General features: G+C 36.8%; 2 protein-coding genes across 2 annotated transcripts; one reads left to right on the top strand and one right to left on the bottom strand.

Annotated features, from left to right (window-relative positions):
* Positions 1–21,610: 21,610 nt before the first annotated feature.
* Positions 21,611–56,073, top strand: LOC149217340 (uncharacterized). Its single transcript, XM_089390189.1, has 4 exons — positions 21,611–23,483; positions 30,713–30,783; positions 30,899–31,003; positions 55,645–56,073. Exons 1-4 carry the CDS (start codon positions 21,611–21,613, stop codon positions 56,071–56,073), a joined length of 2,478 nt encoding a protein of 825 aa, XP_089246315.1.
* Positions 56,074–63,335: 7,262 nt separating this feature from the next.
* Positions 63,336–63,773, bottom strand: LOC149217339 (large ribosomal subunit protein eL27x-like). Its single transcript, XM_089390188.1, has one exon. The coding sequence runs from the start codon at positions 63,771–63,773 to the stop codon at positions 63,336–63,338; it is 438 nt and encodes a 145-aa protein (XP_089246314.1).
* Positions 63,774–72,089: the final 8,316 nt, after the last annotated feature.

The following is a 72,089-nucleotide window of genomic DNA, read 5'->3' as shown; positions in this document are numbered from 1 at the left end:
TAAATTTGCATGCATATGCTCATAAGCATGCCATTTCTTCTCATATCTGCAGCGTTCTAACTCATGCCTTCTCCTGGTATTGCTCCACACACTTTTTTTCTTGCATACCATCTACAATCCATGGATTTATGTCCAAAATTATTGCAAGAAAAATAATACCTGTAAAAGGGCTTTTGAGGACTGAAGAAACCTTTACCTTGAGTGATTTGTCCTTGAGGGGGAAGCGACATTTTTTGGTTCTTCATATACCTTCCATGGAAGTTTGCATTACTGCCTTTCATTCCTTCTTGTTGTTCCTTATCTTTCTTTTGTTGCTCTCCTCGTTGTTGGTGCTTACCATTTTGTTGTTGCCTTTTCTTTCCTTGTTGTCGATGCTTTCCTTTCTGATGCTACTATCCAACAACTTCTTTTCCGTTGTTGTTGTTGGAATTTCTAGCTACCGTTACATGGGTGGTTGACCTTCCAACCTTTTCCTTCTTCAAGCTTTGTTTTTCTTTGAAACCCAAACTAGCTTTGATGAGAGGGGATCCCTGCTTAACAATCATCTCATTCAAAGCCTTTCTTCTCTCCTCAACCTTCTCATATTGAGACAACACTTCATTTTTCCTTTCTAAGTCATGTTTCAAAAGACTACTTCATTTTGTAGTCTCTCACAGTAAGCTTCTCCATCATTTCCCTGGTTGGTCAACATCCCATTCAGTTTACCAGTGCCTTCTTTTTGAGAATTAATATCAACTGTTTTTTTGTCCACTTCTCTGTCAAGCTCATACTCATGCAACTACTCATTTTACTTGAGATTTGCTTCTGATAGCTCCTTGATCCCTTTTAGAGCAGAGATCAACTTCTTCCTCAAACAGATCCTTTCATTTAGATCCTTTTCTTTGCTATCAGAGGTGTTGGATGAGGCACCACAGAGATATAAAATCACCTCTATGTCCATGGAGTCTTCCATGGGTCTAAGGGGCATCCTTTCTTCATCACTACTAGGGGTAGTCTTATTTTCTCCTACGGATGATCACATCTGGGATCTCTCTTCTTCCTTTGAGGTAATCTCATTTTCTACTAGTACAAATGTAGGTCTCTCTTCACAACAACGAGATGTATAACTATATTTATCTTCAAAAGAAGAATATGTACATATAGTGGTTAAATCACCTATCTCTTTATATTTATCACATAATAATATCTTACCTTCAGAGAAACATAATCTCTCTTCAAAGTCTTGATCATCCTCTCGAGAATGACGAGCAACAACTTCCTTATTCGAAGAAGGATATTCAATATTTTGAGCATGTTTGCTTTAAGACTCCTTTGTCTTCTTCTTTCTTCTCTTCTTCTCATTATCAATAGCATTCACATATTCAGGTTCACTGCTTGAAAAGTAAGGTTCTTTGACCTCATCTTGAGATAATACCTTTCTCCTCCATATAGACATTGCAATTTGTCCAGCATTTCCTTTTTTCACTCACAATGCCTCACTTTATCAGCATCTAGCCTAGACAACCCCTTCATGATGATTTCATCAGATATTGTATTGAACTCATTCCTCTCTCCATATATCACTGAAATCCAAATGTCTTCATTTACTATCATCAAATAGGCTTCCATTCTGATATTCCAGAGCTCATAGTATGATCCATTTAAAAATGGAACTCCTTTTGCTATTAGCCAAACTTGATTAGCCATTATTGCCCCTTGATCTACCTTCTAGTGATTAATCTATTCCAAATTAAATCTTGCTCTGATACCAATTGTTGGAAACAATGTTAATACTGGGGGCGGGGGGGGGGTTGAATCAGTATTAAGGCTAATTTTAACTTTCATGGAAATTTATTTTTCATTCAAACTAGGAAACCATCCATATGAGAGAAACCATTAACAAACCATAACAACAACCATATCAACCCATAAAATCATACACATTATGAGAAATAAACACATGAGAGAAGGATGTTTTACATGGAAACCATTTTGGAAAAAAAACCACCAAAGCTTGTTGTTGGTATTGATGAAAAATAAGAGAACCTACACTATTACATCAATTTGTTTGTGATTCACCACTCATAGGAAGGACCAACTCCCTTTGATTGTTTGCTATCACCCACTAGCAAGAAGCACCAACTCCCTCCTTTGTAGACACATGATCAATTAACCAGAAGCACTATGTGAAGCACCAACTTCATGAATTTGTTGAAAATACTAACTTGCAGCTCCTTGGATTTATGGAAGCACCCACTTCCAGGATGCACCAACCCCCAAGCCTTCTTCAGACACCCACTAGATAAGGAAGCACCAACTTCTTGTATGCGGGAACTAACCCACACTCAATAAGGAACTAAATTTTCACTATATATGGAAACCACTCTGCCTGATATTAGCTTTGTTCTTCAACCCTTGGCCCACGTAACATTCTCTTTCCACTGCTCTCAATAACATGCATTCAACAGTATATTATTATCTACTCACTTTAGAGCAACCCATTTTTCTCCTTCCTCCTTTCTCAGAAACATACACTTAGCTCTCAGCCTTCTTCTTCTTCTCTAGCACTTTCATCCTTTCACACAGTAGCACGGGATCTCTCTTGGGGTCTCTTTCCTCTACCTAGGCACTCTCAGCCTCTTCTCAACCAAACAAGTTCACTTGGCCTCACACAAAAATGCGAACACACACACACACATATCTCTCCACACAACTCACTAGAAACAATGTTTCTTTCCTCCACATTGCTCAATTTCAATCTTCGGTTTTGTTTCACTTATGTGTTGTCTATGTCAACCATCACTCTGATATTCACACTACCCAAGTGTACTCCTGCATGGCTTCCCCATCTTGTTGTTGCATCTGACTTGGCCACTTTTGGTGAATTAATTTAAGGCATGGGCTACTGAGCGATATCCCATACCGAGAATTAATTCTCAATCAAAACTACGCATTCCAACTAGGCCCCCCATGATAATTAATTTCCCATTGAGTTTGAAAGGCACTTCAGCATGGCTTCTCTGTTCTTCATTTAATTCAATGAGTTGTGCACCATCTACCCAAGTAACCAGATAACCAAGATAACCATGTGACTAGAGCCCACTATGATAGGATTCAACCTCCCTGGTGATGTTAAGGAAATGGAATCGATGGCAACACATCAACCATACCTTCCACATCAGCAACAACACTCCCAGGAGGAAACCCAGCCACTCAGGCATCCTGCCCCTGGGTCCCACTGCGTTTTATACCTCTTGACCTCTTGACACTCTCATGCTATGGGCCTGTTAGCATTGGGGGACCTCTAGATTCTCCCACAAGCATGCTTTCTTGCGTGCAAGGACTCTTCCCAGCAGACCTATGCCAACATCTGCAGAATTTAAGACAATTTTATAGCCCAGAATTCTGGCCACTTCCCAGAACTTGTTGTAACTTCTAGAATCCATTAAACACATGATGACAAGATTAATAAACCAGAAATCAACTTCAGGACTAGGCCTAACCATCCCCAACTGGGACTGACATTCTGTCAAGCACTTGGCATCAATGCAATCTACAGGTCTAGGATACAAGACAACATATGAATGACTAAAAACTCTTATGAAACATGACAAGAAGGATCACCACCTTCTCCCTTGAGCTTTTATGACATTAATTAGGTCATTCATCCATCATTTTGACCATTACAAGTAAATACATGAAGTGATCATGACATGAACCAGTCAATTAACCATGCTTATAACCAACATAAAACCATGGAAATAACAGTGAGATAACAACCATTAAAATCCACATATAAACAAGTACAAAGCAAGAGAACTTAGCTTTTATTAACGATGGCAAAATTCGACCAAGTTTAGGACTTCCATGTACCACCCAACCATGGACATGGCTAAACTAAATATGTCTTTCAGCCGGTCACCCCCGTACCATATTACAAGCATGAATGTGGGATCTCATGGATAAACCAATAAATAAAAACCAAGTTAATCCACAGGTTAGACCACCTCCACCCTCACCAAACCGTGATAACACCAAAACTAGTGCTTTGATCACAAAACCAAACCGAACTTGGAATTCCATCTGGAATCCATCACTATCCTTCAGGATTTTTTCTGTCTCCTTGTCTCTCAAGCTTTACCACAATCCAATCTCAGATCACTGGGATCTAAACCAAGACACTAAAATCTCAGGCTTTACCATAATCCACACTGGATCATTAGTCCCTTAACTGAGACTCCTCCCTCATGCTTTACCATGTATCCCATTAAAACCGGTCAAGGGATTCCTATGCCTTTGGGAATGAACCTTGAGACCACCTCTGCCCCAGATTCTGAAATCCATCCAGAAATTCCAAAGCTCAAAACTGAGATAAACATTTAAACACACCATGGCATCTAGAAAAGGCAAGGCTAGGATGAAAACCACTGTCATAACTCGGAAAAACCATGCCACCGATAGCAAAAGAACAATATACGAACATGCAAATCCACCCATGTCAAAACCAATTAGGAAATCACACACGCAATATGTTACCTACAAGTATTTATGTTGAAGTTGCTTGATCTGGCTCTTCCTTCCTAGATCCTTTCTTTCCTTCCTTCCCCTTTTGCTTGCTTTTCCTTCCTTGCCCCAAAGCTAGAGTGCGCCAAGAAAACTGTGTGTGTCCAAGAGTGAGAGAGAGAGGGAGAGAATAATGAGAGATCTCCAAAACTAAACTGACAGAAAGTTACCAACTGGTCATCATAAGCCTTTTTATTAATAAGGCCTCTATTTTCTTCATTTTCCATTATTTCCTTCATTTTCCTCCTCAAATGCAACATGTGACCTTTCACGTTACTTTTCTCCTAATTTCCTTTATTTTCATAAATAAATGTGCCAGAAATGTATTTTTTCCTTGCTATGCCTTTGCCTTTTTCCTTTAGCCATAAATACATCTATTGATTCCTACTTGGATATATTTTCCCAATATTCAGCTTGGAATATGTGTCCCTTAAGTGTGGTATTATTTTTTCCTTTATTAACTTTTATTACATGGAATTTTTACCAGGGCTATTATAGAACCCTCTAGCATGGGGAACATCATCCTCGATGTTAAACCACACCAAGACCTTAGCAAAACCTCTGAAAAGAAAACATACTTCCAATGGAGTTTTATAAATTATCTTGTTGTAGTATTTACAATAAAAGACATGCTCAAAAGGAAAACATCATGACAACATGAGAAGATAACAGCCACACCACTTATTGGAGCTTTATAACTTAGCTCATGGCAGTATTTACATCCATATGTATACATATACCAAAACATCAGCAAAACATATGCCAAACATCAAACCAAAACTTCTTTGCCTCAACTAGCAAATAATGAAGGATACATGGCCCGCATCTAATCTTCCATATCCCATGTAACGTCTTTAGGCCCAAAGTGCTTCCATTGCACTTTAGCCTACTTTATGGCTCTATTTCTGAGCATGAGATGCTTTTGTTGCAATATGCACTGAGGCTCCAGCTGGAACTCTCCTTCTTGCTCCACCTGCAATACAGACCAATCCATAACATGATCAACATCCTTTATATACCTCTTAAGCAATGAAATATCAAAAACATCATGGACTTTCACTGTTGGAGGAAGTGCAAGTCGATAGGCCACTGGTCCAATCCTCTCAAGGATCTCAAAAGGCCTGCACTACCATGGTGCCAACTTGGCACATCATCCAATCCTCAAAGAGCTCTTCTTAGGCTTGATGCACAAACACACATTCTCCCCAACCCGAAACTCCTTGAATACCCTGTACTGGTTCGCATAACTATTTTTTCTATCTTATGATGCCTTTAGATTCTTCTTTATAATCTACATTTCTTATTCCATGTCTCCAAAAATATCCGGTCCAATAAGTACCCTTTTCACTTGATCACTCCCAATGATGGGAGTACTACAACTCTGTCCATACAATGCCTTGAAAGGACTCATCCTCAATGACTCTGGATAACCATTGTTGTATGCGAACTCAACCAATGGAAGATAGTCCTCCCATTTCCTCTACTGGTGCATCATGTACATCCTCAACATATCCTCCAATATCCTATTGACCCTCTCTATTTTTCCATTTGTTTGTGGATAATAAGCTCCACTAAAGGCCAACTTTGTACCCAAACTTGCAAATAGCTCCTTCTAGAACTTGGAAGTGAACTTTACATCCTCATCTAACACAATCTTCCTCAGAACCCCATGTAATCTCACTATCTCTCCGATGAAAACTTGTGCCACCACACTGGTTGAATATGTAGTCTTGACTTGAATGAAGTGAGCTACCATGCTCAACTTGTTTACCACGACCATAATAGAACCATATTTTCTCATTGTCCTTAGAAGACTTGTAATTAAATCCATGGAAATGACCTCCCATTTCCATTTTGGAATCACAATAGGATGCAGTAGACCACCTGGATGCTTACATTCTTCCTTTACATGTTGACAATCTAAACATTTAGCCATGAACTCTGCCACTTCCTTCTTCAGATTTGGTCAATAGCAGAACTTTTTCATTACCGTCAATGTCTTCTGATATCTTGGATGACCTAAGTATGGCTTTACGTGAAACTCCCTTAAGATAAGCTTCTTGAGCTCACTGTAATTTGACACATAGATCCTATCCCTGAATCTCACCAAACCATCTGTTGTGAGATGATAGTCTGCATCTTGATCACCTGTAACTATACCTATACCTATACCTATACATGTGCATGTACCTGCACCTATAGATGTACATGTGCATGTACCTGTACTCTACTATAATCTGTGCATGATCTCCATGTACTTGTCATCTCGCTATCTTACCTACAAGATCCTATCCTGTAACCTTGTCCCATAAGAGCTCATAGCTGCTACATGATTTGCATGTACCTTCCTGCTAAGAGAATCTGCAACTTGGTTCTCCTTTCCTTTGATGTATCTGATCTCGAAATCAAACTGACTAATGGTGGTCAACCATCTAGCTAGCTTGGAAATTAGATTTAGTTGTTCAAACAAATACCTCAACCCACTGTGATCACTCATCAATACAAACCTCCTACCAAGAAGATAGTGCCTCCACATCTTCAATGCATGTATGATCGTTGCTAGCTCAAGATCATGCGTTGGATAGTTCTTCTCGTGCTCATTCATTTTTCGTGACTCATAGCACACTACCTATCCTTCTTGCATGAGAACTCTACCAAGTCCTCTCTTGCAAGAATCTATACACACTACAAACTCCTTGTCTGGATCTACAATCTTTAGTATTGGTGCATGTGTCAACAACTTCTTGAGATGCTCAAAACTAGTTGCACATTCTTACATCCATTAAAAATTCTTACCTTTGCTCTACAATGATGTGATAGGATATGTGATGCATGAGAAGTTCTTGATGAACCTCCTAGGGTAACCTGCCAATCCCATGAATTATCTCACCTCATCCACATTCTTAGGAGTTTCTCACTCCATGATGGCCATTAAATTTTCTGGATCTACTGCTATGCCTTCCTTGGAAACAACATGTCCCAAGTAATGAACCTTTCTCTGAAAGAATTTGTACTTTCTAAGCTTAGCATATAATTGATGCTCTCTTATAAATATCAACACTGCTGCTAAATGCTCGGCATGTTCTTCCTCATTTTTATAATATACCAATATGTCATTAACGAATACAATAACAAACTTCTCCAGATAAGGACACAACACACTATTTTCCAAACACATAAATGTAGCTAGAGAATTAGTCAAACTGAATGGACATACAACAAACTCATAATTCTGATACTTGGTCCTGAACACAGTATTGAAGATATGCTCTACCTTGATGTGTACCTGATGGTATCTTGATCTCATGTCGATCTTAGATAACACTGCTTCTCCCTTCAATTGATCAAACAAATCATCAATACTCGGCAATGTGTACATGTTCTTGATCATTACCTTGTTCAGCTACCTATAATCAATGCACAATCTGATAGTACCATCTTTCTTCTTTATGAATGACACTGGTGAACCCCAAGGTGATACACTTTTCCTAATGTATCCCTTGTCAAGCATCTCCTTTAACTACAATTTCAACTCTACTAGCTCCGGAGTACTCATCCTATAAGGTGCCTTCGATGTTGGCGTTGCCTCTGGCACCAACTCAATATAGAAATCCACTTCCTTGTGAGGAGGGAACTCTAGAATCTCTACTAGAAAGACATCATGATACTATTGCAATATAGCGTACCTCTTGAAGTTTCTGTGTCCTCAATATATTTTCCCTTGTCACTAGATATATGTACCGCAAACATCACAACCTTTTTTGTAACTATGCTTAGCTTGCATAGTGGTAACCATTCTCACTGATGTAGTCTTCCTCTTCCCCTGCAAAGTTCTCTTTTCCACACTATCATCCACACACTCAATGGCCTTTGTGAAACAATCCACTTTGGTCCTGTGAGGGTACAACCAATCCATACCCAAAAGCATACAATACGATCCTAATGGCAATACATTCAAATGTGTTGTTGTAGGCATACCATTTAACTCAAATGCACAAGCTCTTACCCAATGGTGAACTCTCTTCTTTGTACCTATAGCCAACTGTACCAACCAAGTTTCTGCATGCACTTATTTTCTAAAACCACACTTATCCACCAGGTTAGGAAAACTCATCTAAAAAGTATCCCCTATCACTCCTCCTATAAGGATGATACTGATTACGATCATGATGCATATCTGAACCATAACTATAATAGTACCTGTGTCCATCACCTCTCCTATCCGAAGTGTCCAAAAACCTACCATCTCTGATTGTGTCATCTCTATCCAAACTGTGACCACCATAAGACCTGCTGCATATGCCACACTAATTTTGTCCTCCTGCTCATGTCTGATCTGAGGTGGTCCCTGTTGCTCAATTTTGACAAACTCTGAAGTAGTATTGCATTAACCTCTTCTTGTTTCTATTGTGCCTGCATCATTTTTTCATTGTCCACCTTACAACTCGTTATTTCTTCCTTCAATATTCTCAATGTATCTACCAAATCATACGAGTGTCGAACACCACATTTCTCATCTGATTCATAGGGAAAATCTTTCTAGTCTACCATCTTGCTAGCCATTTTGGTCTCTTTCCTGCAAGGCATACTATGTTAGCTAAACCAAATCACAATAATTCAATGTACCTTAGTATACTTCGAGGAGGATACCTTGCCTACAAGATCAACAAATCAACATGATACATGTACGATATAATCATGATAGCATATAAAATATAACTCAAAGGCATGTAACCATATGTCCATCATTATAGCTAGAGTCTAGTCATTAATACATGACCATATCAATTTCACACACCATGACCTCATGCATGACAATAGCAAGCATATCACTATATACTGATCGTACATAAAAATAAACATCATGTACCCAATGATACACCCATGAAAACACACTTCACACAACGACATCCTTATTCCCATGGTGACATCACTACGACCATGACCAACACCATGCTTATGCAACAAGAATTCAAGGAAGACTGACACACATGCAAACAACATGAATGCATGACCAACACAAAACCCATCCAGTCTGAGGGGTGAACCATGCTTTGATACCAATATGTAACCACCCTCCTCCAATATCTACCCAAGTAACCGGTCAACCAGGGTAAAAATGTAATGAGAGCTACTATGATAGGATTCAACCTCCTTGGTGACCTTAAGGAAATGGAATCGATGGAAACACATCAACAATACCTTCCACATCAGCAACCACACTCCAAGGAGGCAACCCAGCCACTCAGGCATCCTGTCCCTAGGTCCCACTGAGTTTTTAGACCTCTTGACCTCTAGACACTGTCATGCTATGGTCATGCCAGCATCCAGGGACCTCTAGAAGCTCCCACAATCCTGCCTACCTGCTTGTGTTTAGGGACTTTTCCTAGCATACATGTGCCATCATCTGCAGAATTTAAGGCAATTTTCTAGCCCATAATGCCAGCCAGTGCCTAGAACTTGTTGTAACTTCCATAATGCATTAAAAACATTATGACAAGACTAATAAACTAAAAATCAACTTCAAGACTAGGCCTGACTATCCCCAATCGGGACTAACATTCTATCAAACACTTGGCATCAATGCAATAGGATAAAATACAAGACATGAATGATTGAAAACTCTTATGAAACATGACAAGAAGGATCACCACCTTCTCCCTTGAAATTTTATGACATCAATTAGGTCTCGCATCCATCATTTTAACCATTACAAGTAAACACATGAAGTTACCATGACATGAACCAGTCAATTAACCATGCTTATAACCAACATAAACCATGGAAATAACAGTGAGATAACAGCCATTAAATCCACATATAAATAAGTAAAAAAGAAAGAGAACTTAACTTTTCTTAACCATGGGCAACCCTGACCAGGTTCAAGACTTCCACGTACCACCCGACCGTAGACATGGTTGAACCAAATATTTTTTTCAGCTAGTCACCCCTGTGCCATATTCCAAGAATCAATGTGGGATCTCATAGATAAACCAATCTAGAAACAATGAAGGGAATCCAAAGGTTAAATCACCTCCACCCTCACCAAAACGTGATCACATCAAAATCGGTGCCCCGATCACAAAACTGAACTGAACTTGGCATGCCATCTGGAATCCATCATTATCCTTGAGGAATTTTTTCTTCTCCTTGTCTCTCAAGCTTTACCACAATCCAATCCCAAATCACTGGGCCCTAAACTGAGACACCAGTCTCTCAAGCTTTACCACAATCCACACCGAATCACTAGGCCCTAAACCAAGACTCCTCCCTCAGGATTTACCATGTATCCCGCCAAACCTGGTAAAGAAATTCTTGCTAGGCGTTTGGGAATGAACCTTGAGACCACCTCTGCCCTGGATTCTGAACTCCATCCTATAATTCCAAAGCTCAAAACCAACATAAACATCCCAACATATCATGGCATCTGGGAAAGGAAAGCTTAGGCTAAAAAACACTGTCATAACCCAGCAAAACCATGCCACCGATAGCAAGAGAACCATACACAAACATGCAAAGTCATGCATGTCAAAACCATCTAGGAAATCACACTTGAAATATGTGACCTGCAAGTATTCCTGTTGAAGTTGCTTGATCCTACTCTTCCTTCCTTGATCGTTTCTTTCCTTCCTTCCCCTTTTTCTTGTATTTCCTTCCTTGCTCCAAACTTAGAGTGCTCAAAGAAAACTCTAAGTTTCCAAGAGTGAGTGAGAGAGAGAGAGAATAATGAGAGAGCTCCAAAAATCAACTGGCAAAAATTTACCAATTGATCCTCATAAGCCTTTTTATTAATGAGGCCTCTATTTTCTTCATTTTCCATTATTTTCCTTCATTTTCCTCCTCACATGCAACCTGTGACCTTTCACCTTACTTTTCTCCTAATTTCCTTTATTTTCATAAATAAATGTACCAAAAATGCCTTTTTGCCTTTTTATGTCTTTCCCTTTGCCTTTTTCCTTTATCCATAAACACATCAGTGATTCCCACCAAGATATATTTGCCCAACATTGAGCTTGGAATACGTGTCCCTTACCCGTGGTCTTATTTTTTACTTTATTAATGTTTATTACATGGAATTTTCACAAGGGTTGTTACAATTTCCTTGACCTAGCTATCTCTGCAATCGTCATTACTCCTATGACACCAACCCTTCTGCACACATTTACTTAGCTTCTGACTCAACTATCCTATAATAACTTTAGGCTAAAATATCAGAGACCAATATCTCACAACTTTTATTAAAACAAATGTTACAAAAGAGCGAGATTCTGAGCCCCTTTTGCTTAGCCCCTTTTTATTTTTCCCATATGACCGGGTGTTGTGACCGACAACTTAGAACTTAGGTGCTAAGGCATTCAAGATCCTACTGGGGGCCTATATTCTTATGTTTTTTCTCTCTGCCCTTGGTTCTTTTAGCTTCCTCAACCAAGCGACAACACATCGGAGCTCCCTGGTATCGTAACCTTTTTAAATGGAAATTACAACAAAGTTATGAAATCCTCATTCTCCGATATTCTCCATAGCACTTAGGTACTATCCCTGCTCTACACACTTGGTTCTTTGGGTCTCCACGACCAAACTCCAATCCACATCAGAAGCCCCCTGTATCATTACCTTTTTTAAATTTCAATTAGAACGAAGTTACGAAATCTCCTTCCTCCGATATTCCAACCTGTAGGATGATATCATGTTGTTGTCATCATCTCCATGTGGTGCCTCCTTAGTGGTGACATGTGTCACAAATATTTTCCCCATTAGGCCAACCTATAGTGTTGATTCTGACTACCACGTGTCCTCCATATTGTCATGTCATGCTGACCTCATCTTCCACCATAAGCACCTCAAGGCCAATCAACTACTGCCATGTGTGTTATTGGATGAGAGAGAAAGGTTCCATCAAACCTTGGTTTTGCAACGAATTTATTCGTTAATATTTTCTCCTTGCAACCTCAAAATTTTTTAAAGAATTGTTGGTACAATCAAAGAAAAATTCAAGCAGTGGTTTTTTGATAGGGATCACGCTCACAAAGAGAAACAATGGAACTAATTTGTTCAAAATTACACCTGATCCCTACTATGTGTGCCTTCCAGAAATATGTGCCATGAAGAGAGGTTAAAGTCATGCATTCAATTTTCTCTATGATTTTCTGCCGAAAAAAAATAAATAAATAAAAAATAAAAAATAAAAAAAATGATCGATGATAGATCTATTACGTACATTGAACTACAAAGATACATAGAAGGGTTGCAATATGCAGAGAAATGTTGGCATTTGGAGCCTTCGAACAATATCTCAAATGTTATCAAAGTTAAATCGTTGATGGCATTGTGAATATATAAAGTCGCTTATAATTTTATTCAGACTTGTTCCAAATCCATGAAGAAACATAATGCGGCCATTTTTCACTAGATGTGCATGAAATATTGTGATATTGGCGAATCCATTGTGGGAATTATGGGAAAATTAGTAATTCCCTCTTCTGAGATAGATGTTGATTTCATTGGGGCAGCGAAGATCAATATGGAAAAGAATGGATGCAACAGAGGAATGTTTTCTACTGAGTCTATTAAGTTCGGTGAGGTTTTACTCATCAGCAAGGTTATGTTTGTATGCAACAATTATTATTGATCAGGGATCAGTATTTTAGCTAAAAAAATGAAAGTGCTCAGAATTTCTTCAGGCCTAAATGATTGGATAGAGTTCATCGCTAGCATTCTAACGCCGTGAATGGTTTAAAAAACCGACATCGTATGCAAAAGTTAGAACTTCTGAAAGTTTGGTGAAAAAAAAATAATCAAAGTTAAAGTTTGACTAGGGTTGACCAGTCAGCATGCAAAGAATATTCTCTAGTTTCAGCCAGTGACACCGTGACAAGTGTCATCTTCAAATTCACCAAATGGTTTGTGAAGAAGTGATTTTCCCTATGGGCTAGCCCTCACCCCATGTGACCACGTGCTAGAACCGACGGTTGGGGCCAACGAATAGATAATGCTTAGCGCACTAATCAAGTTTAAGTTAATTAATCCATGTTTAAGTTTTAAATAACCCTTTGATTAAGTTGGTGAAGATTTTGGAGGAGCCAGAAAATCCAAAACTGCCACCAAACTTGGCGGACTTAACTAAAGTATCTCCAGATTTAGCGGAGGTTTTGCAGGAAAAACTGTTTGAGCCATAACTTACTCAATTCTCAGCCAAATTTCAAAAATGAATAAGCATTTTTTGCTAATTGGAATTCTGGGAACACATTGGAGTAGGTTTCAAAGGTAGAATAGGTCATCTACAAGTGTTTTTGGTCACTTTAATATTTTTTAAGCCTAGGGCCACCAGGTGTTGGGGGCCATTCCTAGAGCAGCTGGTAACCAAATTGAGTAAAAAAATAGTCATTTCTAATAGATTTGAATGTTTTAAACTCATTAGAACATGTTACAAGAGCATTGGATGCATGTAACAACAATTTTAGCACTATTGAAGCTAATACAAAGGCCCATACTATGAAGCTGGACCAAGGAGATGTAGCTCGAGAGGGGTGAACTCCTTCAACAAAAATTTGTGTATTGAGCTCTTTTATTTGTTCTTCTTGTGTTTTTATATGTTTTGTTCATCCAATTAAACTCATGCTTTTAATTTCATGCAAAACACTAAATTTTGCCAAGTTAGATGAATTGACAATCACATGCTCATGGATAAACTCTTTATGGATAAGCAAACCAAAGAAAATAAAATTTTTGTATCTCGAAATGATACTCGCACAGCATTAACTAGCAATCATTTTTAGATCAAGTAGGTATCAGAGCACAAGGTTGCTTGCTTGATTTGCTTTAAGTGTTTAATATTTTCAATTGTTGTTATGATTATAAGGTTGAAGTTGCAGAGAGGAGAAGGGAGGCTATGGATAGCTAGTCCTGAGATTAGGACAAGAAGGAAGAAGGCTAGGAAAGCATCATCCTCACCCAAAGTACCACTCAGGGAGCACCTGAATCACCTCAAGTTCCATCTCCATCAGTTGAGATAGAAGAAGCAAAAATTGCACAACAGGCTGAAGTGATTGAAGAGGTACAAGCATCAGTACAAATTTCTGAGCCTGAATCCATAGCCATTATGTCTCGAGAAAGAGAGCTTGGAGTTCCCTCTTCAGAAGAGGAAGAATTCAAGAAATATTTCTATACTTTGATTGAGATGGTTAAAGTCCTCTATGAAGAGAGGAACACCAGAATGGTTGGAGAGAGTTCTAAACCTCCACATGGAGAAGAAATCTCAGAGGACAAAAAAGATGAGAGGAAGGATTCCAAAGGGAATGGTGGAAATCCACCTCCATCTCCACCAACCTCATCATCTTCCACATCATCTTCATGATATCACACGACATCATCTTCCACTACCACCACTACCCATACTCATTCCAAAACCTCAAAAGGAAAAACTCCATTACTGAAATTGGACATAAAATTCAAACTTCCCATGTACAATGGATAAGTGAATGTAGAAAAATTGGATAATTGGATTTGACAGTTGGAGGTATACTAGAGAATTCAGAACCTTCAAGAGGACAACATACAGATCCAGTTGGCTTCACTGAGGCTAGAAGGAGCTTCACTAGTTTTGTGGGAAGAAAAGACTGAAGAGGAAATGAGAATCCATGGTAATATATCCGTTACTTGGGTTGAATTTGTTTTTTCAATTAAAAGATAGTTTTTTCCTTTAGCCTATATGCAAAAAGCCATTATGAGTTGGTAGAATTTTAGGTAGCTTAAAGGTCAAACATTCCAAGATTATACTCAGGTGTTTAGGAAGAGGGCTTTGTTGTTGGGAGTAAACTTGAATTCACAAGACATACTCTTGAAATATATTGGAGGTTTACATTCCTATTTGCTGCATACTATCCTTATGTTTAACCCAATTAACTTAGATGAAGTATGTGTGAAAGCCACACATCTTGAGGCAGGGGGAAAACAAAACATAGAGGAGAAAGGTGAAAGTGAGGGTAAGGGAAGCAAGAAGGGAGGAAAATGGAAGGGAAAGAAGAATGCAAGTATCAAAAAAGAGAAGGAAAAACTCACATGAAAAAAATATTCAAAGATTGGCCATGATGAAGACCATTATTGGCAACTTCATCCAGAATTAAAATTAGATAGATTGAAAGCCAAAGAGAAGGGAAAAACTGTTGCTATAGCTGGAAAAGACTTAGGGTCAGATTCAGGAGATGAGACAAAAAATTCATCTATGCATTTGAAAGGTCAACATGTTGAAAGTACTAGTTCCTTAAATAGTCACAACAACACTCCAAATGAATACAAAAGGGAAGAGTTGTTCACTATCAGAGTAATCTCAAATCATACCAAGATTGATGCACTCTTTGATAGTGGGTCACAAGCAAACCTGATTTGAGAAGACTTAGTTAAAGAGCTTAAACTTGAAACCGTACCACATCATAAACCATACCCTTTGGGTTGGATAGTTAAGGATGCCAATTTACAGGTTTCAAGGAAATGAATTTTTAGATTTGCTATTACTGAAAACTTTGTTGATGAAGTCGAGTTAGACGTGGTTCCACTTGACATTTTTGGAATTATCTTGGGAAGACCATGTTTGTATGACCGTAAAGTGGTGTTTCATCGCTATGAGAACCAATATCATTTGCTTAAAGGTGGGGTGAAGTATATTATGAGAGCTCATCGCAAGAAAATGAAGATTTATTTAGTTAATGCAGGGCAAATGAAGAGGCTAGTGAATGCAAGTCAGAACTTGACATTGTTGATGATCAAACAAAGAGATGTTTTGAATCATACTTTTCATAAAGATGCTTATATTTGTAATGAGTTGTTTCAGAATGATAACAGGTTTCCTTTGAAAGAAGGTGAAAAACATTTGCAGCAGCCAACATTGGTGTTGAGCAGTGTTGAAAACAAGGTGCCAGTGCAAGAAGTTGCAAAGGTAAAAGAGAAGAGTACAAAGCATCTTAGAAAAGAAGGCATGGGTTTTACAAATGTTCATTGCTAGTTTCCAAAAGGCACATTACAATGGCGAAGAAACTTGGGCAAGAGTTGACTCAAGTACAAGGCAAAAGTAGCTAAAAGTCGCCATAGAGACAAAGTGCAAGGTGAGAAAGATTCCAAGTTTCCTTTGATTGTTTACCAAAGTAGGAACAATATGTTTTCTACAAAACTATATTGTTGTTTTGTAAATTCAGAGATATTGCAACATGACGGTGTCAAAGACAACAATAAATGGTCGTCGGAATTAAGGAAAATTTTGACTTTTTATGAAAAGCTCCAAATGATGAAATTAGGAAAATTTCAATGAATAAAGACTGGAAGGATGAGGGAACAGTCCCCTCATCAACATAATCAGTGATCAAGAGAGATTTTGGGGTCCAAAAGGCTTCTAGTGGGGAGGAATGATTAGGGATCAACATTTTAGCTAAAAAATGAAAGTGCTCAGAATTACTTCAGAACTAAACGATTGGATAGAGTGTGTCATCAGGATTCCAATGTCGTGAACGGTTTAAAAAACTGACATCGTATGTAAAAGTTAGAGCTTCTAAAAGTTTGTTTAAAAAAAGTCAAAGTCAAAGTTTGACTAGAGTTTACCAGTGAGCATGCAGAGAATATTCTCTAGTTTCAGCCAATGACACTGTGACAAGTGTAATCTTCAGATTCACCAAATGGTTTGTGAAGAGGTGATTTTGCGAATGAATAATTGGGGAATTTGTTTTTTTTTTTTAATTATTTAAATATTATATCTCTATATATCTATATATATATATATATATATATATATATATATATATATATATATATATATATATATATATATATATATATATAGATTTTGCGAATGAATAATTGGGGAATTTGTTTTTTTTTTTAATTATTTAAATATTATATCTCTATATATCTATCTATATATATATATATATATATATATATATATATATATATATATATATATATATATATATATATATATATATATATATATATATAATTAATTAATTAATTATATATATATATATATATAATTTTTATTTTATGTTATATAGTTTTAACTATATATTAGAGGAATTATGAAATGGGCGGCGATGGCGGAACCCTAGCAAGTTTCTGCGCTGCTGAACCAAACCCCATGGCGGTTTACAGACAGCCCCCGGGTCTCTTGTAATGCCGGGCTGACTACGGCACTGTTGTTTTTGTTTTATTGCGTGGATTATTTTATTCCGCGGTCCCCCCTGGGCACCCACCTCTGAGCCCACTGCCGCTCTGACTCCCCTGATCTCGGTGCTACCGGACCTCAGCTCGAACCCCGCTCGCGACGCATATCTGACAGTTTAACATGGGTGACGAGGAATTGGTAGATTACGAGGCGGACCCTAGGCCGCATCAAGAAATATGGGCACACACCAGCAGGCCTCATATGATTCCGCGTAGCGTTGCTTTGGGTTTTACGACAGGTGCCCCGAATCTGCATCCACACTTGTCTTCTGCTGATAAAAACAAAGGACTGGCTATCTCAACAGCGGAATCCCCGCCCATTGCATGCCCTCCTCTCTCCTCGGCCACTGCTCAGTTACTAGGCTCTTGTTTCCTGGGATCCCCTTTGCTCGACGTCTCCTTACAGGAACTCAATCGGCCTGCGCTCCATCCTCCCCCTCCACCTCCCCCCCCTTCAAGCTCCCACTCCCCCTTCGTATCATTTATGCCTCAATCCCTCCAGCAACCCTTCATCCCCCCTGTATCCGGCTTCCCGGGTTCTGGTTTTCCCTCCCCTCGATCTCCAATTCCCTCAGGTTGTTTCACCACTCCACTCCCGGTTCGTTCAGCTGCATCAGCACAGCACAGCACATCTGATCCGTGCCGAAACCTGCTGAAGGGAATTCCTTTTGGGAGGCGCTCCGAGAAGGTGACCAAGGGACGCTGCCTCCGCTCCATTGATCCTGACTACAATATCAACTTGGGACCTGAAGATCCTATTCCGGACGTGATGGATGCGGCTCGAAAAGTCTTAGTGGGCAGAGTCAGAGGACGAACTTATTCTGCGGAGAGGCTCAAACTTTGGGTAAACGAGATTTGGGGATCGCTTTTCAAAGAACTCCCGGAGGTTATGGTGCTTACAAGGGGCTGGTTTGCCCTACACTTTCAGAGACCCGAATACACTCAGTGGGTACTTACCCAATATTGGCATATTGAGCTCGCGTCGGTGCTACTTAAAAGGTGGGATCCCCTGTTTGATCCAGAGCGCGAACATCTTGGCGAAGGCCCCATATGGGTTCGGCTTCCAGGATTACCTTGGCAATACTGGAATCAATTCACCTTCAAAAAGATTGGGGACACTCTAGGTACCTATCTGGAGCATGATAGATCATTTGAAAAGACGGGCATCAGGACTATGGCAAGAATTCTGGTTAATATGGATATCAGACCTGGGCTGGTGGAAAAGATCACCCTGCACCACAATCATGTCTCGCGCAAACAACCCCTTGATTATGAAGGAGTGCCTTATCGGTGCAGGAGATGCCACAAAGTAGGGCACCTCTTCAAGGACTGCCCATTGCTTGCGAAGGGGATTTCGGAGGACTCCAAGGGACCTCGCCAACAGAACACGGTGAATCAAAATGAAGGAGAGCACCAACCATCGGAAGATGTGCAGCCTCAGCAGGAGATCCCCTCCACGAAGAAGGGGGATAGCACAACAAAAACTGCTCACAGCAAGGACCTGGTTGCACCTGGACCGCCGCGGACCCGTTCACGGACTGCCGGGAAGAATACAAAACCGCTGCGACTGTACCTACTCGTCCGGGTAATGATTCCGTCCCCTCTCTCTCACAATCTTGCTCTAATGATATGATATCTAATATTCACTCTTTTATACAAACATCTCGCTCTGAATCTGCTCCCATTCCCTCCTTTATTTGCACTATTGCCCCTCCTCCGCCATCCATTTCTACTACCCCTCCCATGTCCAACCAGATCCTGGGGTCGTGGACCACTCTTCTTCACCAGAGCTATCCGGATCACACCACTATCACCTGCGATCTAGGGCTCGGCCTCGAATACTAGGTCTGGGCTCTTCCCCGGGTCGACTCCAAAAACAGAAACGGGGCAGACCTTCTCATATCTCATCAGCTAAGTTAAACGCTGTGGCGGACGTTGCTTTGGGGAGACAATCTACTATTGAAAGGGCGCTTAGAGCTATCGAGCCCATGCACTGTGGTGAATCATGATCTGGCTCTCCTTCAATTGCAGGGGACTTGCCAACCCCAAAAAACGACTGGCTCTGAAAAGACTTCTTCATGTATCAAGATGTGATATTATCTTTCTGCAAGAAACTCTATGCACAGCTGAGATGGCGGTGAACTGCCTGCAAGGTTTTCTTCCGGGGTGGACTCTGCATGGACTGGACGCATGTGGGCGATCCGGTGGCTTACTCATCGGTATCAACCCAAGGAAGTGTAAGTCAATCTCCACCTGGGGGGGCAGAGGGTTCCTGGGAATGGATATCATGGCTGGGGATCTGGGCTTCCCGATAAGATTTATTAACATATATGGTCCCAACCAGCATCGTCTCCCCTTCTGGCAAGACTTTCTATCTGGTAACCATATAACTCAGCATACAGTGATTGGAGGGGATTTCAACTTCTCTCGGGGAGTTGGCGAATCTTGGGGTCATAATGCCCAGTGGGATTCCATTGCGGATCAAATGAATTTACTGTTGGACTCTCATCACCTGGTGGACATCCCCATGAATAAGAAACTTCCTACTTGGCACAATCAACGCACAGGGGAGGCTGCACTGGGGAGGCGATTAGATAGATTCATGATGCACCAGGATCTAATTCAGATTTGTCCACTATACAGACAATGGGTTGGCATAGGGGGTCTATCTGACCATCTTCCAATTTTTTTACAGATTAGTGATAATAAACCCAAGCCGAGATCCCCTTTCAAATTCTTCGTTGGCTTTCTCAAGGATCCGGAATATAATAATATGGTCACAAACTTCTGGGTTGCTCAGCCCCCTCTGCGGACTCATCGCAAGGCCTATGATTTCTGTGTTAGGCTTAATAAACTCAAAGTTCTTACTGAAGACTGGGCGACAGCCAAGAGGAAAAGAGATGAATAGATTTTGACGGATACTGAAACTCAGATAGCCTCATTAACTGATGATAAAGGATCTGGTTACCTCACTAATGAATCCAAAGCCTTGCTCAACCGTCTGTATGGACAAAAAGCAAAAATCCTACTTGAAAAGGAGGAGCAATGGAGGCTTAAAAGTAGAGCCATTTGGCTCAAAGCGGGGGACTGCAACACAAAATACTTTCACAACTTAGCCAACGGTAGGAAGGCTTCGAACACCATTTGGAGACTTCCTAGAGAGCCAGATGGTTGGGCTACCACTCACCAGCAATTGGCTAGTCTTGGGGTGTCCCATTTCAAGGGTCTCTTTACAGCTCCACCAGAAATCAATCTTCCAGATATTATTAGAACTGCTGAAAAACTCCCTCGGTTTGTTGGCCAGGAGGATCTGGAAGACCTTACAGCTCCTGTCACATCTCTGGAGCTTGAGAATACTCTAAAATGGTTCAAGAAAGAGAAGAGTCCGGGACCAGATGGATGGCCGGTGGAATTCTATCTGGCGTTTTATGAACAGATGGGTGAGGATATTTTAGCTGTTGTTGAGGAAAGCCGGCTCTCGGGGCACATCCACCCACCTATGAATCAGACCTATATTGCCTTGATCCCCAAAGCTGATGAACCCTCTTCTTTCAATGACTTCCGGCCCATCTCCCTCTGCAATTGCCTATACAAAATCATTGCCAAGATAATTGCCAATCGTATTAAGCCGATTCTTTCCTCCCACATATCTGCTGAACAATTTGCTTTCCTTCGAAATCGCCATATTTATGAGGCTATTGGTACTGCCCAGGAAACCCTACATTCCATCAAGCTGAAGAATCTGAAAAGTGTATCTTTAAAAAATGATCTTACTAAGGCTTTCGACAAGGTGAATTGGCTTTATCTTAAGATGACACTTATACACCTGGGCTTCCCCCTGCCTTTCATTAACTAGATCATGGGATGTGTTACATCTGTCTCGTTTGCCATTCTCATCAATGGAGCAGCATCAGATCGATTTTACATTAACAAGGGCATCAGGCAAGGATGCCCTCTCTCTCCACTACTCTTTCTCATTGTAATGGAAGGGTTGAGCAGGCTTATTGCGGATGCCAAAAGGAATGGGGAGATAAGCGGCCTCAAAATTACCGAACAGCTCTCCATCACACACCTATTGTTCGTGGATGATATTCTCATATTCCTTAATGGCAGCGTTAGAGATAGCACGGCCCTTAACCAGATCCTTCAACTCTTCTGCAAAGCCACGGGTATGGAAATAAGCAGGGACATATCTACCAGATCAGTGACAAGATGCACTCAACAAGAATCTCTATTGGCTGTTCAGTTCTTTCCCTTCCAGGAAAACAATCTTCTGGATGGTATCAAATACTTGGGATTCAGATTAAGGCCGGATGGATACAATTCTGGACACTGGGGGTGGCTCATCAACAAAATAGAAAAGAGGATAACTTGTTGGCACCACCGCCTACTTTCAAAAGCGGGCAGATTACAGCTGATCAAATCTGTTCTTGAGGCCACACCGGTATATTGGATGTCCCTTACCTGGGTTCCGAAAGGCATTTTACAGAAAATTCAACAGATTTGTAGCAGGTTCCTGTGGAATGGGAATAAAAAGGGTAAGATCTTTGCTTGGACTAAATGGTCGCTGGTATCCATGCCCAAGCACTGGGGAGGATGGGGACTTAAATCCCTTCCCGATTTTGCACTCGCCCTAACAGCAAAGCAGGGATGGTCTCTTCTCAAGATGGATAGCTTATGGGCAGAAGTCATACACAAAAAATACATTTGGCCCACAAACATCCTTGACTGGATTCGTAGACCTTCTTGGCAACTTCAAGGTGTGTCGGCCATCTGGAAAGCCACCCTAAAAGCTCTGCCCCTCATCAAGGAAAACCTGCTCTGGAAGATTGGAAATGGTACCCAGGTTCGAATTGGGCTGGACCCATGGCCTGGGTCTGGAAACGCTCACCTCCTTCCGGCAGACATGATCCATCATCTTAATTATATGGGTATCAAATACTTAGATCAGGTCGGAGACCCCATCCGATCAACTATCTTCTCTCAAGCTTGGAGATCGGACCATCAGTGGCAATTAACAGATGAATGGGCGGAATTATGGCAGCGATACTTACAGGCTCTCTCTGAATCTCATATTAAGTTACATGAGCATGATGATGAACTTATATGGGCACCTGCAAAATCAGGTTTATATTCTCCTAAGTCGGGATACTTAAAACTCATCGAGGACAAGAAGCCTGACTTGATAAAAAGTTGGTGGTCGAATATTTGGCAGCTTCAAGCTCAGCCCAGAGCCAGGCTCTTAATGTGGAACATACTGGCGAATAAATTACCAACGGGGGAAAATATAAAAAGGCGTTCATTCGCTGGCCCTACCTGGTGTGTCCTCTGCAACAAGGCGGAGGAATCTACTTACCATTTATTTCTCTCTTGCGAAATCACCAGGGAAATCTGGCAGCAGGTCAAACTTATTCTTAACATCACAACCGACTGGCACGCAGATGACATCTCTTCGGCCTGGGATCTCTGGTGGTCAGCTGTGTCCTCGGAGAAAGCAAGGAATCTGCCTTTGGTTGTGGCCATGTATATCTGGTATAAGCGTAATGATATAATCTTTGCGGCAGGCAGGGAGAACTGGCAGCACCTTCCGCCATCCATTTGTTCGGCCTTCACTGAAATCCCTTTTGACATCAAAGCTAATACCCCCAGGCAGATCACCTCCGAAATTATCAACAGAAACATGCCGTGGGCATACTTTGATGGTGCCGCATCTGCACAAGGGTGCGGTGGGGGTATCCTTTTCCACATTACAGAATCTCATTATTTTCATCTGAAACTGGGTCTTGGTCTGGGGACCAACAATCATGCCGAACTCATCACATTGAGACATCTTCTCTATTTCGCTCTTTCTAAAAATTGCAGACAAATACAAATATTTGGTGATTCTAAGATTGTAATTGATTGGGCAAACAATATTTCCTATTGTCACACATACTCTTTGAGACATATCTTGGAAGAAATTGTTTTTTTCAAAACATTTTTTGACCAGATCACTGTTTCACATATCTACAGGGAAAGAAATACAACTGCTGACCGGCTCTCGAAAGAAGCGGCGGCTCGGCCTCTAGGCGATTGGATGATCGAGGAACACAGTCCAGAAGGGATGCACGTCTTCTACCATCGACCGTACATAGATGGACTGTTACAAGGGGGAATCCTCCCCAACTGAAATTTTGAAATTTTGATTTTTCTAGCCCATGCTCTGTATATATTGGACTGACTCTTTACAGACATATTATGTTTTTTTTCGAACAGAGGACATACCTCTTTTACTTTTTGCATATTTCAGAACAACATGTATATCTGAAAACTTTGTGTAAATGGATACAGCCCCATCGTATCCACAGTGACACATATGGGACAGATCTTATGGAACTACTGAATGGTGGTAATACCACTTTATTAGCATATGCCTTTGGCATCTACAGCATGTAATCTCTATTATACCTCTTAATAGAAATTATGAACTCTATTTTCCCCGGAAAAAACTATATATTATATTATAAATATTATATATATTTTATAGATTAAATATATTAAATTTAATTTAATTCAAATCCACAATCGGTGGCAGCAAATTCGAATTTGAAAATGAGTAATATTATATATATTTTATATATTTAATTTAATTTAATTTAATTTAATTCAAATTCAAAATCAGCAGCGGAAAATTCGAATTTGAGAATGAGCAGCAAAATGTGTATGATAGACAAACAAAGGTAGATACTGAACCCATGACCTCCCCCACACCATTATCACTGCCCACCATTGGGCCATGACTACATAACTTAAAAATTATTGCAATGTTCATATATTTAAATGCACAGTTTAAGTTTGATGGCAGGGTGGTGGGAGCCAGCCCTATGGGCTAGCCCCTACTCCATGTGACCACGTGCTAGAACCAAGAGCTAGGGCCAACGAATGGATAATGCTTAGCGCACTAATCGAGTTTAAGTTAATTAATCCATAATTAAGCTTTATTTAACTGCTTGATTAAGTTGGCAGAGATTTTGGAGGAGCCACCAAATCCAGAACTGCCACCAAAATTGGCGGACTTAACTGGAGTCTCTCTAGATTTAGTGAAGGTTTTGTAGGAAAAACTGTTTGAGCCATAACTTACTCAATTCTGGCCAAATTTCGAAAATGAATAGTCATTTTTGGCTAATTGGCATGCTAGGAACTCATTGCAGCAGGTTTCAGAGGCAGAAGAGGTCATCTGCAAGTGTTTTTTGTCACTTGAATATTTTTGAAGCCTAGGGCCACCAAGTGTTGGAGGCCATTCCCAGAGCAGCTGTTAACCAAATTGAGTAAACGAATGGTCATTTCTGATAGATTTGAATGTTTTAAACTCATTGGAACATGTTACAATAGCATTGGATGCATGTAACAACAATTTTAGTACTATTGAAGCTAATACAAAGGCCCACACTATGAAGCTGGACCAAGGAGATGTAGCTCAGGAGGGGTGAATGCCTTGAACAAAAATTTGTGTATTGAGCTCTGTTATTTGTGCTTTTTGTGTTTTTATATGTTGTTGTTTAGCCATTTAAATTCATGCTTCTAAGTTCATGCAAAACACTAAATTTCACCAAGTTAGATGAATTGAAAATCACATGCTCATGGATAAACTCTTTATCGATAAGAAAATCAAAGAAAAGAAAATTTTATATCTGGAAATGATACTAGCACAACATTAACTAGCAATGAATTTTAAATCAATTATTCTTCTATCATGTATGATACATGGGAAAGTGATTTGATTCAAAATGTGGAATGTGCCCTCAGTGCAATAGGGTTTCAGACCTTTCAACATTTTTTTTTCTCATGATCAAGAAAACTTCAAACCTAGATTCCCAAATATGTCAGATTTCATCTAGGAGGCATCTGTAGGTGGGACCTGTTACACTCTGGAAACAACTTCACACAACTCAAAGTGGGAAGTTGTGAAGGTGAATGTTCATGAAATATGTGAGAAATTATCCAACATTCAAATCTCAAATATCTTAAAACACATAGCATTTGACAATCGTTCACCAGTTGTCATGGAAGAATTGGTGCAGTCATCAAAGGCAATGAGCGGTTATAAGAAACAAATGATTTTATTTGGCGTTTATATATTTCCCTCCTTCATAAACCATTCATGTTCTCCCAATGCATCGAGAATCAATGTGGGTAGCGATATTATAAGGATCCATTCCACCAGAGACATAAACCCTGGAGAATAGATCACCATCCCATACTTTGATGTTGCAGTCCCCTGAATTTTACCAAAAGAGCTAGGAATGGGGATTTGACTACCACTATGATCAATGCCAATTCGAGAGATGTACTATAGCTACCAATGCAGGTTGGAAATTATGTTCAGAAATATTCATATCAACTATTTGCAAGGCCTCTTCATCTAGGATAGTTGTGGCGCATCCTCTTTTTCCATGTGACCCTAGCTTTGAGTCATGGCCTGGCAAAAAGCCCATCAATTTCAAACCCATGAGTGTCCTGTCTACCAATGTCGAATTGTTTTGTGAGGATATTAATGTTTATGGTCAAGAGTTTCGATGGCGTATAAGATGTGTGTTCACACTCTATTACCTCATGTTTCTTGTGGACATGATGAGGGAATCCGAGAGAGAGAATCCTAGAGGATATGAGGATGACACGGGTAAAACTTGGAGAGGAATATTAGTGGATTTGAGAGAAGCAATTGGTGGAACATGTCTTTGGGATCCTCATTATTTACTGTTATGTCAAAATATCGCCCAGGCGTGGAGAAATCTTGTAGCAGTGGCTGCCAAGAATACAGGAAAGACTGAAATTTATAGGGTGTATAGGTATGCCAGAGAGAGGGTTGAGCAGGATTCAAAGAAGGCTTACATATGCATTTACGGATAGCAGAAGTCACATGTTATAGAAGTGATAATGATTAAATACTCCAATAAGGGAATCCTCTGATACTTCATTTGTTTATCCAATTTGCATACATTGCGTCATTCTCCCTTGACTAAGATGAGAAGGCAATTTGAATTGCATTGTGTCCTGAAGTCTCAAATAAAATTCAATTTGGTGTTGCATTTATTACTACGTTCTTGTTGCCTGGTATGTTATTTTGCTGAAATAAATAAGTGCTATAGGTCTAGAATATTCATATTGATTCAAGAAAATTCAATCTTTGTCATCACGATGTAACTTTGATTTGATGTAAGGATTGTTCTCATTATGTTTTTCTTAAATATATAGTTGTATGGGAAGAAATTCTAAGCTCACATATTTAACTTGGATTAGTTTTTCTTAAGAAATAGCTTACTAGTTTTTCTTAACTACTCACGAAAATTTTCCTCATAAAATCTAATGTTGCGATGTATAGCTTTAGGTGATTGAGGTTAGACAAACAATTCAGTCAGAAAAGAAGCCCTTTGAATCTATGCAAAAGATTCAATCTTTGAACAATCAAGAATCCCTCATTGATTCATATTAATTTGCATACTCAAGCAACACATATCTGTAACCTCATAAATTTAACATTCACATGAAGTAGGAGATGCATCACACAAGTGGATCGAATGCAAAGAGGGTAAAATATGTTCAACCTAAATATGAGATATATGAGATTTTACAAGAAAAAATACATGCAAAGTCCATACTTCTATCATGATTAGCCTTTACCTCATTAGAAACAATAGAGAATGCAAGGGAGAAATCCTCAGCATTAAAAGTCTTTCGAAGAGATTTTCATCTTTCAAATTTAAAACATGTTTCGTTCAACAAATTGGAAACTGCAAAGAATTCTGTTTCAACCACATTTGAATAATATAGAGTTTTTTTTGTTTGGATATGTATAGAGTGTTTCTTTGTAATGAGTGACAAAGTAAAGACAAATGTGTTTTTTATTATTTTATTAAAAAATATAATTATTTAAATTTAAGTGAAGAGTTTCATTTCAAAACTTTTAATATTTTTTTTATATGAAATTTAAAATTTTCATGGAATTATCTAAAAATAAAAATTCCTTAATAAGTTATTTAAAAAATATTTAATCAAAAGACTAGATTTGCCTCGTGGTAAAAATATGTTTCTTCCAAACAAATTTGAATCATACAGACACATTGCATATCACGTTTTCAAAAAATGTAGTGTTGAGGTAACACGATTTTCATTATTTAATTTGGAAGTATGGTTAACACAATTAAATTTTTCCAATTAAGACACTTTAAAATGTTTTGAAAAGGATGAAACATTTTAAAAATAATTTATGAGGATTTTCCCCCGGATAAAAATTTAGTTGTATAAAGTTCAATGGACGGTCATTTGAAAAACACTCATAACAAAGTTTGTTCAAATTCTACACAAGAAGTTTTGTAGACTTTAAGTGCCTTTCATTCGAGAGTATGTTCAATTTTAGATGAGAGTAATTTTAAAATTAATTTCCTTTCATGTGAGAGGTAATTTTAAAATTAATTTCCTTTCATTTGAGAGTATATTCAATTTTGTAAGAGAAGTAATTTTAAATTTAATTTGTAGTTTTTGAAGTTTCACTATAAAATGTGTAAATGTGTTATTTATGGACTTTTTTGGTTTGTTAGATAATGTAAGTCTTGAAATAATTGATGCACGCTAACAAACCTGAAATAAGTGGCACACTTAACTTGTAACAGGGCAACACCAACATACTTGAATTCCCTTTCGTTCGAGAGTATGTTCAATTTTGTAAGAGAAGTAATTTTAAATTTAATTTGTGGTTTTTGAAATTTCACTATAAAATGTGTAAATGTGTTACTTATGGACTCTTTTGGTTTGTTAGATAATGTAAGTCTTGAAATAACTGACACACGCCAACAAACTTGAAATAAGTGACACACTTAACTTGTAACAGGGCTACACCAACATACTCGAATTCCCTTTCATTCAAGAGTGTGTTCAATTTTGGATGAGAGTTAATTTTAAAATTAATTGACTTGAAATAAGTGCCACACTTAACTTGTAATGGGGTCACATCAACAGGCTTGAATTGCCTTTCATTCGAGAGTATGTTCAATTTTGGATGAGAGTTAATTTTAAAATTAATTCTCTTTCATTCATTCGAAAGTACACTCAATTTTGTAAGAGAGGTAATTTTAAATTTAATTTGTAGTTTTCGAAGTTTCACTATAAATGTGTAAATGTGTGAGTCTTGAAATGACAGTATGACTTGATGAGTTTCAAACCAGTGACCTTTACACCAAGAAGTGTTTTAATAGATCACCCTATCACAATCTCCTCTACACCCTGTGGGCAAAAATATTTAAATTTTCATTAAAAATTGTTTCTATAATTAAATTTGTCATCAAATTCAATATTGTTAAATAAATGTATGATGATTTACTTAAACTAATAAGGATCGCAAAGAATTGATGAAATAAGACTTATATCAATTCAAGCTTGTCATTCTCATTCCAAATACATAACAATGTGTTCCATTATATAGTCATGGGATCAATACACTCAATAGACATGACAATCTGGATGATAAGAACTCTGACTTAGCTACCACTCACACACATTGAAAAACAATGACTTGTAGAACAACATCTCATAACTCACACAAATGTAGAACATTTCTTAGTTATCTCCACATGATTTTTACAATAGTTTTTATATCACATATAAATTTAATATCTATATATAAAAATATTTGTATTGCTCATTCTATTAAAACATTCATAATACACACAACTCTATAGATATTTTCCTTTGACATGTTTCATAATTTAAATTTTTAAGATGATAGGAATAACATAAATTACATGTACATATACATAGATATTATTAAAAGTAGGAATTTTTTATAGGTTTATTCACTACATTTAAATAATTTTTTTTTGAAATATAATAGTTACTCATATAAATCATCATTATTTTAACTTATATAACATAATGGTTTTATTTATATTTTATAAAAATGTTTTTATTTCTAATTTTACTAAAACTTTTATAATATATAGCTACATACATACTTACATGGTGTTGGAAATACTAAGAGAGGTGAATCAATATTTCATTATTTTTAACTATTTTTATCTTTTAAAACATTTGATGCACATAAATCATGAAACACAAATATTTATGTAAGAAGCACTTATATGATTTTTCTTCCTAATTATTTTGTAAATTTCTGTGTACAAAATAAGCACTAATTTATAACCTTTGTAGTCACTAACCTATAGGAAACACCAATCCCTCCTCCCCTTCTCACCTGAACACCAACACAATAAATTATAAGCACCCACCCACATTTTCAAGTTCCTTGGATCTATCACCAACTTGTGACATCCAAAGATGTGATTTGTGCTCTTAAAGTAGTATTTCACAATTCCATACTTATCAACGTAACTTGCATATATGATTTCCATGATAGACCATTAGTACTAGTTTAATAGGTTTGACTTGAACTAGACATACTCAAATAAAAATAAATCAAGTGACTCTACAAGTAGAAATAGGTTACACCATTACAAATCAAGTAACTATATAAATAGAAATAGGTTATACACCACTACAAAGCATGCAAAATTTTTTCGCTTAAAACAAGTTACTGAAAAAAGTGTTCAATGGAAAAGTATCCCGTAAGAAGTTCAGAAAAAGGGATTAAGTTAAAATTCCCTATGGAATGCTGCTAAATTTTTTTCTAGGACCGTCAACATTCCGTGATAAAAGGATCGAAATGGGAAACAGGCATAAGATCGAAACAAAAAAGGAGCCTTAGAATGAAAATTCTTAGCCCATCACCATTCTGTGTTAAAATGATAAAATGATAGAAACGGAAACAAAAAATGGGCATTATATCTAAACCAGCCAGAGAATTTGGAAATTGCTTCACATTTGAAATTGGGCAAAAAATCACCAAAACAGGCTGAGAAAGAAAACCCTCCATTGTATTTCCAGAAGCTTATTGGCATTCTCAGACTAGGTTCTGGATCTTCTGTTACAGAGGCAACTAATGATTCTGACAAACAGGAATTAATGGCAATCCATAGCAAAGGTCTCAGGTATTTCACGCAAGTTGTTGATGGCAATTAGAGAAATAAAATCAACTTATAGGCAGACAGCAGGTCTTCCTCTCTGCCTGAGGTCGCTCTATCAGAATCTTATATATTTCGTGGTTCAACAATTGTAGGACTCCTCACTCTCTGCTCGCCTTCGCCACCTGACTTCTGATCTCCTTCTTGATCTCCTCGTCGGCATTGGAAACGTCAGTGTAAAGGAGTTGAATTGGTTGAACGTATGTGTGAAGTTTTTATTTATTTAATTATTATTATTGTAGGGCCCACAATTTTTTTTTAAGTTGCATGTGATGTCCTTTTTAAATAAAAATATAGTTTAATATGTAAAAAAAAAGGTGATGATTGTTATGTGATAAAAAAAATTATTAAAAAGGGATTTTTTATTTTTATTTTTTATTTTTAAGTGGGTAAGGTGCAATAATTAAGGTTGTATTTTGTAAGTGGATTTTTGATTTTTTTTTGTGGATGTGAATTTTATTGAAAATGGAGACAACGTTAACTAAAATGGAAAAGTTTAGCGGGATTAATTTTTCCCTATGGAAATCATAGATAGAGGATACACTGATTTTAAAATATCTATATTTTCTGATTCAGGGTATAGAAAAGAAAACCTCATCGATAATGGATGAATAATGGAATAAGCTAGATAAAAAGGCGATTGCAACAATCCGTCAATATCTAGCAAATAATGTGTATTTCAATGCGTCCATAGAAAAGATGATAAAAGTATTATGGAAGAAGCTCCATGATCTATATGAGAAGAACACAACATCAAAAAAAGTGTTCTTGATAAATACGCTTTATAATCTCAAGATGGAGGAGGGTGCTTCAGTTGTTGAGCACTTGAACGAATTCAATATTATTACTAGTCAACTTGTCTCTGTTAAAATAATTTTAGATGATGAAATTAGAGTTATCTTGTTAATGTGTTCTATGCCAGACAGTTGGGAAAATTTAATTGTAGCTATGAGCACTTTAGCACCTGCAGGCACCCTAAAGTTTGATGATGTCAGAAGTCGTTTAATGAATGAGGAATTGCGACAAAACTGTATTTTTGAATGCATAAATGGATACAAAGCCTTGAAAGTTTACTTGGAAACTTGGATTGTGAAAATTACACCACATAAATTTGCAATTCCAACAATCTTTTCAACATAAAATTTAAATTTAAATTTAAAACTGGAATTAATGGCTCTCGGAAAATTGCTCTAAATTAATTTGAATTTTTTAAAAGGAGATAGCTAAAATTATAAAACAAACCCCCTTATTTAGGTTGATTAGAGAATATCCTGGAACCTGAAGGTAACTCGAGTGAAAGATGCTCTTTATTTAATCCATTATCAACACACACTATCTTTAGTCATTTCCTCTATGCATTAACAATTTTTGTATGCCAATGCCCATGAGGAACTATGGTAATATTTCTCCTCATTATCCTCCATGTTATAACTTGGATATAATATGTTTATAAGATTTTGGCATAGTGGTATAATTGGAAAAAAATGATTTAGCCAAGTGGTTCGAGAAACATCTATCAGACAGGCATCGACACAAGTGTGAGACTGTTGCAATCTTGAACACATTTCCTCATGTCCATCCTCCACCCTTTAGGGTGTTATATTTCCTTTGATGTAACATTTTTGTAGTAACATCATAGGCATGTTCAATTCCTTCAGTGTATCTTTGCACCATTAGGGGAAATTGCTAGTATTAAGAGTGAAATATGTACAAATGGAAATATGTTCATCTTTGACATCCTTCTTGTATTATTGAATCTATAAATTTTCTCGTCCCCAAGTATTTTGGATTAGTTCAGTAATCACTTATAAAGGTCATGAATATTGGCTTTTAGTTTGGAATTTTTATTTGTAAATAAGTTTATTGTGCTCTCTAGCCAAGTATGGAAGAGATGTTGTAATGTATTATTAAAATATGTTATCTAAAAATTTTGACTCAATGAAATTATATAAAAATTAAATTAAATTTTCATATGCTCATTATTGTTAAAAACTTTTAACATAAAAATATAAATATAAGTCAAAAATCACCTTAAATCCAAACATTCCCTTTATATAAGTTACTAAAAGTAATTAGAAATCATAATAACTATTTACTTCACATTATTTTAAATTGTGAAAAAATCACCTTTCCTTAAAAAGTAAAAGTGTATATATATATATATATATATATATATATATATATATATATATAGATATATATATTTATTCAAACCAACTAATACAAAGCAAGTTGAAGCATTCATAAATGTCAAAATCAATCTAGAGAACTCTCTCACAAACCAAAAAAAAATACAAAATTCCAATCGTTTTTAACATCCCACAAACTAAAAAATTCAACAAATTTCCAATCATATTTTAACATTTTTTCTGCTATCTTTTAAGTTCACAAATTTTGATTGGTGAATTTCATTAGTTTTCTATGATTTTATTGGTTTTCATGGCGGTTTTCTATTGTTTTCGTATGGTGGGGTTTTTTTGATGGTTTTCGTTCAAAGCTAATTTATTTCTTCATTTGCAAGACAAAAATTGGAATAAGCATCAAATGGTAGAAACCTACCTTAATCTCCATACATTTGGCTTATCGGTAGCTGGGTTGAGATTTTGGCTCTGCAGTCGAGTTGTTCGATTGTTTGGTCGAGCTTCTCGCTCCTGAGTCGAGCTCCAAACTTCATGGTATGTGAAACATGGCTAGCGTAGACCATAGATTGAACATTTTTTTAAATATACTGCACCCAAGTTCTATTGGAAGGATTTTTGAAAACATTGCTAAATCGAGCCACTAGCTTCATTGAGCACCTAGATAACCTCGAGTTACATAAGAGCTAAATCAAGGGTTTGTTTTATTGCTTGCTTGAGCAATATTTAAGCTCTCAAATAGCTCCATCAAGGGCTAAAATATTTCTCAATTGAGTGCTTAAAAAGTGCTCGATCGAGTTACGTTTCTTCATCCCAAAGCCCCCATGCTTGCCAAAAAATTCAAACAAACTTCATGGATTCACCCAATGAAAATGTAAAGAGGGCAAAGCTTCAAACTCATAGAATATAGTTTGAGAGTTTGAAGATGAATGATGAAGAAAATATTGCAATCTTCTTCCTTCATGTAGATGAGATTGCCAATACTATCATAGGATTTAGTGAAGAATTTAAGGAATCAATGATTATATAGAAGGTGGTGAGATCTCTCCCTTTAATGTTTGATGTAGAGGAATCATATATTGAAAAAATGAAACATTTGCAAAGTCTGAAGATGAATGAACTACATGGAATCCTCACTGCATATGAAATGAGGATAAGAAAAGAGAAGTTATTATTCAAGGAAGCACACTTTAAAGTATCAAAGAAGATAAAAAGACACAAAGTTTGTAATTATTCCAATTATAAATTAGATGCAAAAGAAGCTCTATTTGTGAGAAAGTTGAAGAGATTATCTGACAAATGAAAAGGTAAGATATCATATAAATTTTTTAATTGTGGTAGAATATGTCATTTTTCTCCTAAATTTCCATATGCAAAACCAAAATACAATGATGTTGAAGAAGAATATAAAAATAGATACAAGCCTCATAGGAACAAAAAGGGATGATATTCCAAGAATATTTTTTTTACTTTAGAGAATATATTAGCTCTTGAAAAGAGAGTGATAGATATGCATCTGATGTTGAGAAATAAGAATTGCAATTCATAGTTGTGAATGCTCAGATTGTTGATAAGTAAGGTAAAGACAAAAAAAAAAGAGAAAACAGATTTAGGAAGAAGATATTGATGGTGAAATCATTCTTGAAGAAAAAATTGTTAGTGCATCAGAAGAAATAAATAGAATCGTAGGAAAGATTAATAAGATGAAGGAATTATCGCAAAAATATAAGAGGAAATATCATGATTTTGATGAAGTGTTATAGCATCATTCAACACTCCTGTAGCCCTGATGCTCTTTTATCGCCCTGGGCAGTCCCTTTCCCTATGCAGACTTGAATTTATATTAAAAAACAGTATCTCAAATTACATATATGGCTCTTCCAATACTAAATTGCATACATATGTGGCTACCATACCATTATACCTACTTACACATTTTAAAATATGAAGAAATAAAATAAAATTCTATTTTTCAGGTGAGGTTTATGAGTTTTACCAAAATCCCACCTCCAGGAGCCTGTGGTGTAACTAAAATAACCAATTTGAGGAGGTATATATACATTCCTTAGGTAGGCCTAATTTATACAAGAAGAATGAAATCGACATTATACTCGATTTCTCCCAGATCAAGTCTTGTTTTCCTGTGCCTCCTACACTCCCAGTCTCAAGGAAACCCTGGTTTCCTTTGGATAGATGTTCAACATCCTTATCTAGCATCTACTTTCACCTATTAGATAGGTCGCCTTCATGGCTTGGGCTAGACGGATCTGGGGGAAGGCTTTGTCGATGCCTTTAGCCTGGATCAGCTTGTATCTATCATGTACTTAGTACTGTTAATCAATAAATAAGCTCATGTCTTGTTGCTAATATATGTTTTCATCTTAAGAATGATGGTTTATATGTCTATATATGGTGATCTAACATATTACTATGGATGCCCATTCAATTATCTATTATGTATATGATTCTGTGATTGATTTTAAATCTTTCACACCTTGGAGGAAGCTAAGGGTTTGGACCCCATACGAACATATTCAAATGTAGGACCTTCGGGTATGTTTCCAAATCCCTGTTTGGTAATTCATATTTTTGGCATGCTTGTCTGAGTGCTTTTTGTTGATTATCTTATCCTGCTTTGTTGAGGATTTCAACCCTTTCCTTAGGGATCTTTTCCCCCCAACAGAATTGGCGAATCCATTGCGGAATACCATCAAGTATTTCCTATAAGGGTTGTTTTTCTTTGATCTAGGTTTAGTTTTTTGTTTCTTTGTTTTTACCAGCCTTCTTAAGTTTGAAGTAATTTGATCAATGAGCCTGATATTTTAGGTCTAGGATTTCTTTTTATTTTTTCCTTAATTTTCCATTTATACGTGTTTTTTCTTATAAACAGTAGCGTATATACACAATTTGTTCCAAAGAAGCCTATGTATATGTGTGTTTCTTCAGACACGGTCTCATATACACACATGACTGTATTTAAACAATCGCGTACATGTCTAAAAAAAAAATCATTTCTTTCTTTTGCTATGGTCTTGAGAAAGTTTCTTTATGATTTATTGATGTTTATGAGGCCTAGAATCACCTTGATTTCTGTTGTTGTTGGTGTATTTCATCTTGCTTGAGAAATTCTTATGTCAACCTAGGGTTTGTAGTATTTGAATCATTTTGTGTTTAAAGTTGGGTTCTAGATATTCTTGGTGAAGTGTTTCTATATTTTGTGCTTCTAGACAAGGTCTTGTTGTTGGTTGATAACATAATCCTTTATTTGCTTCTATTGTAACGTAAGAGTTGCCTTCTTTTTTACTTTCTCTTCCTTGTTTTCGAAAAGGGCTAGTGATTCTTGGATGAATGAGAGATTTCAGATCTCTAGAATCTTTCTAATTTTTAGAGTATTTTGTATCGACCTGGCCAAATCATTTGAAGTGATTAAGTCTCTTATCTTGCTCAAGTATTTTATCTTTGTGGTTGTCAATGACTAGTTGGATTTGAGTCTTTTTCATGTCTCTAGTCTTCAATTTTTTGTTTGTTTTCCATTTCTAAACCTTTTGGTTCTTTAAATCTTTAAAAGGAAAAAGAAAAACATTTTTTTTGCGTTTCTTCTCTTTTGTTTTCGGTTTTGTATTCTTTTCAGTTTTTGGCAAATCTGTGAAATCTTGTTTGAAAGGTTAAGAGTTTTTTTTGTCTTGAGGAGTGATTTTTCTTTTGCGATTTTCTTAACCTTGTTTTTTTAAGTTAGCTTTGTCTTTGTGATCACATTTGCTCATATTTGAGCCTTTCCTTGAATCTTTCATTTACATTATAGTATGCTTTAGGGTATATACATTTTAGACATCATTTAGTCTTTTTTGGTAGGTTTTTTATCTGCAAGTGCTTAAAAGAAAAAGAAAAAGAGTTTTTTCTTTCTTAGGCTTCTCATAGAACCCTTGTATAAATCTCTTTCATTAAATAAGTGTTGCATTTTCATGTAGCCTAGGTTTTCTATTGATTTCCTTCGTGTCAAAGCATCATTAATTGCACATCTGCTTCCCTTGTCTTAAATAACAACCAACTAAAATGAGCACTTAAAATTAAAATGAACTAGACTTTTCCTTTTTGTCATAGGAAAGTCAACTATACTAGGGCATTTAAGGCCTTGGAATAGGTGTGCAGATAGTAAACTCTCCAAGGCCACTTAAAATGAAAGTATAAAAGTTTATTAATGATTTGAAATCCGATGTTGTTAATTTGTCCTATAAAGCTCCTCTCACACGGGAGTCAAGGACAAGGATGTGTGAATATAAGGAAAGAGAGATGCCCCCTATCCTACTTGTTGGATCGCGCACCCACTATTGTTTCACCCGACTTGTGATCAAAAGTTGGTGACCTTTGTTACCTTTCCTAGGGACCATACAGGTGACTGTGGGGGGAATGCTCATGGTACTTGAGGAAGACATTGCATCACTTTTGTATTACTTATGGAGGGTATCGTTGAAAAGCTTGGGTACTTGTATCAGTAAAGGCTATTATCAAGAGGTCAGTGTAACTGCTTATGATACCTTCGTTGGTACGCTTGGGCCCTTATCATCCTAAACTACCTTCAGGAGGTCCTTATCTTTGCTTTCTTGTATTTTGGCTTCAGTGCTAATCACCCGGAGCAGAAATACTTGGAAGTTTCTCACCTAGTTGTATCTTTAGGAATTTTTAGAGATTGATCTATGCTCTTAGCCTTACATAGGTGATTTGAGTCCTTAATTGTTCTTTATATATAAAAGTGGTTGATCGACTAGTTCATCGGTCTAGAAGGCTTCATGGAATTTCACCTGCGAGTTTTGAGCCTTCACCTAGAAGGCGTAGGAGTAATTCAGTTGGTTCTTTTGAACCACTTCTATCTAATGCAATGGAGACATATCCTTCTCTGATGGTTCTTATTTCACAGGGTGAGCCTAGTCTAGTCCATAATGTGGGCGGAAATGCTTCGGTGCTCGCTAGAGTACTCTTCCAAACGAAAGATGAAGTAGAAATTGAAGACGTTTCTAAGTCCCCTATGACTCTTACAGAACCTCTTCCTTCTCATATTCCTTATGTTGTATCATACATGGGTACTCTGACTCATAGGTCGGCTAGCCCTGTTCACTCTCCTTCTTTCTTCTTAATGGGAAATGTTAGTGGTGCAAGAATGGCTACCAATATGGCTAGTGTACATACTCCTTATTTAGCTGAAGGAGGAGGTCCTATTTCTGTGTCTACTATTACACCTAGTATGGTAGTTTTTGGCTCTACCTCCATTCCAGATTCAAGTGGGGGCACCCAACCTTCTGCTCCTTTCGCTGGTGCTTATCCTTTTGGAATACCATCTAGACGGATTCCTTTAGTCTCATCAACCTTACCTTTTGTTGCTTTCGTATCTATGTCCTCGATGGCTAGTGGTTCAACATCTTTACAAGTTTTTTCATTTGGAAGTGGACATGTTCCTCCTTCCAATCCATATTTGAATGTAGGATCAATTCCTTTCTCTAGCCATGCTTAAAACATTAATCCTTTTCAAGGGAGTCAGGGCTTGGTATATCCTCTTGTTAGTGGTTTTGGGTCTGGGAATCTCTCCCATTTATTTTTTCAGTAGGGGAGTATGCCCTTCCCTACTACTGGTACTTCATAGATTTTTCCCCCTTTGTCTAGTGCTTGAAATCCTTACCAGGGGCTCTCCCGTTCATATAATATTCTGCTGGGAGGAAGGTTTCCTATGACTAGTAATCCTATAGTAGGGGGTGGATACCCTCCACATACCCCTGGACTAAAAGGTTTCCCTTATTGTTCCGTCACTTCTACAAGTAATCTTTAGAAGCCTGATGTCTCTCAAAATCTAGGATACTTTCTTTTGAATGTTGGGAATTCCACTCTTGGAGCTTGGAATTATGATGTTCCTCCACAGTTACCATTCTTGGAACTCTTAATTTTCCATATCCTTCGAAATCAACTAATGATCAGATCCACTACAACCCAACTTCGCCTCAACTCCCTACTACAATTCCATCTGATATACTATAATTTGAAGATAATTCTGGTCAGGATCCAACAGACCATGTAACCATGTTCCATTTATGGTGCTCATCAAATTCCTTTATTGATGATTCAATAAGGTTGATACTCTTTCCACGCACCTTAACTGGAAATGTGGTGAAATGGTATATTGATTTAAAAGGGGGTAATTTTCTACATTTGGTGAGTTAGCTACAATGTTTCTTAACCATTTTCAGTCGCCTTTATGTTATGATGCCAAAACTGAACTTTTGGCCAATTTTGAGAAGAACAAGGCTACCCATATTTCTAAACACATTCAAGAGTGGCACAGAAGGAAGAGGTTGATCAAGGTTTATATCCCATGAATTTATTCTAGAATGGTTTTTGAAATCATTACAACCAGATATATTTAAGGATGTGTCACTTTCAAGAGTGTTCACTAAAGAATAGTCTATCTTTAGGTCCCAATAATTAGAGATTATTTATTATGAGCCTGGAGTCCTCTATAATATTTTTCCTGATGCTCCTATATTGATATTGATCTCGAGAAACCGAAACCAGGTCGCCATGCCAATGGAGCTGTAGGATCGATCAATAATAATATGGCTAGTTTTTAAAATCAATTACAAAAATTGTCATTATAATCTTCTTCCGCGACAGATACTACACCATCTATGTCTCCTCCTTCTCAACCTTTAGTGGTGAATGTTGTTCAGTCCTTGAATCCCAAAGGAAATAAACAATCCAATGGGAAGAAGAAGGGGCATGGAAAGAAAAAATATAAGGGAGGGAAGGGGAATGCGAATAAACGCGGAGATGATACTAGTGAGGGAAATAAGGAGTCTAGATAGAAGGTTAAATTCCCATGCAAGCTATGGAGTGAGGATCATCTTACTCATAGTTGCCCCAAGATTTAAGATGCTCAACACTTATTAGCCCAACATGGTTCTTCTAGTTCCCAGGTTGTGCTTACCAACCCTTTTCCCCAAGGGCAACAATTACTTGCTTGCGCAAATTCTAATACTCAAACCCCTACAAGGGGGCAATCAGGAAGGGGAATATACATCGAATGTGTATATTGATAAGTCTCATGTTTATATTTGAATTGGATCTCATGGTTATGGTGGGCCAGAATATTCTAAGTCTAAAATTGTTTATGATACTCAAGAACCTCTTCATATATAGAGGCCCATAGTTAAACCTATACCTTGGATTCCAAAAGGCTCTAAAATTATCGACTTATAATCTGAATTCTAGGGCTAATCAAAACTATTTCATTGTTGAATATTTAGCTTAGAGCCCCTCTGTTATCTCAAGGTTAGAGGTAATCCAATCATTTCTTGCGCAAAGGAGTTATTATCTCAATGCGATCAGAGCAGTTAACCCAAAAACACCTCTAGTGATTACATTTGATATTTCAAATGTTAAAAAGAGACTCCCTCATCATATGGATTTTCAGATTAAATATACAAATCGTAAGATAACTGTCTTTCGAACTATAGTTGATGAAGGGGATTCCACGTGTGTCATGTCTTTGTCATGTTGGAAAGTTATCAAGTCCACTAAACTTGTTCCCTCTCCTACTCTATTAAACTCATTCGATGGTCAATCTCATAGGCCTCATGGGATTTTACCCACCTTCCCTATTTGTATAGGGGAAAGGTTTGTTAACATTGAAGTAGAGATTTTCGATGCTAATCTTGATTATAATGTTTTGTTGGGTCGGAACTAGGTTTATGCGATGGAGGCCATAGTCTCATCTCTATTTTGCATCATATGTTTTCCTCATGAAGGGAGAATAGTTTCAATTGATCAGTTAGCCTATTCTTCCAATGACCTTAATGCATCTTCTCACTCCATTGTCCCCTTGTTCAAGAATACCAAGCAGCCTATTGAGAATTTAGGAGTTGGAATGTATTCCTCTTTGATGGATACTTTTAATCTTCCACCTCTTGTTGCTCATATTAATTCCATTTTATCCTCCAGGATGGTCCCTCGATAATGTTCTTTTAGAACTCATTATTTTTTGAATCCTTGGCCCTTTCCACCTCATACAACCACATTAGCAAAAGGGAAAGTGGATGGAATGGATTTTCCTATATCTGTAGCAAACATTTCTTATCATTCAATTGTAAATTCTGTAGATTCTGATCCTATCCGTGTTTCAACAGAGGATGTGAATGATGATGTAGCGTCGGTCTAGAAAATTGTTTCCACTTTGACTATGGATTTCCTTGATATTGTTTTACCATCTAAGGAGGTAATCCTAGAAGCAATCAATGGTGTAGAGAGACTATGGGATGATTTTCATAATCGATCCTATTTTCCTCCTAATTTGCATAAAGTATAATCAATTTTGTCTAGTCCTCTTTCTCAAGGAAGTGTTATTAAAATTTTAAACCATTTTGCTCCAGCACATATTTTGTTGAAGGTAACATGCTAATATTTCGAAAACTATTCCGGTGAACATTTCCAAGAACCCTAATGTTATTGAGAATATCTTCATTGGAGCCAACTATTCCCCTGAAGAAATCAAAATTTGCATTGATCTCTTTAAGGAGTTTAAAGATGTATTCACTTGGTCTTATGATGAAATTCATGGGATTGATCCTAGTATTGTTCAGCATGAGATCAAGACTTATGAAAACAAAAACCTTGTGTGTCAAAATATTTGACCAGTCAACCTTAAGAAAGTTGTGACTATAAAGGAAGACTTAGAGAAGCTACTTAGGGAAGGTTTCATCTACCTTGTTCCTTTAGGGGATTGGGTTTCAAATTTACTCCCTAATGAAAAAAAACAAGGAACAATCTGTGTATGCATTGATTTCGAGGATTTGAATAAATCCTATCCAAAAGACAATTTCCCGACTTGGTTTATAAATCAGATAATTGATGACTGTGCTGGGAATGAAATAGTTTCTTTCATGGACGGATTTTTTGGATATAATCAAATAAAAATTTGTCCTGAATATCAACATAATACAACCTTTATTTTCCCCTCGGGTATGTTTACATATAGGAAAATTCCTTTTGGCCTTAAAAATTTTGGGGCTACCTTTTAGTGGGCTATGTCATACACTTTCCATAACATCAAACATATAATTGAATCTTATTTGGATGATTTAGTTGCTTTCTCTCGAAAGAGAATGGAACATCCGAAACATCTTTGCCTAGGTTTTGAGATATGTCATTATTATAAAATATGGTTAAACCCTAATAAATTCATTTTCACGTTTGAATCTGGTTAGTTGTTGGGATTCACCATTTCTAATGAAGGGATGCATCTTGATCCTTTCTAGGTTGAGGCAATACTTCATTTGTTCCCCCCATCGAATATTTTCCAATTTCAAAGTATCAAAGGAAAAGCTAAATTCTTAAGGATATTTATCATGAAATACGTTGATATCACAAAAGGATTTATGCGTTTACTTAAGAAATGAGTTCCATTTGTTTGGAATGAATTCGGTCAACACTCATTCGATGCCTTGAAAAAGGAATTGACCTCTACTCCTCTTTTGAGTCCACCTGATTATAGCACGGATTTCCTTTTGTACCTTGCAATGGTAAAATCAACTATTAGTATAGTTCTAGTTCATGAAGATGAAGCCCTTAGAGAGCATGTGATTTATTATCTACGTCGTGTCTTAGCCGATCCTGAATTTTGATACTCTCATATTGAGAAATAGGCTTTGTCAGCAGTTCATGTTGTTTAACAACTTCGTCATTACATTTCGCTGAGGAAAACCTTTGTATTAGTTGATGCCAATCCATTTCAATTTGTCCTTTGTAGGAGAGTGATTAGGGTAAAATACAATAAATATATTGAATAAGTGTTTGGTTTTCACATAATTGATTTCAGAATTGCCTTGTGAAGGAGATGGTCGTGATGAAGAATCATTTATGGATGATATTTTTCTTTTCTCCTCACAAAATCCCCGGTATGGAGACATCGCTCTATATCTCCATACTTCGAAGTTCCCTTAGTATTTTTCTAAGGAAGAACACTAAAAATTATGTCACCTGGCTAAGAATTATTTGATTATTTGTGATAATTTATATCATTGCGGGGTTGATTCAATTCTTAGAAGATGTTTGATCTTAGAAGAGGCTGAGTTAGTGTTGAATGACTACCACAGTGGGACTTGTAGAGGTCATTTATTTGGGATTTCTACAACTCAAAAAATCTTGCGTGTTGGGTATGTTTGGCCTTTGATTTTCAAAGACTTTATAGGGGCAGTCAAACAATTCCATCCTTGTAAAGTTTATACTCGAAAAATGCGTGCTCATCAAGATTTTCTTTTTCTTGTCATCATTATTGGTCTATTTTCTATGTGGGAGTTGATTTTACTACTTGTAACTCATTTATGGGAAAGGGACACAAGTACATTATCATAACATCAGACTATTTTATGAAGTGTGTTAAAAATATGCCCACTTTTAATAATGACAGTGAGACAACAACTCTATTCCTTTTTAATCAAGTCATTTAACATTTTGGTATCCCTAAAGAGATTGTCACTTGCCATGGCAGTCACTTTCGGAGTAAGATGATGTTTGAGTTGGCTTCAAAACTGGTATTTTGATAGGAGCGTTCCTCCCCTTATTATCCTCAAGCTAATAGACAAGTTGAAGTCATTAACAAATCCCTTAAGACTAAGCTGCAAAGGATGATTAATCAAGAAAAGTCCAATTGACACGTCATGCGATATCATACAATATCGGAATACCAAATGCCTGTTAAGACTGATACGAGTTTCACTCCTTTTTAGTTGTTTTATGGTTTGGAATCGATCTTTCCTATAGAATGTGACATTCCATCTCTCAAGTTAGCAGTTCCGCTTCTTCCAGATACCTCAAGTCTTGAAGAGCACCTTATTCATTTGGAACATATCAATGAGCAGCATTGGGATGTCACCACAATGAACGATGCCAATAAGAAAGGAGCAAAATATCAATACGACAAGTCCATATGACTTAGGATTTTCTCTGAAAGTGACCTTGTCTTGGTCTATGACCAAGATAAAGACACCTAGGGGGTAGGAAAATTAAAACCTATGTGGTACAATCTTTTAATTGTTAAAAGGGTCTTGAAGAAGGGTTCTTATGAATTTATTTATTTTGAAAGGAATGTCTTGTCGAAGCCCAAAATTGGGATCTATCTCTAGAAGTACTATGCCTAGGATCTTGCCTAACATCTGCTTTTTTTTGTAACTATTGTACATAGTTTTAGTTTTTATCTATAGATGTCATGGTGATGATGGTGTTTTCGATCTGCTTTGGCATTTTTCAATGGATGATTCAATGTACTTAGGATTTGTAGATGGTGCTAGTAGATATAATCATAATTTAACTTATGTTTCTTGGGTAAGACATTATCCATCTTGTCAGTTGTTCGTCACAAGAGGCACATGTATTGGTCCTACTTTGAATAATATGGTTGAGTATAGTGTTGTTATTAATTTACTTTTGGAGGAAATATATTATGGTATTTAATCATTAGTAGCTTATTTGGACTCACAATTCATTATGTCTCAATTAAATAATGTTTATCGTTTGAGGGATCCTTTATTACATCGTCAATATCTGGGAGCAAGATTATTGCAAAGATCATTTAATTTTATTACTTTCATTCACATTACATGATCAGATAATGAAATTTTTGATTCTATAGCTAACCAAGCATTGGATTTGCATATCAATCATTCATCAAATTAAAATCAAAACATCAAATAATCATTTTTATAGATGATCAAGTCATCATGAAACCTCTGTATATAGATAGATAAGTGTGTCAAAATATTACAAAATGTGGACAAATGTCCTCAAAATTAGGACCTAAGCCCGATCATGTCCATATCAAAAAACATCATTCATCTAAAAACTAAGTCTGTGGGCCCTACCCTAGATGATCATCCTGGTAGAAGATAATGGCATTCACCACTCGACAGAAGAGACACACCCACTCTCGTGGTACTCCAACCACTCATCTCTATATAGCCTTGGGTAGGTCCTCTACTAATGCTATTAGAACCTGGAAAGTCAAACCCTCCAAGTTCCTTTATACAGTATGGAGAACTCTCTCAAACTCAGCCTCCACTCCCTCTGCATCTCCGTCGTGACACCTATGCCTCGGTAGACCCTTAGCTCTCACCGGTCCCACATCTGCATCATGATCATTTAATCTTGTAATGATTTGTTTTCATAGAAAAAGACTTTAGAATTCTTGAGATTATATTCAAAAAATCAAATATGTTAAAAAAATAAAAAATAAACTTACCAATATTTCCCCATTTCACTCTTTCAGGTAGTGCTAACTCTGGGTCCTCTCGGAAGTATCCTTAGGCATAGGGGTAATCCTTTATGGCAACGATTTGTTTCTCCCACCAGTTGAAGAACTCGTTGTTAAAGGCCGCCAGAGTGACTTTGCCTCCACCAAGTCACTTGATCAGACCTTCCCATCTCACTATCCTTCGATCGCTAAGATTGTTGATGGAAGATGCTACTCTGGGTCATAGCACAAGAATCAGCTCAAAGAAAAATGAGCAGAGGATGGTGCCATAGTCAAAGTTATTTTTCTTCCCCTGTCTCACTGATGCCAATTGTTTCTTCATATTAACTAGGAGCGTTGTGCACCAGTAATATACTACTTCTTTTCAACATTATAATGCCAAGAACATAGTTTTTCTTGGCACCTAATGTAACAAAGATGAACCTGCTCTCCTAGCAATGGTTAAAAGGATTATCTTGATCACCAGGGTTGTGATATTTTTTATCGGGACTTATGAATCGACTTTGTTAGTCCTTGGTGCATAGTACACAACAATGTAATCAACAACATTAAGGCCTCCACAGGCCTCCCCCTTCAGATCTACTACTTCTCCCCTTTGAGAGAGTCCTGTAATGACGTATATATCATATAATTTGACCAGTAAAGGAATTTCATCTATGATGAATTTCTCTTGCTCGGGTCCTAGTAATGAATCAACATTTCCAATAATTGAGTTTTAGCTCTCATATTGGGCATCACAAAGAATTTGAGCAATCACCATTTTCTTAATCCATCCAACGATTATCGATCATCCAAAACCTCATTATCGAGATCAGTGTGCTCTCTCTCCCTCCAAATGATTGACATCAAGAAAAATTTAGGGATTCCATCCGTTAGAATTTGTTTTTTAAATCTTACATTGCACATACGAGGCTTCTGTAAAAGAAAATCACGTATATATGTGGTTTTTCTTTCATTTACTGGTGTATATGGATTTCTATACACATTTTTAAAATCCTAGACTAGCGTACATGGAGGGTGATTTTGAAAATTAAAGAATTCTCTCAAAATTTCAATCTAATCTACAATTTTTTTTATCAAATCAACGAGTTTGAGGTCATGAATTACATGGATCTTATGTTTGTCAGATTTGTTGGTGGGATTGGTCAGATTGGTTTTGCCCAAATTTTCTCCAAAAGTCCTATTCTCAACACTTGGATGGTGAAAATGAAATTGGGTATGTCGAAAACTCTATTTTATAGTAAAAAATTAAAACCCACTTTTCAAAAGTTCATTTTTTAACTTTATTATTTTATTTTATGAACTTTTGACCTTTCCTTGGAGTGTTGGTAAAGGTTCTTTTCAAGGTGATGAAGACTTTTTATCACTTAGTGATATTTTATCTGTTGCTTCGACTCCATGATCATTGACATATCATGGAAGGTATCATATTCTAAAATGAAATATATGTTAAGGCATATCACTTTTCCATTGCATTATGCATATTAAGCTCATACTGTGATATTTAGCCACAGGGTCAACCTCATTATGTTGTGATTTTTTAACCTCTTTCACTCATCGTCTCGTAAAATTGTAACATAGTGATGGAGCCTTTCCTTCCATGGGCTTCCTATTTAGAACCTCACTAGCATATGTTTCTCATGCTACAAATATTGAGGAGGCTCGGGAGTCCTCTTTAGTCCCACCATGACTATGCGTTGAAGCATCATTCTTCTTATTCTTCGCTATTATTATGGATTTATACCCTAGAGTCTCCCATGTGTTGAGCTATACTATTGCATTTCATATTGACCACTTGAACCTCTTTTGGCCTTAAGCCAGCTTCATTTGGACTCCATGTTTAAGCCACTTTTGACCATCACTTTTCTGCAAGTTCGAACCATGCATTCATTAGCCTTTGAAACTTGACACCCTTTTCCCTAGAGGGAACATCCCCTGAGTGTCGATGACCAACATCCACCATCTTGAATTGGGCATATAAATGTTCCAGTCCCATGAACTAGTGCACTTTCCCTTGACACTCGTTCTCTCCAAAATACCATAGGTATTTTTTATTCTTCTTCTAGCTTTAAATATGAAAAATATAAAAAGGAAAAAATATATTCCAAAAGAAAAGAGTAGGAACGGGACATTTTATTCATCATTTTATGGAAGGAATATTTCATCATATCGCCCTTGAACAAAGCACTTAAAATGAATCTTTCCTCTATCGGGATGCGACTTAGTTTAACCTTAGGGAATCCATAACCTTCACTGGTTGGTTATCTCTTCCAATCATGTTGAGAGTTTGTTAATGCCTCCTACAATGCAAACTTATACAAAGTTATCTTATGCTGCCATTAAGTTACATCAAGTCAAGCTTTTGTTCAAGGGAAGTAAACCTATTGCCAACCATTCTATGATGTCCCTTGACTTATTTCTGTCGGCCATACCCAGTTTTTCAAGTTATTCTCATCACCACACCAATTCCATGGTCATTTACTCGTGTTGGTTAAGAAGGTCCCCATTGAATTCTTACTGGCGGGTCTACTCTTATCGACTCCGACAAATTTCTCTAAGAGTGGACCTATAGTTGCACCTTGGCCCTATTTACATCATTGATAGGTGACCTTAATCTCAACATCGATCAACATTATGGGTCTTTGACTGAGTGGTTTCCCCTGTGTTTGATGTCATCTTACATTATCACACATTCGAATTCGTGTAGTACCTTGGTTTCCATTTGACCCTATTGGTGGATTCATCGCCTTTGTGTCATCTTTAATTTTTGGTTGGTTCAAAGGATTTTTGTCGTGTGCTAGCCACATCTTGTGTACACTGGAAATGTACTTTGCAATGGTTACTTCATCTCTCTTCATCCGAGTTCTTCCAAATTATTGGCCAGTGAGTTTCACTTACGCTGGTTGATGTGGGATGCCTTAATGCCTTCCTTCGAGTGGATATTTTCCCATTGACCCCAACTCATTGCTCTGGGAACAAGGTCTAGAGTTCTTTTTTTAGTACCTTAGGGTTTATAGTCATCAATGGAAAGCTCCTTCACTGTCGACAGTGAGAATACATCAGCATCTCTTGATTGATAGATTCTTTCAAGTGTTTGATTTAAACACATCTATTCACATTTGTTAGATTGTACTAGGGGTACCTTGACACTCATTATCATTATTGGTGAGTTTTCTTCCGTTTGTTAATGGTATAAATTAATGGCAAGTAATCAAACAATTTATCACATGGTCGACTTCAGCTCATTTATTCCCATAGTGTAGAAATGTACCATCTGCGGTTAGTGAAGACCTTAGGTTGTGTTAAAATCTTGGTTCACTTGACAGCTCCTTCAGTTTTCTAGTAGTGACACCTCTCAGCTTTATATGTTGTAGTCTTTCACAACAACATCTTATATGTTGGCACCCGAGTTTATGTAGTACCACTATTCCACCTATATGACTCGGTACTTTTACAAGGACCATTTATGCAACATCATTGATCAGATAGTCTTCTAGCATCATTGATCAAATATTCATCTATATGTGATATTGAGACATAGCTCCGATGTGTTCTTTTGTGGCTATGATCTGATTCTCCACTATGTATTATTCAGCTCCTTTTGTACACTTATGTATACATTTTGTATTCGCTTTATACTTGACCAGTGGATATACTTTACTACTTTTGAGCATGGGTATGCCTACCTCAGACATGAGTTTTATTTTTGACTCTTCCACAAGTATTCGATGGGCTGGAATATGGTGATCTCCTCCTAGGTTTTCGAATGAATCATATCTCTATACTTAATATATTTTGGCCTTCATGTTCCCTTGTGACCTCGTATATTAGGGGGTGTCTATTATAGCGTCATTCAACACTCCTCTAGACCCGTGCTCCATTATGGCCGTGGGCAGTCCCTTTCCCTATGCATACTTGACTTTATATTAAAAAATAGTATCTCAAATTCCATACGCAACTCTTCCAATACTAAATCACATACATACGCGGGTATCATAGCATTATACCCACATACACCTTTTAAAATATGAAAAAAATAAATAAAATGCTAGTTTTTGGGTGGGGTTTACAGATTTTACCAAGAGCCCACCTATAGGAGTCCATGGCATAACTAAAATAACCAATTTTAGGTGGTATACATACACCCATTGGGTAGGCCTAATTTATACAAGAAGAAGGATATCGACATTATACTTGATTTCTGCCAGATCAAGTCTACTTTTCCCATGCCTCCTGCACTCCCGGTCTCAAGGACACCCTAGTTCCCTTATCATGGATGCTCAACATCCTTATCTAGCATATACTTGCACCTATTAGAGAGATTGTCTTCATGGCTCGAGCTAGATGGATCCAAAGGAAGGCTTCGTTTTCCCTTAGGCCTCGATGAGGTTGTATCTCTCTTATACTTACTCTTGTTAATTAATAAAGAAGCTCATGTCGTGTTCCTGATATACTTTTTCATCTTATGAATGATGGTTTATATGTTTATATATTATTATCTAATATATTACTATGTATGCACATTAAATTATCTATTATGTATATGACTTTGTGATTGATTTGCAGGTCAGCACATCTTGGAGGAAGCTGAGGGTTTGGACCCTATGGGAACATCTTCAAATTTAGCACCTCCGAGAATGTTTGAAAATCCATGTTTGTTAATTCATATGTTTGGCATGCTTTTCTAAGTGATTTTTGTTGATTATCTTATCCTACTTTGTTGAGGCTTTTAACCATTTCCCCTAGGGAATGTTTCCCGCGAACATGAAGCAATAGTCTTTGTCTTGAAAAAAACTATATTGATAAAAGATAATAGAAGAAGTATTGATAATCCAACTAAAATAAAAGGAATGAAATTGTGAAAAGCTAGAAGTAGAGGTCATTTCCTTTAGAAAGGAAATAGAAAAGAAAATTTTCTAGTTGAAGAAAAGATTGAAGTTTTGAAAAAGAAATGAAATCTTAGATGACATTCTTAGCTAAAAGAGGTATCCTTTCATAAAAAATTCTCTTGACTATAAAGAAAATCATGAAACTTCCAAGGGAGAATCAAGCACAAAAACATCAAAGAAGGAATCCAAATAAGAACCAAAATTCTTTGTTAATGTGCTCAAAGGCTCTACAAATAGTGAAATTAGGACCAATAAACAAGATCAAGACAAGAAAAGACTTGATTCTTCTTACAAGATCAACAAGAAATATTTCAAAGGAGTTGATCCACCAAGAAGACCTTTCACATCCTAGTATCAAATATATTCCTCGGTTATGAATTTTCATGTAATGATTTTGGTAATAAATCAATGAATTGTAGAGCTTATGTAAGAAATTATTATATGAGAGATAGTTATAGAGAATCTTATAATACTTCAAAGAATGGTTATGTGAACAATAAACCTAGGAGCTTCAATGAGAGTGATGTTAAAATTTACAATTCATTTTCTCCCCTAATGGATCATGTTGAATTTTATAAGTGTAATAAATATGGACATGAGGCATGCGATTGTAGAAGTAGCACAATAAGGGCACCTCATCAATACAAGAAAGAATAATACACAAAGGTATCGAAAAGGAAGCAAGAAAAACATGAAGAATGTGGACATGCTCTAGATGCTCAAAATAAAGGACTTCAATGGTATATCGATAGTGGGTGTTCAAAGCATATGACAAGAGACAGGAGAAATTTTCTCTCTCTAAAGGAAGAAAAAGGAGGTAGCGTCAATTTTTGAGATAATGCATTAACAATAACAATTGGAAGGGGAATATTTAGACTTGATAATGGAAAAATTAAAACTCAAAATGTCTTGTATATTGATTGTTTAAAATACAATGTTTCAAGTGGAATTCAAATGTGTAATCAAGGATATGATCTCATATTTCATTAGAAACGATGTGAGATAAGGAAACACTAGTACAAAATGAGAGATTAGTGACTACGCAACCAAAAAAGTTAGTCACCATAATTATTTCAAGTGAATTACTACTAAATTTGAGCAATTTTAAGTGACCGAACTAAAAACGACTAACTTAAATGACTAATTTAGTCTAGGGATAAAATATATGACTAGATATTAAGTGACTCAACTAAAAGTGACTAACTTAAATAACTAATTTAGTCTAGGAATAAAATATATGACTAGATAATAAGTGACAAAATAAAAAATGATTAACGTAAATTAAAAATGAATAGCACTTTACTTGTAAGGACACAATATCATATTTTTACTTGTTCATGTTGGATTTGACATATCTAGGTAACATATCTATGGCATAGTAAACACGCTTAAGCTTCACAAGAGTACATGAATGCATAAAACACCTTGATATTTAAGCTCTTTATAAATAATTGTGAAAAAGTGTTTACAAATTTGCATCATGGTCAAATTTTGTTCTTGCTACATTTATTTCTTACATTTTTTGAACACATTTGACATTTTAACCACACAATTCTTAAATATTTGGTGTTGACATATGGAATTTCCTATTGTTTAGGGGTGCTTTAAAACTTACATTGATCTCGAGTCTTAATGCCAATTTGTTCTAAATACATAGTGGTTACTGTGCTCACACACTAATGGTATTGATCATGGTTCATTAGTTCTAATTACACACTTTGGAATGTTGCAAATACATCGTTTGGTCACAATTCTATGGTTACAAAGTACCAAACTATAAATGGTGTTAAATTGATTATAAATGGATGACATTTGGATGTTGCTAATATTTAAGTAGTCCACATTAAAATTTGTTGTCTTCATTATCCTTAGTAACAAGGACAAGTTTGAATATTTCCTTTATTTATCATCCCAAACACCTAACCGTTTGTCATCCCAAACATAGTTAATACTATTGGTGTATGATCTTTTAATTGTGGAATGGTCTCTTGATGATGATGACGAACTCTCAATATCAAATGCTCATGAATAAGATGAATGAATGATCTAATTCCTTAATTGTATGGACAATTTATGATTCATTTTCTATCTTTATTGTGCCATTGTATATATGCTTCACTAGCATCTCATGTTATACAGTTAATTGAGCAAGCTTTATTTTTCATTTTTCAAGTATAATTTTGTTGCATGAAAAAGCATAGTTATCTAATTAAAATCATTCAAAAATTGTTAATAATTCATGGTTTATTTGACTATTTTCACACTTATCCGTGACCTTTTACTTTGAGAGTGAGTAGTTTCAAATCACTAGTCTTCATTAAGGAACTTCCCTTCATTACTCAATTACCAAGCTTAGCTCAATCTTTAAGGATTACCCCCTGGAAAAGAATATCCTTTTTGTAGTCTAAAGAGTGAGAGAAGTCCACCAAGGTGACATTAGGTGGCTTGCTTGAGAGTTGCCTTTTAGGCATTCTGGGTGGGGTCAAGACAGAGTGTTTGAGTGGAGATAGAATTTAGAGAGTGCTTACAAGAAAATTTGTTTCGCTTATTTCCATCACCTAAACTACTTCCAATAAAATCATGTGCTTTTAATAACATCTAGTTTTGATAAATAATTAATTCAATAAAAAAAGATTATTAGTATTCTTGTTATTTTTGTATATGGAAAAATCAACAACTATAGCGAGCTTGTACTTACATTGCCTCACCTCCAAGTGTAACCATATTTCCTCATACATGGCACATTGAACTAATCGAAATTTAAACCAATCAACTGATCTACACCATGGAAAAAATTAAAACTAAATTTTAATATTAAAAAATATAGCCATTTTATTTTATTTGAAAATTGATTTTAATATCTAATTTGTGGAAACTCCATAAAATAACGATTAATGTGAAACATGTTAAGAAAAATAAATTTTAGTGTGTGAAATGTTATGAAAATCATTTATTGTACCCCACTAGGCCTAACAATGATGGTAAACTCCTTCTTTTCCACATAGTATTGGTAAATAACTTAGTGGTTTTGGAAAACAATATAGTTTTGCAAAGCATATTGATGGGGTTATCACTTTGACACTTATTTCTAGGAACATTTCATATGGAGGATATTTTATAGTTGATGGTTGATTGAGATAATCACATGGCATATTATTCTAAGCCACATGTCTTCTAGGCACTCTCTCATCATTGTTTAATGGATACTTCAGCTACACTTGGCATCATTTAAACTCTACGGGACAATTCCCTCACTTTTTTGACTTTTCATGATATATTTCTATTTGGATTTTGTTCTGAAGGAGTTTGTTCAAAAGGTGTGTTACTCTTGGAGGTACACAAGTGTAGCTTTTCATGCATGTACTTGGTCTCTTTTATTTTTGGAGCTTCTTTTTGGAGGGTGCACATTGGGAGATTATCATCTTCAAACTTTGGGAATCGGTCACTTAAGGATGGTTATTTTATTTTAATTAAATGCATGCATTTTCAAGGGTTGCACTTAGTGATTTCCCCTAGATGCACCTTGAAGCACATCATCTTCGAGGGTGCTCTTAGTGATTTACCCTAGATGCACCTTGAAGCAAGTCATCTCATAAGAAGAATTATTTTATTTATTTTATTGACTTAACATCATGAAGGGTGAATTATGTGGACCTATAACATTTTTACTTTGTAATAAACCTATTTTAGGTGTGTTACATCTCTCGTTTGAGGATATAATGCACATTATTTGATATTTTTAGATGGGGTGACCTTGTTTGTAGAGAGTAATTATGGCACACTATCCACGTAACATGGTTAACAAGATCTAACTACTCCATTTGTTTATTATTTATTTGAAGAGTCGTGGAGTTAGTTGGATATTTATTGTATTATATTTTATGAGAAATTAAGTTATATCTATATAAATATGAGTTTCTCTCCATTTCAAGTGTAATTGGAAACTAGAGGATCACATAGTGAAAGTAGTGATTAAAGGTTGGATCTTGGAGATGATGGTGTCGAGATCCCTTATCCATAAAATTTGAAGAATAATGAAGAAATGAGGTTTTATTTTTTTGTAGTATGGCAATTGATATATTGATGTATTTAACTAATTTGAATACTATATGCTACTGATGTATTTTTTCTAGGAACATCTTTATTTCATTCAAAATAAAGGATTAGTTATCAGAACACTACTCATCTAGGAATAAGCAATGTGAGAAGGTTCTTCCTCTTGTATTACTTTTGATTTGTTTTCTTTATCCTACCATATATAATTGTTGATTGGATAATAATTTAGATAATAAAAAAAACCTTGATGTAATATGATGTATTGAGCCCTACAAGATTAATTTCCAACAAGCACCTTAAGATTTAATTTATCAAACAAGTTCATTTTACCTTAGGTATGAAATTAGTCAATGAAGGTATCAATCAAGATAATTCATATAAGTAGGTGAAAGATGTAAAATGTGTATTTCTACCCCATACCCTATCTTCAATGTAGTTTATGGTGACAAATCAATCAACTCATTTTTGCAATATTCTCAAGACTCTAATAGCCACCAGGGAAAAAATTATTAAACTGTAGTGGCGGTAAATTTGGGGTCTTGGGTGTTTTGGTGGTAAACACGGGTTACATATCATAGATCCTTCCTTGATAATTGGCATTGTTGTACAAACTGGCACTATTTCTGGGATGGTAGCACCGATCCAGATCTCTTTGGCAGGGTTGGATTTTCAATGTTGTTTCTATGATGGTAGAACCTATCCAGATCTCGGTGGTGGGGCTGGATTTTCGGTGTTATTTCTGCGATGGTAGCACCGATCCATATCTTTGTGGTGGGGCTAGATTTTCGGTGGATCTGCGTGTTTGGTGGAAGGACCATGCAAGTGTGGATTTTAATTGTAAATTGTCCCTGCAATTATTCACCTTGAATATTTTCCCATTACCCAAAATTACGTTTCATTTAAAATATATGTCAATCATTGTTGTAGCGATGGTCAAAATCTAATGATAGGTGTTCACAGCTACACTTGAGTAGGGACCTTCGTTGTTCGTGAAGCATACAACCACTATTCCTTTTTCGATGGCATGAAATGTTGCTGTCGCTATGGGGTTGGAGAGGATATCTATCAGGTTTTCAGAAGAGGTACTGAGTGAGATGGATATCACATCAACTCCATCATTCACAACATCATCCACTACAACCATAATGTCGAATCCCAAACAACCTTGATCACTGCATACTTTGTATACTGCGATTCTAGAGGTGGAAGATCCTCCTCTTGCAGATCTCTTGTTAAGCCCATAGTAGTCGGCTTCCACCACCACAATGCCTATTGCGGTTGAGGTTGTATGTCTTTTCACATCTTATAAAGGCACCAATGACTTTTGTTGACCTACAATGGTATCTCTGGGCCAATTTTGTTAGAAATAATATCTAGGATAATGAAAGTAGAGGCTTTATTCCTGCATCGATCGGGAGAATCTCTCACTCATTCGAGTCATAGATATGTATCACAACAATATAACTGGGCAGGTTCCTGATTCCATATCCAAGCTCGGAATGCTTTGGATCTTGAATCTCTCCTATAATAATTTATCAGGCTCGGTTCCATGTTTTGGTGCATTCATGAACCTGAACATTACGGCATTGATAGGCAATCCTGGACTTTGTGGGAAGTGTTTTGGCTTAACGGGTTGCTCGCTGGACAAGCCCAGTTCTACTACATACAAGAAGAGGATAATAGTAATATTGATTTCTTGTGGAGGGGCTCTTTGTGTGGCATTTTTCAATGGGCTTCTATTTTGGATTTTCAAACAAGGAGCATCCAAGACCATGTCCAACCCACAATCTGGTAGACTTGATATCCCATTTGAGAATCTCAAGGGAAGAACTCTGCAGAGCAACAAAAAGTTTCAGCCCCGAGAATCTACTCAGAGTGGGAAGCTTCAGATTGGTTTATAGAGGAACTTTAGCAGGAGGCGAGACTATTTTTGTTAGGTGTTTATGGGTCTATATGGTGAAGACAAAAAAAAGATCATGGAAAAGAATGCAAAATGTTGGGCAAAGTTTAGCATCAAAATATATTGAAAATCATCAAGGCATGTTCCATTGCCAATTTCAGGGCTTTGGTATTAGAATTCATGCCCAATAGGAAACTCGACGACCATATCCATGGATTAGAGAGTGATAAGGTCATTTTGGAGGTGCGGTCACGTGTTCCTTTGGAGCAGGGGACGAAATTTCAGCAAAGATGGATGCGTACAGTTATGGAATCTTAACATTGGAGGTGGTGATAGAGAAAAGACCCACGGATGAGATGTTCAGAGGTGGAGTGACATTGTCAAACTGGGTTTCAATACCTTCTGCGGTCGAGGTCAGTGACATATGACTTTAGAAGATGCAAAAAGACCATAAAATTCTTACATGGTTTTTTTTGCATGATGTTCATAATGAATATGTATATCTTTTACCTAGTAAATGAGTACAGATTTGGCTTATTGTGGTTTTAAAATGCAATGCAGGAACTTGAAAAATATCTCATACCATACATCTCAGATCCCCACTCTCTCATCTCCGTACGATATAGGTTTACGTAGACATAATTGTTGGGTTGTGTTATATTCTTTCCACGTAGTTAACAGGGGGTTTGAAGGGCACCCGTAACCCCACTTTATGGGGTCTGGGGCAGTGCCCTGGAAAATTTTGGTTTTGGACCCTATGTTAGGTTGGGTGGACCCACCTATGGTTTTGTGCATGTTTTTTGCACGTGTTTTTTGGATGTGATGGTTTTTGGTCCATGGTATTGGATGCTTCAGCATGTATAAATATGTATTGCAACATTGAAAGGAACATAATGAAAAATCAAGCTGGTAATCCCGGTTTTGGGATCCAGTGGGAAAATATCTGTGTATATGTGTTTTATGTGTTATGCTCTCGCATTGCTTATTTTTCTGTGTTTTAGAATTCGTATGCAGGTAATTTCTGTATAGGGTTAAAACCTACATTTGGTATCAGAGCTGTTTTGGCTTCAAGGGGACGCCTTTGTTGCTGAGGGGTTTTGTCACCCTGTTTAGTGGGAGATCTGCGAGATTGATTCTGGTGGTGAAAGAAGATGGCGAGCAGTGGAAAGATAGAGATCGAGAAATTTAATGGTCAGAGTTTTGAGTTGTGGAAACTCAAGATGGAGGATCTGTTGGTGGATAAAGATCAGTGGATCGTGGTAGATCCAGGTAATAAACCAATGGGAGTGACCGATGAAGAATGGAAGAAGTTTTATCAGAAGGCAAAGAGCACAATACGATTGTGTGTCTCAGATTCAGTATTGCTGAATGTATCAGGGGAAGCTACGATAAAGGCTTTCTGGGACAAGTTAGGGACTTTGTACCAATCTAAGTCTCTGGTGAATAAACTGTTCCTGCGGAAAAAGTTGTATAACTTGAGGATGAAAGATGGATACTCGGTGACAGAGCTTCTGAATGCATTTAATACTGTGGTAAGTCAGTTAGCATCTGTTGATATTAGAATTTCAGATGAAGATAAGTGCATCAGTTTGTTGTGTTCTCTACCAGATTCGTGGGATAGTCTGGCTATTGCAATAGGTAGCAATGCAACTGCCTTGCATTTTGATGAATTAGTCTCATCCTTGCTGATGGAGGAGATGAGATGGAAAAATATGGAGAGCCAAAATGGTGATGCCATGTCTGTACGAGGGCGGTCCCAAAACAGAAACAAAAATAAGTCATCGAGTGGGAGATCTAAATCTAGAGGGAGATCTAAATCTCCAGGAAAACCTGTAAAGGTGGTGTGCTGGAAATGCAGAAAGGAAGGGCACTTCAGAAGGGACTGTAAATCTAAAGCTCCTAATAAAGGAAATGGATCTGATGATGCTCCTTTTGTAGAGGCAAAAACCACCTCAGATGAAGGTGGAGATGTGTACTTGGCTTCTTCAAGTACACATGTAGATCATGAGGCATGGTTGATTGACTCAGGTGCATCCTTTCACTTCACTCCCCATAGAGAGTGGTTTTGCAAGTATGAGAAATACGATGGCAGTGATGTCTTCTTAGGGGATGACAGGAAGGCTAGAATCATTGGTCGCAGAAAAGTAAAGTTGAAGTTGCAAGGTGGAAGGGTTAGAACACTTATGGGTGTTTTGAATATTCCTGCATTGGCCAGAAATCTGATTTCTGTAAGAAAGTTGGATGATGCAGGTGTAAAAATAGTGTTCGAGAAGGATACCTGCAAGATGGTTCGGGGAGCACTGGTATTGATGCGGGGAGTTCAGACTGGAACTCTGTACAAGCTGCAAGGTAGCACTGTTGTTGATGGGTGCAATAGTTCTATGGTTCTTGAAAGTGGAGCAGAAAATCTAGTGGTCTTTGGAGAAAAGACCATGTTGTGGCATCAAAGGCTTGGACATATTGGAGAGCAGGGCCTTCGAATACTTCATGGTAAAGGTATGAGTAATATTTCTCTGGATTTTGATTTCTGTGAAAATTGTGTATATAGGAATCAAAATTGGGTGAGTTTCCCCTCTGGTGGTAAGAGGACGAAACAGATATTAGAGCTTGTGCACGATGATGTGTTTGGACCTGTGAAGGTTCCATCACTAGGTAAGTTTGTGTACTATGTATCATTTATAGATGACTTCTCAAAGAATACATGGATATATTTCCTTAAGAAGAAATCTGAAGTCTTTGACAGGTTTAAAGAATTCAAGGCTCTGGTGGAAAACCAGACAGAGAAGAAGATAAAGGTGCTAAGGACAGATAATGGTGGAGGGTTTTGCAGTAAGGAATTTGAAGAATTTTGTAAGAAGTGTGGTATAGCACGGTAGAAGACTACTCCATATACACCTCAGCAAAATGGAGTTGCAAAAAGAATGAATAAGACATTGATGGAAAGGGCAAGAAGCATGCTCAGTGGTGCCAGGTTAGGATAGGAATTTTCGGCGGAGGCAGTGGATAGTGCATGTTACCTGGTCAACAGGTCACCTTCATCAGCGTTGGAGGATAAGACTCCACAAGAGGTCTGGACTAGTAAGAAACCCTCTCTTTCACATCTAAGGGTATTTGGATGTGATGCATATGTACATGTTCCAAAGGATAAAAGAACCAAGTTGGATAGTAAATCTGAAAAGTGCATCTTTATTGGGTATAAGGATGGTTTAAAGGGTTATAAGCTTTGGAACCTAGTAACAAGGAAGTTTGTGTACAGCTGAGAAGTGGTGTTCAGGGAGGCGAAAGATGTTATTAAACATGAATTCCAACCAAAGGAACCTGAGAAGATAGAGTTTGAGCTAAAGGAGGAAGAATCAGACTCTAAAGCAGAGGAGGAATCAGAAGATGAAGACCACAAACTTCGGCTTTGAGAAGATCAGTTCGAGAAAGAAGGCAGCCAGAAAGGTATAGTCCATCTACTTTCTGTTCAAATTTTGCTTTGTCTGTTACTGATGATGATCCCAGAACTGTAAAGGAAGCAATGGATTCAGAGGATAGAAAACTCTGGAAAGAGGCCATGGTTGATGAAATGGCATCTTTGCACAAAAATGAGGCTTGGGATCTGGTGGAGTTGCCAGTTGGAAGGAAACCCATTGGCAGCAAATGGGTGTTCAAAAAGAAGACAAATTGGAGAAATACAAAACTCGGTCGGTACCAAAAGGTTATTCCTAGGTGCCGGGAATTGATTTTGGTGATATTTTTTCTCCTGTTGCTAAGGTGGCTTCTATTAGATTACCTTTATCTATTGCTACTACTTTTGATTTTGAGGTAGAACAGATGGATGTGAAGACAACATTTCTTCATGGGGATCTGGAAGAGGAGATCTACATGAAGCAACCTGAAGGCTTTGCAGTGAAGGGTAAGAAAGAACTGGTATGCAAGTTAAAGAAGTCTCTGTAAGGGTTAAAACAGTCACCAAGGATGTGGTATCAAAAATTTGATACATTTATACGGGGACTTGGCTTTCACCAGAAGCAAAGCAGATCATTGTGTGTATTTTAAATTAATTGGTGATCGTGTTATTTATCTGGTCTTGTATGTGGATGATATGTTGTTGGTTGGAAATGACAAAGAAGTTATCCAAGATTTGTCCTCCAAATTCGACAAGAAAGATCTTGGTGCTACAAACTATATTTTGGGCATGGAAATTAAAAGAGATCGGGCAAAGAGGAAGCTTTGGTTAAACTAGAGGAAGTATGTTGAGACAATACTGTAGAGGTTTAATATGCAGGATAGTAAACTGGTGAAGGTTCCTATTCCTATAGGTGTGAGGTTATTTGTTGAACAGTGTCCCAAGACACAAGAAGAGGAAGAGGACATGTTCCGTGTTCCATATGCAAGTGCAGTCGGTAGCCTGATGTATGCAATGGTCTGTACTAGACCAGACATTGCACATGCAGTGGGAGTATTGAGAAGGTTTATGTTAAAAGCATGAAAGGAGCATTGGACAGCAGTGAAGCAGGTTTTTAGGTATTTGCATGGTACTAGTGATTATGGTTTGTGCTACCAAGGAAGACCAGGATTGGACAGAGTGTTAGATATTTGTGGCTTTGTTGATGCAGACTAGGCTGGAGATCTGGATCAGAGAAGATCTACAAGTGGGTATGTGTTTAACCTATTTGGAGGTGCAGTCAGTTGGATGAGTAAGAAACAATCTGTAATGGCACTATCAACTACAGAGGCAGAATACATGGTAGCCACTCATGCAAGCAAGGAAGCAGTTTGGTTGCAGAGATTGTGTTCAAGTATGGGGTTAGTACAGGAAGCTATAAGGATAGATTGTGACAGCCAAAGTGAAATTTTCTTGGCAAAGAACCCTGCATATCATTCAAAGACAAAGCACATTGATGTTCAGTATCACTTTGTGAGGGATATGATAGAAGACAAAAAGGTGTTGCTGGTAAAGGTGGACACTTTGAAGAATACTGCAGATGCATTGACAAAATCTGTGAGCTCTGAGAAGTTCTCTTGGTGTAGAGAGACAATGGGCATTTCAGGGCTGGAAAATGACTAAGCTCTCTTGTGGCCCCCTGTGGAAAGAAAACAGAAAGTGGGAGAATGTTGGGTTGTGTTATATTCTTTCCATGTAGTTAACAGGGGGTTTGAAGGGCACCTGTAACCCCACTTTATGGGGTCCGAGGCAAGGTATGGCCAATGCAGGTTGTATGTGGATACAAGGATGAATTCTACTGTGGATACAAGGATGTGGACACTAGTTGAATGACCTGCTTAGTCTTGGGAAACATCGAGTATGGAAGCAAATGGTAGTCTCATGGAGTGGGTATGCGACATTTTTCCCCATTTTCATTTTGTTTATCAATCATTGTTTAGGCTGGTTCTGACAGCCAGTTTTAATTTTTTATCATTAAAACTAGTCACATTGTATCATTAAAATTCCATGTTTCCCAGGCGAAGTAACATTTTCAGCTTCTTTATACGAGCAGCCTGTAGCATTAAGATGTTCCATATGAGTTTTGAACATAGTCCAATACACCTTGTCGATTTTGGGTTGTCATTGCGGGTTATCGCTTGAATTGTTATCCGGTTTGACATTTGATTAACAATGAAATTCCCTGCTTTTATAAATTATTTGTATGTTAATTTTTAAAAGTGTTTAAGAAATTTGTCTTCAATAGCCACACTTCAAACGACAGATTCCACACTACTAGGTTTGAAGTTTGGGTTATTTATTTGGTTAAAATTTCCCAAGATTTATATCATATCTTAGGTATTAGGTTTGGATTATTTATTTGGTCAAAATTTCCCAAGATTTATATCATATCTCAGCCTTTTGAAATTTATTCCATTTGAGTGTAACATATCACGACAAGGATGAGCCCTATTAAGCTCACCAACTTTGTTACTATGATTCATGAATCATAATTCAAAGGGACTCTGAATTTGATTATTTTCCTTGATTAAACAATATTAAGTGAACTCCTCTCAGTCAAGCTCAGCCCCAAGTCATAATCAAAATTTTGACATGTGAATAAGATTGGCTTGGCAACGAGTTTGAAACCCAAGTCCTTGCATATCAGACAAGACTATCTATTTTTTTTTTAAATGATCATGTCCTTAAACTGTTAGCCCTTGGACTCCCTCATTAAAGAGAAGATCATTCTATGATCTTGATAATTGGTCTATCAAAATGTTGATGGGGCAAAATATGAGTTAAGGAGTAGAGAAAGTAATTTTCCTTGACATTGCCTAGAATATTTTGAACTTTTGGGGGCACCTCACATGACACTACCATCACCACACTAGTTATTTTTGGTAAAGTTTCATTGCAAGAGGCATCCACTAATTCACGTTCCTCAACCTGTGACCATAAAGATGATTCTTCCTCAAATTTTTTCCTAGATGATGATAAGGACATATAGTCCTTATCATCATCAAGTATGTATTTTCTTTCTTCACCTATGCTCCACTTTCGCCCTCCCAATTTTAGATAAGCATCAGTTTCTCTTGCATGCTTCCCTCTGATTGCAAAGTTATATCCATACTTGGCATACTCATATTGATCTTGGTTCTTATACTTCTCTTCTTCTTCTAAGCTAAGCAATGAGGAAACCATTACCTCCCTAACACCATGAATAGATAAACCAGTTTTTCTACACCATCTTTCAAGATCCATAAGAGGAATACTAAACAATTATTGAGTTGTTTCTCCCTCTCCAATCGCCAAAGAAACATCTTGATTTGTACTAGATCCATTTGTTATGTCTGTAAGATTGGCTTTAGAACTATCAAGGTCCTTCAATGTTGGGGCATCTCCACGTATTGAATGAAAAGGAGGGACACTCAAATTTCTAGAACAAAGAAAGGTAGATCTTAGTCCATTCACATAAGCATATAAAAAGAGAAACTAGTCTGACCAAGCCTGGGGATATTTCATCACTCTCTCTTGCAAGGATGCCAGAATATAAATGTGAAAAAATTCACAGAATGATACACACAGTCTTTACACTTATTATGATTTTTTTTACAAGAAAAAATTACCATACACTTTGCTAATTGATGACCAATAATGTAATATTTTGTACACTTTTCCAACTAATACGTTAAATCAAATCTAAAATTGTCAAATAAATGGTACATATAAGATAGATTATCATTAAGTTGCCTATCCAAACTCTCAAGAAACTAAAAAATGTCCAGGAATTACAAATGGTACGATGGTACTAAGGCCACTATAAATAATAAAAATATAAAAACTTGGAAGTTCTAACATGGTACTTCTAAAAAATGAGAATCTAAAAACCTAAGTTTTGTAAAGAACCATCTAATCTTCCCTACCTTGAACCTTTCCTCAAAGGAAAATTTTACTCCCTTTAGTGTTGCCACCTTCTTATCGCGTGTCTCCAATTTATCAAAGGTAACAACATTCTTCAAATCCACATCCAAACTATACCTGGTGCGAATGATGTGGTTGTAGTTAATAACCTTGATGAAATCCTTTAACATTGATTTCTTCATCGTTTGCTTCGCAGAGTCCTTTATGATGACCCTCTTAGGGTATTTCAAAATACTTGCTACAAGAAAGTGGTCATATGCCCATCCAACAATGCCATCGTCGAAGGTTTTAATGATAACAACCTTCCAACTTGTGAAGCATCCCTGTAAGAGAACGACAAATTTGTTTTTCTTCAAAAATTTCACCATTCTCGTTGATCTCCCTCTACCCACTCTTGTTGTTCCTCTTCTCTATATCCTCTGTTCCTCTGCTTTACACTTATTACGATATGCATATCAGAAACATACAAACCTTCAAATATTCTATAGTAATATGACGAGTGATGTTTCAGTATAAGTCATTATAGCTTTCCATAATATAAGGCAATGTTGCTTCAAACTTTGTCCTATATGCAGAAGCATTTTTCATAGGAGTACTACTATTGTATAAGTTTGAACAACTTTCTACCCCGATGTTTCTGATTTGTAGTATGATGTAATTGTACCAAAGAGTGGATCAAGAATTTTCCTTAATAGAGGGTAGAAGAAATGAATTTGAGGACATGCTTCATGCTTTAAAGCTTTCCATAATACTAGGAAATGTTGCTTCAAACTTTTTCCTATATGCAGAAGCATTTTTGCATAGGAGCATTACTATTATGAAGAATATCAGAAACTAACATGAGCCTTGCAACTTTAGTTGGAATAGGCATCTACTTTAGAGTCAAAGACTTTGTAAGTACCTCAACTACCTACAATGCATGCAATGCAACAATTAAGTTATAAAGAAATCATTTTGTCAAAGTTCTTAACCAAGAGTCAAGATAAATCCCACAGCTACATCATCATCATGAGAATAATACCTCGCCAATTGTGTCAACATTATCTAGAGAAAACCCCATTACTTCTTTTATCTAATTTCTCTCAAGGTTAAAGCATGAAGCATGTCCTCAAATTCATCTTTTTGACCCTTTGTTAAGGCACGTTCCTTATCCACTCTTATACAATTACATCAGACTACAAATCATAAACAACGGGGTAGAAATCTATTCAAAATTCAAAATCAAAGAAATTTGATTAGATGTTGACCCTTAAGAATATTTGGTGAAGTTTAACATTACTAAAAGCCAATGGGTGTCAATGTCTCAAAAATATTTAAATTACCTTTAATAAAGTATTAAAAAAAAATTCAATCCCAACGGATAATATTGTGCTTACCCTGGTCCTTCGAGTGACGTACGTTGTAGTTGAGGCTTTCTCATTCTCTTGACTCTTTGTACTTTGTTGTGGTAAACATGATGGTATCGACCTAGATAACAAAATATAAAGTTAATAATTGAAGATATGATGCTTCAAAATCAATATATTTATATAAAATATAATTTCTCTCATCCAAAGTTGTGATGCATCATTCAATTAAAACTAAAGATTGATTCGATGTTCTGTACGTAGTCTAGGTGACTCTAAAAATAATTATTGCAAGGTGGTCTGACGATTGAAATCAATTTTTTCTAGAAGGTTTTAGAAACTAGTTTTGAAGTCTACACATCCCGTCAAGGTTTTTTAACACATTAAAGAAGACCCAAGCGAAAAAGAAAAAGGTAGTCTTTAATAATAAATTCAAAATAATATATATGGTCATTAATATTGAAGTATGATTGTCTATATAATTTTCATGTGAAGGGTGACTTATCTTCATGCAAACATTGGTTGAAAATCAGGGGTGTTTACATGATAGTAAGCATATGTTTAGATTCCACCCTGTGATAGGATAAGGGAACTATTCCCATATTACCCTTCAAGAATTTTTTCAATATTTATTTATAATGAAAAAAATAGGAGAAACCGATCAACACACAAAGAAATGCAAGATAGAGATATTCATGCAAGCATTACTAAAAAAGTGTGTGTTTACTAATGACTATTATAATCAAATCATCCTTGCATGTAGTATTATATTTTCATGGCTTGATTTTAAAATAGTTAGGCTTGCCTATCAAACTGTTACAAGCATTCTCATATTTCAAATGCTCACCACTATATTTGTGTTTAATCTCATTTTTGCAGAGTATATCAGTATCTACACTGGTTAAATCTAAAATAAAATCTTTTATAAAGAGATTAAATTCCTATAGACTTTATAGCATTGAACGCATCTAAATTGGAAAAAAGAAAAATGGAAGAAAGAGGCTAGCAATCAACTACACTCACTAACAACGACACCTTCAATCATGGAAAAATTACAATTAAGTTCCCTCAGTAGATTCCATGAAACATGTCACTTAGTCACGTGATAATGACAATGTATTTTAGATAATTCACTTCCATGACCCCTGAGTTCAACAAAGAAAATACATGTAATAAAGTAATAGTTATGCTCCACTACATAAACACTGATGATTTGAATACTCCTTTAGAAGGCTAGACAGCTGAAGAACAAAACACTTTGAAACATTGGGAGCTAATCACTTTCCTTTTCCCTCTCTCTCTTTATTTATCATGATCCCTATCCCTCTCTCTTCCCTTTCCCCTCTCCCTGTCTTTGTCCCTATCCTTGTCATGATTGTCATGTTATCTATTGTCGCTCCTCCCTCTCCCCCTTCCAACATTAGAATCATGAAGCCTATCTCTATTGCCATCTCTTTCACGATGAGCAGAAACAATATCAGGGTCTCGTTCTACATCCCCATAAAAACACTTATCCCTGTCTTCTCTTTCCATGTCTTTCCTTAATATGTGTGAGGGACTCTTGCTACGGTACCCATCACAAAGTAAAATAAGTAAGCCACAAATATATTAATCATGTACATACCATTTGTCATGAACCTAACATAAAATTAGATGCAATTTCCAAGCATGAGTGACTTCATAGGGAACCCACTTCAACAAAATGCAATCCAATAAATATACAATTTCATGCATTACCTACCATGCGAGACAAATGCCTATAGTATCCATAATCTGGTCAACTATCTTTATTAGTCACAATGTCTATTAACCCATATTCAACTTCTAATCTATTTATGTGGGAAGAGACTTTTCTTTCAATTTATTTGGCATTCTTAGTGCCATGTTCTTCAAGAGACTCATGATACTTTATGAATGTTACCTGACCAGGGAAAATTTTAAAGATGGAAATTTATCTTAAAGTTTAAAACCTTGGCTAATTTCACTAGTATATAATATGCAAACTATAAAATGGTTTTTGATATATTTGTAAAAATGTTCAAATTTCTAATTATTTAATATATAGTGTCTATATAATTTTGGAAATTTTCAAGTTAAAATAACTTTATATTGCAAAAATTGGGCGAATCATTTTTAGAAAAAAAGGGAAATTGGCGATTTTTTTTTGTTTGTTTGGAAAACCATGGAAAATTAGCCCAGCTGTGAATATTATCCCCCAAGAATTTTCTATGGTTACCTCCAATTGACGTAGATTTTTCCTGGTATTACATGTTTATAGTATCAAACCATATGGTATACATATAAAGGAACAAAATAAATTAGAATCCTAGAGGCAAGGAGAATCACGTGTGACCTTCATCCATTCCATTGTCATTAAGAGTAGAAGCATTGTTTTCCATTGTGACTTCTTGTTTGTCTTCTTTCCCATAACTCCCAAATATGTCATCAATGCCAAAAGAAGAGCAATTCAAGCCAAGTACCTTAAGGTCTAACTTTTCCTCTGTATCAGTTCCACCATCCTCATGAGTCCACTTTGAATCCTATAATACGAGATGTACTTTCATAGAATTTATTGTTAAAGGTTTTAGATATGTATGTGGGATTGATGACTTTGAGATCCCCACCACACCAACATTTTTTTGGTAAAGTTCAACTACAAAAGGCATCCATTGATTCACGTTCCTCAAACCACAACCATAAAGATAATTCTTCCTGAACATTTTTCCTAGATGTGGACATATAGTCCTTATCATCATCAAGTATGGATTTTATTTCTTCACTTGTGCTCCCAATTCTAAATAAGAATTAGTTTCTCTTGCATGCTTCCCTCTGATTGTAAAGTTATACCCATACCTGACATCCTTGTCTTAATCTTGGTTCTTATGCTTCTCGTCTTCTTCTAAGATAATAAATTGGGAAAAAATTACCTCCCTGCCACCACAAATAGATAAACCATTTTTCCTACACCATCTTTCAAGCTCCACAAGAGGAATACTAAACAATTCTCGAGTTGATTCTCCCTCTACAATAGCTAGAGCAACATCTTGATTTGTACTAGATTTGTTTGTTATGTTTGTAAGATTGGATTCAGAACTATCAAGGTGATTCAATGGTGGGGAATCTCCACATATTGAATGAAAAGGAGGGACACCTGAATTTCCAGACCGAAGAAAGGTAGTTCTCATTCCATTCACATAAGAATATGAAAAGAGAAACTAGTCTGACCAAACATGGAGAGCTTTCGTTACTCTCTCCCTCAAAGCTTCTGTAGTAATCTGAATAGTGATGTTTCGATATAAGTCATTAAATCTTTCCATAATATCATGGAATGTTGCTTCAAACTTTGTCCTATATGCTGAAGCATTTTTCACAGGATCACTACTATTGTGAAGAATATCAAGAACTAACATGATTCTTGCAACTTTCGTTGGAATAAGCATCTCCTTTAGAGTCAAAGACTCTGTAAGTACCTCAAGTCCCTAACCAGCTGCATTGAAATTGTCTAGAGAAAACTCCATTGTTTATTTTATTTGATTTCTCTCCAAGGTTGAAGCATGTCCTCAAATTTATCTCTTTAGCCGTTTATTAACGCACGTTCTTGATCCACTCCCCTATTCCTTCTAGCAGCGTAAGTTGCAGTTGCGGATTTCTTATGCTCATTTATGTGTTCACATTTAATCACATGAGTGGGGGAACTTAGATGTATTCTGAATTGATAAACAAGATTTTTGTGGAAATATGTCTATAAGAGTTATTTCTTGCAGTGAAAGATGCATATTTTTTTCACAAGCATGATATAAATCATGTTACAAATATTCGAGGGAGGGATTTCTTTAAAAAGTCAAATTTTAGCCTACCATTAGGATGGGTCAGTTCCTATGGAATCATAAAGAACCTAAATATTGACTGTATGCAGACCAACAAAAATAAATGTATACCAAACTAGAGAAATCAAAGCTACAGGTATAATGTTGAGATTTGGATTTGAAAATCCTCTGGACTATATAAATTTTCAAGTAATTTATGGAAAGGACAAACCATAGTCTTTTAGTTGTAGACCCAAGATATTCTTGATTGTTTTCATAAAATTAGAAGATGTGGAGAATTTGAATCTCAGTGCAAGTTAAAGGCACTTGATCTTCATACATTCTTTGTTTTTATCATTACTATCCTCAACATGTTCTATTATTTCTAGTGAGATTTTGTGAATTGGCAGGAGTGTTTTCCCACATTTCTGTTTTTATATCCCACACAATTGGAATCTTGTTACATTTGGCCTCCTTTACTTACCTAAGCTACATGTTTTATAGAGGGTACAAAACACTAATGAATGTTATTTTTCCATAATTTTTTCTTTTTTCTTGGATGTATTCTGTGGAAATTTTATGCATGCCAATTATGTGGCAGGAAAAAATGTTCCATTATTCATTTTTATCATCTCTTGTTTCTGAGTTAACATGATTCTATTGTACTAGTTCATTATGCCTATGTCATGTAAGTATCGAGTAGAGTGGGTTTTACATTTGATTTCCATTATAGTCAACAACTAAATATATATGTTTTCCGTGTAGGCTGGATGATGGGATGAAACACTTTGATTTCCACTAGTGCTTTCTTTTTCATATACTATCACAAGTGCACAAATACAAACTCACTTTTCTTTTTTCCTGGATAAGAAAATGATGACAACTTTGTATTTTGTAGTGAGAAGGATAACTAAGTATTGGAGCTAGACCTTGAGCCCTTCAATTCATCCTTTCCTTACCCAACACGAAAATCTCATATTGGTAACAAAGTTCAATTTTTGAACCGACATTTGTCTTAAATACGATTTCATGATAAATAGAGAACACAAACATTATTGGATTTCCTTTGAGCACACAAATACCACATCCATGTCATTTTTATTTCCTTGGTTAATATATTGCATAATTGTGTTTGATAGTTAATTCATTATTATTCCATGCACAAAAAACCTCTATCAAATAGTAGTGAAGGATGACCTCGTCGTTTTAGAGATACATAATATGAATTAATTAAAAATTCACAGGGCTATTTAGATTATCATCTTTCTATTTCACTTCTTTAGAGATAAATATATATTCAAATAGCAACTCAACTAAAATCAATCTAAAATAGAGAATCCTAATTATGAAGATGTTTCTCTCTCCATACCTTGCAATGACATTAATTTTTTGAATTATACTTGAATTTCAGTCATAATAACATGAATTTATATATTTATTTTAGCACCAAATTGACATCATGGAACCCCCGATGCAGGTGATAGCAATGAGAGTTAAGTTGACAGGACAGTGGATGGGTGGGGCAGAACGCCACTTGCCCGACCTGTACAGGAATCGTGGAACGGTAATTACACTCGGCGCATAGCACATTTGCATGAACGTCATTCAGGATATGCTATACCACCGGATCAGCTGGAACGCTAGGCTCACAGTGAGGGAATTAAGTCTTGCACGCACCAGCGTGCAGTGGAAGGCTCAAGCCATCAAGGGAGCAGTAATGGGAGGAGACTCCCAAGACAAGGCTGGTAACTTTAAAGCCGGAGAAAGGTCAAGGAAGATGGATATTTCGGTGGCTCTGCCACTCTGCCAGCATACCTTAGCACATGCAAAGAAATTCAGGGAGAAGGGAGGGAATTAGACCCCAACGCTGATAGTCTTGGCCTTCTTTGCGAGGCTGGTTATTCCCCTCCCCGAGTACCGCTCAGGTATCGCAAATTGGACCTCCCATTCTTATTTCTTGGTAACTGATATCTATGTTTGGTTTTGGATATTGCTCACGCGCAGGGATTTGGAAAACCTAGAGGATAAGCTCAAACTAGGAAGAGGAGGCTCAATTAGGAGGCAATGCCGCATCTAGGGTATTGCCCCACAGTTACATTTCTGGATCTAGGCCACTGTCATCTGCAGGATGCCTCGATTGAGACCTAGATTGGGCAGTCGCAGGGGGCAGCCGAGAAGAGCCCCAACAGATTCATCCTCCAGCGACTTGAATCATCCTCCAAGGAGAGGGCTCTCTTCTCGCAGCAGAAGAGGAAGATCTCGAGCCTCTAACTCTCAGCCCAGACCTATTCCTGCCACTGGTTCCGCCATATTCACCTTTGACAGTGCTCTAAACAGGCCCAGGATCACAGCCTATTTTACAGTGGTTTTTCAGGAGGAAAGTTTAGCTGTTGATTTAAGGACTCAGGCAGAAAATTCGAGGGCAATCTCGGACCCCTCTTCATCTTTTCAGCTGGCTACGGAGAACACCCCTCAGCGGGAAACAAACGAACAAAGGAGCAGCGCGCGAGAGGCGATGATGGTAGATCTGGGTCCTGAAGCTCAGAATGTGACACAGATAGAGGAACCACCTGATATGGGCTGGTGTCGAATTACTGAAGAGCCCATTGATGAATAGAAAAGCCATCCACGCTTCTATTTTTGTAGGATGCCCCTCTCCACTGGGCATGGTTGTAAGGCGACTCGGTCATGGGTCTCTGGTATTGTCTCATGTTTCAGTGATCATTCCCCTCAGGTCTTTTTTGAGTTTTTTATTTGTCTCATGTTTCAGAGATTATTCCCCTACGTGGGAAACAAAAATAGACATTTTTCAAATATGCCTGTTTTGGATAGGAATGCCTCCTGTAGGAGCAGAGTGCTTGACTATGGTCATGATGTAAATTTACTATCTCCTTGTTAATATAATAGATATAGTTTTATGTAGAAAAAAAAAATTGACATCATGGAAAAAAATACGAATATCCAATTAAATATGAGCTAAATATAATTCAAAGAATATCACCTTTTGTGTAAGCATGTGGCAGAGTAATTTCTAAGGTGTGAAGTTTTATTAGAGGCACTGTTTGTTTGTTTGTTTTGGCGAGAAGAGGGTTTTCTATTTCTTTTATATGACTTTTAATTTATTATATGTAGCATGTTGATAAATGGGAAAGAATAATGTGTGAAATTTATCTTGCAAAAATTGATGCTGAATGAAAGGATATAGAGTTTAACCAAGCTACAATTTGCTTTGGTAAAGACAAAGGGACATCTTTAAAAGCTACCTAAGAATACACCATATACAGAGTTTGAACATAAGTAATATATGGATTTCTATTTTGCAGATATGTTCTTTTTTCTATCCAAGATATCACAAAATGACAAATATTGATATTGTATAAATTGTTAGAGGACCTCATTGAGGTCAATTTTTTTGATGTCCTACTTGATTGATACCTTCTCATGATAGGAAAGCTTTAAATACGAATTAATATGTTCCCAAAACAAATTAGATTCAAATTTTATAGATATATAAGATAAAAAAAAATGTCAA

This window comes from Pinus tabuliformis, chromosome 1_1 (genome assembly GCF_031772625.1).
Source record: "Pinus tabuliformis cultivar Carrire ecotype Pingquan chromosome 1_1, CPIR1, whole genome shotgun sequence".
NCBI classification, from domain to species: domain Eukaryota; kingdom Viridiplantae; phylum Streptophyta; class Pinopsida; order Pinales; family Pinaceae; genus Pinus; species Pinus tabuliformis.
Note: the sequence above shows the minus strand (reverse complement) of the source record. Positions and strands in the feature narration are given on the sequence as shown.

Coding starts and splice junctions, on each gene's coding strand:
- LOC149217340 (XM_089390189.1), top strand. CDS start 21,611: ATGGGATGTGTTACATCTGTCTCGTTTGCCATTCTCATCAATGGAGCA. Junction 30,784..30,898: donor GTCTCAGGTATTTCACGCAA/GTTGTTGATGGC, acceptor CAACAATTGTAG/GACTCCTCACTCTCTGCTCG. Junction 31,004..55,644: donor AGGAGTTGAATTGGTTGAAC/GTATGTGTGAAG, acceptor ATAACTGGGCAG/GTTCCTGATTCCATATCCAA.
- LOC149217339 (XM_089390188.1), bottom strand. CDS start 63,773: ATGGTGAAATTTTTGAAGAAAAACAAATTTGTCGTTCTCTTACAGGGA.